The sequence below is a fragment of the Thermobia domestica genome, chromosome 2, assembly GCF_964235325.1.
Source record: "Thermobia domestica chromosome 2, izTheDome1.hap1.1, whole genome shotgun sequence".
NCBI lineage: Eukaryota > Metazoa > Arthropoda > Insecta > Zygentoma > Lepismatidae > Thermobia > Thermobia domestica.
In genome coordinates this window covers 110067972-110136448 of record NC_137455.1, presented here as the reverse complement: position 1 = coordinate 110136448, position 68477 = coordinate 110067972, and the positions used below count along the sequence as shown (strand labels likewise).

The following is a 68477-nucleotide window of genomic DNA, read 5'->3' as shown; positions in this document are numbered from 1 at the left end:
AGGCTTTGAGGGTAGGTTACTCCTAATGCTCCAAGGCAAGCAGTAGGAGAGACACCAGAGAACAGGTACTGGTCCGCTGGCTGCTGCCGAATTTATAGGCGTCCAGAGCGGCGGTGGCGCTGCTGCTGTCGTGTCGTTATGTGCTTCGTAAGAGGTGCCAGTGGTTCGTCGTCTGCTGCTTGTAGTATTCCCGCGTGGTGTGTAGTAAATCCATGTGGTGATGTTTACAAACAAGAGTACATGGCATTGTTTGTATACATAAGCACGCGATATATTACAATATGGTTTGGTTTACTACAATCCTGCTTATAGATAAGAGTATGTCCAAAAACAACTACAATTATGTTAGACCAACCTAAGAGATTTTCAGATAATGTAAGTTTACTTTTCATTACATTTTTTAAAAAAGTAATTCACTATGTAATGAATTGTGTAGAATTTAAAGCTTCCTGTCAACATTCGAAACTATACGAGATAGTGAAGTTACATATCTAACGCGGTATACAAAGCACATGTACTCCCATCTGGTCCGCCGTACCAAATGGCGAGAAACACTACAATATTTACCTTCAAGAGGGATCGATTATTTAATGGACAAACAATCGAGATAAATTATTCGATTAATAGAAGAAGTTACTAAATAGTATTTTGCTTGAAGTAAAACTTTCATACTGCTAACCCTATTATTAATCACAAGTAGTATTGTATAGTAAACGTTAGTGTATGTTATCAGGTATCCACCCTGAAGTAAGTGACGTTACTTCGTTAAACTTCTATTGCTTCAAACTAAAGAAAGAAAACTTTGTTTTACCGATGTGATTTCCCTCAAAACCGTCACTAGTATTCTCCTTTAAAAAATGTTGATTTTTTTCTCTACAAAAAGAAAGACGATAACATAGCAAGCGGAAAATCAAGAATAGTCATCATCAACAACAATACTCTGTCTTCAACACTAGATCAAACTGTAACCACTCCGTATAATCTGTTCGCTGTCCTTGGCTCGTGGTATTACCAATAAGTATACTCCTGATACTTTAGCTTACCTGGACAGGACGACGAAGACCTCTCCAAGAAAGGTTACAAACTGTTTCCCAAAAAGCTCGTCGGTCTCAATAATGAGATGAGCATTAGGCGCCGAGAGGTTCGGGTGTCTCGTCTCGAAAACCTCACGGACGATCAGACGGTCATCCAGACCATAACGCACACAAACACCACTCATACATACAACGAAAACACACTGGGTTAAATGACACTATACTTATTTATTAGAACACTATTTTGAAAAAAAATAACGGAGAGAAATGAACACAACACTGGACACTAATAAATTTTGCCGCTGAAATTACGTTTTGCCCTTTTCGGGAAATAGAGCCCTTTCTATATATATGATTATAATTCAGGTATCACTATAAATACTTTGCTCACACCATTAACACACTTGGGGGATTCGCACTGGGGAAAAGTTGTCTGGATCGTCCCACGATGAATCCAGTTGTTACGCTGAACAGTCCTGCAGCGTAAAGGTGAATCTTCAGCAAACACACAAAAGAAGATCTCCACAATGGAATACAGATATTGGAGGGCGCGTATGTAACATTTTAAACGCACAAGGTCTGAGGACCTGGGATTTCACTGATTGGGGCTAGCCGTAAGAAATCGTCCTTCACCGGCTAAATAGCTTGTGCCCCTTAACACAACTTATGTTTGAAGTTCAACGCGAGATGCGTGGTTGCATCTTCCAGACCTGGAGTCAAACTCCTCGAGCATCCAAGCTCAAGCTACGGGTTGCAATGGTCAACGGAAAAGTGTTGGCAGTTCATTTCAAAAATCACCCAGTAACTCACCTGCATGCACATACAAGCAGAATACGGAAAACAATTTATGTTAATTTTAGTCAACTGCCTATAATGCACTAGACACGGCGATAACACTGGCGTGAGAAAGTACAGATAACGAGCTGCAGAACAACACAGTTGGTGCCACTTTGGTTGCTGGAACATCTGGTCAGCCCGTATTTCTCTAATATATTATAATGTTTCCATAAGCGATTAAAGAAAGCACTTACTTCAGTTCCCAATAACTATAGAATATATACTGTGCATATAATAAGTCAGGGAGAAACACTGAAATGGTTAGTCACTAGCTGAAATGTTCTCACTAAAAGCAATGTTTAAATATATATATGAGAAAATGAAGAAAGACTTCTTTGTCCAATTGTGTGGGAAAGAAGCAATTCCCACCAAATAAAGAACTTATGTGCGTTGTAGAATAAAGTATAAATCGAAAATAATAATCACTGTCTTCAGGAAATATACAGGGCGTCCACAAAAAATACTTCTATAACCTGGTAGCGGTTATATATGGTGTCCGAAAGTGGAACGACCTGTCAAGTGCACACGTAGACAGGTTGAGAACCCTTGGCCGTATGACGAAGTATTAATAAAATTAGGTTTTTCACCAAAAATTAGTTAGTTGGCAACACTGTCATATGGTGTGAGACTTACGTGCATAAACGTTGAATGGTTTTTCACCTGAAAAAGGGCTATTTAAAATAGTTAAGTAACTTGTTCACTCACTACAAAGTGATGAGGTTCCTGCATGAGCAATGTCCAATCCAAATGTTCCATAAAGTAATAAGATCCTCTTGAACAATTGGTGCAGTTGGGTTTCCTTATCTTCCGTTTCTTCACATGTTGAAACCATGCTGTCTTCCTGTGTGAGTATCCTCCATTCCTCCATGGTTCTGCAACGATGAGTTGATGAGGGGAGAAGGGGAGATTTTTTTTTTAACACTGGTGTGAGAAACGAAGTACGGTTACAACACCTGTATGATAACTCTTTTTTTTTTTTTAAGTTCGCAGAAAGCGTTTATAGAGCTATTAAAATTCTTATTTTTTAAAAAAAAAAACACAAATACTTTTTGTAAAATGTTTAAGTGTTCCGTTTCGATCACTTTATTGGATATAATATGAAGTAAATACGTTATAGGGCTATTTAAATGTTTTTTTTTAAACACTAATAAATTCTTTTCGTAAAATGTTTAAGTGTTCCGTTTCGATCACTTTATTTTGTGTAATATGAAATAAATATACACACACGATAACTATTCATGAAAACATCGACTTGAAGAATTATCAAATATCTCAATAAAAATTAGTAAATATACTGATATTTGTATTTAAAGTATCAAAATGTGAATGAATAAGCAAATAGCAAAACATGTTAAAGGTACTAAAATATTAAAATTATTGTTAAAGTTTCGATATCACTATAATATATTTGAAAAATACGAAAATCATTGAAAAAGTAAAATGAATGAAAATGTAAACACATGATAAACTGACAATATGTAAACAAAATAAGATTTTCACCTGTATGTCCTTTTTTTTTTTTAACTGTGCCTCGTGTTGTTTGGCAGAAGAAAACGAAAAATCGTTTTTCAAAAATAAAAAAAAAATAAACTTAAGTGTCAAAATTGACGTTCATAGTAATTCCAAGAAATAAGCATGATTCTGCATATCAAAGAAAAGATCGTGATTTCGTTGACATGTATGAAGGAAAGTTGGCACGCCGTAAGATCAAATGCCATCTGCTCGTCGTGAAAATCGAGACTTTAATTCAATAATGCTCAATACAACAAATGGTTTCATTCTGAAACAAAGTTATTATTAGCTTAGGCCTAGAATAATGGTTGTTGTTCACTTCCATAAACGTAAACATTGTAGGGTTACCAAAATAGATGGGTATTATCTGCAAAAAATTTATTAATTAAAGTGTTGAAAACTATTCAATATTGATCCAAGTTTTTCAAAGGTCTGAATCAAGGAAGTTGACTCACTAGTTCAAATATTCCTGAAAATAAATGGTCATTACGTCATGAATTGACCAAAACCATAGGTGGGAAAAATGTGTAATACTACACGTACTTACACACAAAATATGCCATCGACACCTGCGAGGCAAAATTAGAAACGAGGAAAGGCCTGTGACCATAGGCACTTACAAATTGTTTCTGCACAAAACTGAAATATAAACATTAATATTCAGTAAACTACGCGTATGTTCCCTGGAACATAACATACGTCTTCCACCTAGAAAAAGATGTGTAAACACACAAAATACAAATGCTCTCGTAGCATCGTAAAGATATGTCTCTATAAGACAAAATACATGAGACCTATTAAAAGAAAAACATGAGATACAAACAAGAATATAGTCAACGACATTACAACTCTCTGGTCGGTCTGAAACATCAAGATAAAATTCCCTACAAAACAGCTGTAACAAGTTTCCTTAGGCATCTTCGCTACAAATATTCAAAATGGTCTTATTAACGCATTAAAATTCAGTCATCGAGCATACGAAATAATTGACAGAAAATAATTTTCATAAATCATTATAACTTCATGCTGTTGGAAAGAAAGAAAATAAGTTTATTTTTCGGGATCTATATCGAATTCGAATAGTTTCTAGGACATACTGGAACTAAAATATACTTTTCTCAAAATTAATATGAAAAATAAACATTACAACTCATTAGCATACAAGTACACAATATAGTTACGATTCATAAACATTAAAATATTCACTAGAATATTACTAGACAATAAAATATACTCAAAATATTTAACCTAAGAATACGCATACTTAGTTACGGATACCATAAAGGAAGAAGGGAAATGAAAACTATATTTTGCGATTGATGGCGAAAATACAGTTAGCTATGGAATATCCAATGGATTAGCCACATCCATTTTTGCAACAGATCTGCAATTCCAGGAAATATTGCCTCCCTGAAAAAAAATATTTATCTTTATCCCCATAAAATATCCTACCCGAAGAAGTTCCCCTACGGTCGTTCAGTGGTCTAGAGAAGACGAAAAAAAAATGTTAATTAGAAATTACAAGAAAATATAGAAGTTAAACGTATTTCCGCATATATATTAATATGAGGGGAAAAACGACCGTTCACCATCAGAATATCTGTTCATATAGTTCCTTCTACAATAAAAAGATTACTGCTTTCGTTCGGAGAATTATACTATTCACACGACATTCCTGCACATTCTATTACCAACAAGGAAATGTCTGTTATCACTTGTTTAAGGCTTAGCCTACTTTCCGTTCTAAACTTTTCTCTTCGAACAAAATATATCATGTCACATCCTGGAAATTCAAATAAAGTCAAAATCGGGTAAATGACGTAAATGAGGTTCAATAAAATTACAGTAAACACTTCAAAATGAAAACGAAAATCTAAGATTAACACTGAAAAGAAATTTAACATTGATTATAAATGTAAAGTTTCATATTCTACGCATGAGATTACATACTAAGTTTCATTTACAAATACAGAAATATATACGTAACTAACAACTAAAAATTTTCTTATCCTGGGCATCTCGATACATTTTTTTTCTAAAAGAAAATCAAACATTAATTCTAAATAACATGTAATAACATATTTAAGAATTTCGAAAGTGGGAAGGGATCCTAAAAAGGGATTTAAAATTTAAAACATTTAATAAAAATATGTTATAAGGCCAAAATATCTTCCCACTGGCTGGGGATACGGAAATCGCGCCAAGATTTCAAATTGCTTTTAAAATGCAATTCCCCTACGTATATGATACTTTAATTATTTACTAAAAAATCTAAATTCAAACACCTGAAATAAAACAAGAAAAAATTAATGACATTAAACTAATAGTAAGTCATTGATAAGGTTTGCAACACAAATGCACAGCTGACTGAGGTATGAAGTGCTATACGGAGCAAAGACAAAAAGAGGAAAAAAATTAATCAGCTGTATACCGTTCGTCATTCGTAACCATAAGCACAGGTGGTCGAGAATGCAGCGACTATCTTATCAAAATAAAGAAAGAAAAACGTGTTATCTGCTCTTTGCTGAACAGTTAAAAGCTGGAAGCAAAAAGGAGTATTAAAAGAAATGCGTAATTCTTCTTTTCGTATCCAGGTGTTCTATCAAAAACTAAAAGCAAAAAGAAAGAAAATGAATACATGTTTATCGCTTAGAAATGCGTCGCTTTTCTGAAAGAAAAATTTGTATCAACACACAAAGTCTTGGTTGCCCCTCTTTTTTTTCTTTTCCTATGATTACTGTTTCTGCCTTGGTAACTGCAGTCTGTTCGTCTGTAGCACATTGTTTTACAAAAGTGGCAGCTGAAATAGAAAAATTGTTGTCTATCGTATCTCTCTCTTCATCTTCGGAGATTTCCTGAAAGTCAAAATTTTCTGGTAAAAGATTAATAATGGTTTTCAAATTATTATATTCCATGGAAATCGTACCGTCCGAAAGATTGATTTGGCTTCTCAAAGCAGTAAGTGCATCAAGTCCTAAAATAAGATCCTGATTAAGAGATTCTGTAACATAAACTTTTACATAAACAGAAATGTTATCAATTTGAATAGTGACCAATATGTAACCTCTTACTTTTCTTCTGGTTGACCCACTGAAATCCACTAAAAGTACATCATCAGCTGGAGTGAGTTTGGGTGACGTCACATCTGCGCTAATGCGTTTCCAAAGCGCTAAAGACATGAGGCACGTATCGGAGCCTGTGTCCGCCAGACATTCAACTTCAGTATTACAAACTAAAACTTTAAGTTTAGCAGAGATAGGGTTGGGTTGCGCATTAATATAATGGTCTAGACAGTCTGTGTCCGACTCACAGTCACTTCTAGCTAAATCCGGATTATTTACACTACAAATGTGAGTATGCGATACCAGAAAATGCTTAGTTGGACCTACAGTGGGATAGTATGTATTGGCCGGTACCCGGTCCTCAGTACCGCCTTCTAATTGTTTTCTGAGTGGCCAGAATTCCATTCATTACGTCGGTTTGACCGGTTTGAGTTGTTCCTATTGTTATGATTTTGCCTATTGTTGTTATTTCTACTATTATTATTCCTCCTTTCATTATTGGTACTATTGTTTCGCCGATTCCTAGAATTATCGTTCTTTCGTTCAGGTCTAGTGTTAGAATTATCGCGCGAGTTCCGTTCCTCACTATTTCTCTGATCACGTGATCTCGAGGGTCGGTTCCTATTATTTCTACTATTGTCATGTCGCGTACGACCTCAGTTCTGATTCCTATCAATTCTCATATTATTTACACGCTGATCCTGGTACCTTTGATTATTACTCTTATTATACGAAAAATTTCGTTGGTTACTTTGGAAACCAAAATTTTGATTACCATTATAATTATTACCCTGCTTGTATCTTTCCTCTCTACGACTTTGCTGAGCGTGTAAAGTTTCTAATTTTTGAATTGCGGCCAAAAACTCCCTGATATTATTACATGAATGAAGAAAGAGTTCAGTTTTAAATCTATTAGGCAAAGTCTGTATTACGTCTGTAAGTATGAGAAATTCAGGCAATTGCGGTGTCAATTCACGAAGTTTATTGAATTGATCTAGCGCGAAATCGTGTACGGAACTATGTACCTTGGGATCGAACCTAGTACTCTTACAGGTTGATAGCCTGTGTTGTACTGTAGCTTTTCCCGCGAAAGCTTCAATAAGTGCTTGTCTGATTTGATCATAGTTAGTAAAGTCGTCTTTCCTGATATTGTACCAACTTAATGAAACTCCTTGCAACAAATGTGGAATGAGTTTAAACAGAGCTTTATCAGAAAGGTTGGCTAATTGAGCTGTAAGCTCTAGCTTTTGTAAATAATTGTGAATTGATTCACTAGAAGGATCACCCTGAAATTTAGGAAAACACTGAATTTCCTTAAGCATGACATCGTCTTTTAATTTCGTATTTTTTCTCTGGCGATTAGTGAAAGTAACACTTTTGTCGCGCTTGCGCCTTCGGTCACATACAACCTTGATTTCTGAATCATCACTTGTGCTATCACTACTACTGGTGTTCTTACACTCCGAATAAGCCGAATCACTATAATGCCTAACTTGTCTAGGAGTATCTGTTTCTACTCTGGGTTCGAATTCTGACGCTCTATTTTCGGTACTTTCTACTCTCTGGGCGAGCTCTACCATATCACGCCTAATTTCTTTTATGTTCTTATCTATTGCCCGTATTTCGGCGCGACATTCTGCGTTAGATTCATTTTTTACCTTCATATTGTAATCTATCAGTTTCGCCTCTTCATATACCATTTTAATGTCTTTACCTTGCCTTTCTACGCGTTCAGAAATTTCCTCAATACGGTCATGCATCTCATCTAATTTATCGATTGTATCTATATGTAAACTAACGCAGCGTTCCTTATTAGCCTGACACACATCTCGGGCTGATTCCAACTGCCCTTGGAGGGATTGTGTGTAATCGTGCAAGCCTCCTAAATGATTCTGAATTTTACAGACTTTTGTTTCTGTTTGTTCTACACGATGGCATGTTTCTTCAGTCTGTTGCCTAACTTCGACGCTGGTCTGTGTGGCGAGTTCGATTGCCTGTTTAGTACTATGACTGACTTCGTGAAGCTGGTCATGAATCTTAAGTGTGATGCCATCGTATTTTTGTTCGAGGATTTCGTTCCTTCGTTTACTTTCGACCTCCACATTCCTAATACTTTGTTCTAATCTTTGGTTATTTTCGCGACATTCCCTTTGTACAGCGTCTAACTTCTGACCTAACTCACTCTTTAGTTCTTTTTCTAATCTAGCTAGGTTTTCTTTATTTTCCTTTTTTAAATCTTCAATATTCTCTTTATTTCCCTGTTCCAATCTAGCAAAATTCTCTTTAAATTGAGCAAAATTCTTTTTATTGTCTCTCATCGATTCTTCGAGAAGTGAACTCATTCTAGTTATAATATCTACTTCCTGATGTTCCATTATGGACAAAAGTAAAATTTAAAACGTATGATTAGAATAAAATATATTATCACCAAAACATATGATTAAAATCACCTGAAAGAGATTTTTTTTTCAGATTACTGGTACTGAGCTGAAAAAGAAGTGATATATTAAAATATTTATCTTATGAGTATTCGAGCACCAACGGTCTCGATTCGGGTCGGTAGTTCGGGCGCCATTTATTTGTAACCAACAGGAGTGCATGGTCTCTGTTCGGGCTTCCATTTATTTGTAACCAACTTGAGGTCTGGGTCCATGTTCGGGCTGTCATTTATCTGTAACCAACTTGAATTCGTGTCCCTGTTCGGGCGCCATTTATTTGTAACCACTCCGTATAATCTGTTCGCTGTCCTTGGCTCGTGGTATTACCAATAAGTATACTCCTGATACTTTAGCTTACCTGGACAGGACGACGAAGACCTCTCCAAGAAAGGTTACAAACTGTTTCCCAAAAAGCTCGTCGGTCTCAATAATGAGATGAGCATTAGGCGCCGAGAGGTTCGGGTGTCTCGTCTCGAAAACCTCACGGACGATCAGACGGTCATCCAGACCATAACGCACACAAACACCACTCATACATACAACGAAAACACACTGGGTTAAATGACACTATACTTATTTATTAGAACACTATTTTGAAAAAAAATAACGGAGAGAAATGAACACAACACTGGACACTAATAAATTTTGCCGCTGAAATTACGTTTTGCCCTTTTCGGGAAATAGAGCCCTTTCTATATATATGATTATAATTCAGGTATCACTATAAATACTTTGCTCACACCATTAACACACTTGGGGGATTCGCACTGGGGAAAAGTTGTCTGGATCGTCCCACGATGAATCCAGTTGTTACGCTGAACAGTCCTGCAGCGTAAAGGTGAATCTTCAGCAAACACACAAAAGAAGATCTCCACAATGGAATACAGATATTGGAGGGCGCGTATGTAACATTTTAAACGCACAAGGTCTGAGGACCTGGGATTTCACTGATTGGGGCTAGCCGTAAGAAATCGTCCTTCACCGGCTAAATAGCTTGTGCCCCTTAACACAACTTATGTTTGAAGTTCAACGCGAGATGCGTGGTTGCATCTTCCAGACCTGGAGTCAAACTCCTCGAGCATCCAAGCTCAAGCTACGGGTTGCAATGGTCAACGGAAAAGTGTTGGCAGTTCATTTCAAAAATCACCCAGTAACTCACCTGCATGCACATACAAGCAGAATACGGAAAACAATTTATGTTAATTTTAGTCAACTGCCTATAATGCACTAGACACGGCGATAACACTGGCGTGAGAAAGTACAGATAACGAGCTGCAGAACAACACAGTTGGTGCCACTTTGGTTGCTGGAACATCTGGTCAGCCCGTATTTCTCTAATATATTATAATGTTTCCATAAGCGATTAAAGAAAGCACTTACTTCAGTTCCCAATAACTATAGAATATATACTGTGCATATAATAAGTCAGGGAGAAACACTGAAATGGTTAGTCACTAGCTGAAATGTTCTCACTAAAAGCAATGTTTAAATATATATATGAGAAAATGAAGAAAGACTTCTTTGTCCAATTGTGTGGGAAAGAAGCAATTCCCACCAAATAAAGAACTTATGTGCGTTGTAGAATAAAGTATAAATCGAAAATAATAATCACTGTCTTCAGGAAATATACAGGGCGTCCACAAAAAATACTTCTATAACCTGGTAGCGGTTATAAAACTATGGATCCATGGTGATAAAACTGAGCAGATCGTGAACCAAAGAAATCGTTCAGTATGTAGAATCACTTCGTAGAAGGTTCGGAATCATCATCTCTGGCAAATTGTTATAGCTTTCTAACCATGTTGGATAATGGTGCCACGGCTAACCTTAGTAATTTATAGCTTCGGATTTACTTAAAACAGAATAATATATCTGCAATTCATTAATATCGGCTCCACGGTTCTATGTATTTACTTAACTATCACCAGATACAATTCAGAGGCCATTTTATAGTGGATATCTAACAACAATAATAACAATGGAAAGGATATGGGAGATTATCGGCCAGAGTCTGTTTAGTAGGTACAATCCCTAGTAGGACTGAGGAAAACGCTGGAAAATCCCACCCAGGATGGTTGGCAGCGAGAATACAACCCACGACCTCCCGAATGCGAAGCCAAAGCTTTACCACTTGAGCTACTTCGCTCGGTTCTAAATTTTTTATGCGCACGTTCCAATTACAGACAGTTGAATTAATTGTCTCATTGTGATTCGTGATAGCCTGATCAGTCAACCAACCACAGAACTTAATCTTCTGTTGATGTAAAAGTGGCTTTGGTTGTTTTCAGATAGTTTCATGCGATGTCAACTTATGATGATAACGGCATTAAGTATAATAAAAACTCACTTCTTATCGTACGCCAGCATCCAGCCAGAAGCCGATCCTTCGCCTCACAAGAAAACAAAGAAACACAGCTATTTGCTCGTCTCACTTTCTGAACCGCAGTCAAATTAGAGTACAATCATCTATCTCACTTTATACCATTTCCCATGCTGCAGATGGTGTTAGGGAATAGTTTTTGCACTGTAATTGAATGCTTGTACATGTTTCAATACATACCTTGATTGCCTCATTGTTTAGATTTATGGACATCTCGTATATGGTGCGTTCTGGATGCATTTATCGTCATTCTTAAATTTATTAAACCATCACTGAACTGTACACACGTTTAGCATAACCTTACCGAATGGCTGCCATAATTTTGTTTCCGTTGCACTGACGTGTCTATCTCCTGTTTATCATCATAAAACATACAGGTCCATATGAGCTGGTGGGTCCCGACGTTTGGAATGTTCTCACTGAAGTCCCCGTTTAATTGGCGGCTACAAACGGCAGACTATAGTAGAAAATTCTCACTCTAACACGTTACATTTTTTTTTAACAAAAGATGCAAATGAAAATTCGACATTCTTAATATCTAATACTTGATTTTCTCACAGATTTTATATTTTAAGAGTCCGCTTTTAAGCACATATTTTTGATTATGAATTTCTCATTATATACCATGTGAATGTTTTTATGTTACCTTTGGAATCTTACTGCACCAGGCTGCTTCTTGTTCTTCACGGGATGCGTTCTACACAGACGGTTGCTTTTTCATTTGACTAATTATTCTATACGATATTCCAGGACGTGGACATGCCAGTTCGATAAGTGGTGGACGCTCAAAGATATTACGTATATTTCATTTTCTTCAAAAATGATGAAGCTATTGCTTACATGAACTATTCAACATAAAGTAGCAAAATTATTTTACATAGTTTAAAATGCAGAACTTCTCTTCTTTCTTTTTAAACAGAAAGGAGCTTTCAATTCTTTATAGGAACGGGTCGGGGAGTTGTATCACAAATAGGGAGAATTAATTTTAAGGTAGAGAAACGCAATCATAGAAATTGGCACGTGGCGTTCTACGAGTTGTCTGTAAACTAACCTACAATAACAGTATAGCAAATTGTGCAATATATTAGTGCTTTTAAACTTTAAAATATCTATCACAAAATAGAGTGCAAGTCAAATTTTAAAAATCAAACAAATTCAACCAAGAGAAAACTTTCATATTTTCCACAAAATATAAGTAAAAAATAAAATAGTACAGTTTTGCTCTCAGAAAATTACACTTTTTATGCTTATAAAGGTTTTTGTTATAAAAATTATACCTACACTTACCAATTGACAATAAAATGCATGTCAGCGAATAAGCGCTGTTACATCACTCTCAATATAAAAGTAAATGAACACATGTCAACGAGATTGTTATTAAGTAGATCAGAGGATATTCATATCTGTGATCAAGCGTTTTCTGTCCAATGTGGCCACTGCCTTAGTAATTCATATAAAGCTAACGCTGAACTCTCACTAGGAGACACCTGACTTTGACTAAGTAATTTATAATTATTACTGATCTTCTTGATACGTACACCTTCTTTAATTAAATTCTGAGTTACTGTTAATTGTGAATCTGGAGGTGAAATGTCAACAAAAAATCCAATAAGAGTAATTCCAATACTTTTGTTGTTGTATCCGTATGAATGGGTTCCAACTACATCCCAACCACGACCTTCATACACATAACCGTCAGCTCCTATCAGAAAATTATATGCTATATCCCAATAACCACGACTTTCCATATCAAAAGTTTGCATTTTTTGCACTACAAACGTACATTCAATACGACTAAAACACATTTCTGTTCCTGTATGACTTACAATGACGTAAGGTACGGGAGTCTTAAGTTCGGACTTCTCCAGACTAGGTTGAGCTGACCATTCATGTCTCTTGATAATCGTTAATTCGTTTTCACTACCCTGTGGTAAATCTGAAATAATTGGAAGTTACTATTAACTGTTTTGAAAATTCACCATCTCTAAGTATTTGTGCTTTTATTTTTACCTAGTCGTACCATAAATATATCTCAAAGTTTTAAGTGCATTGACACAAAATGATTAAAGATATTTAAATATCCTAATAAAATAAGTTACATGGATGCATTATGAACCAAAATCACAAATAATTATTCAAAATGACCACCATTAGCATGCACACAGTCCTTAAGCCTTTGTGGCTACTCATCAATTACATTACGCAAAACGCATCAACTGGAAAAATTACAGCTACCTTCCGAAGAGACCGCTTTAAACTTCCAATACTTGGATATCTCTTCTTGCAAACCATCTCCCGAAGCTTGGACCACAATTGTAGTCCAAAGGGTTTAGATCCGAACTTACAGAAGGCCAATCTGAAGTGAAAATGAAGTCCGGAACATTTGCCTCCAGCCATTGCTGGGTTGTTCGTGATGTGTGTGCTGCGGCTGGGTCATGCTGGAAGCTCCAGTTCTGTCCATGGAAGAGGATGTTGGTGAGGTTCTTGGTTTGTCTTTCAAGCACTGTCTCCTGGTATAGTTTGGCTGACGTTTTGACTTTTCTCAGAAATGGAGTTCCGTTGTGCCCTCGTAGCTCACACCCCACAACACCACGACTGAGGCAGGATGCTGACCTCTCTGGATCCTTGGAGCCTTTTCACCAGCTCCTCTAGAGGATGTGGAATATGTCCTGTAGTTTTGGACATTGAAAGTCTCCTCAACACTGAAAGTCTCTTCATCAGTGAAAATGATTCGATGGTGTCCATTTGCTGCGTAACGCTTAAGTAAGCGCTTTGCTTTTAGGAGCCTCTGGTGCTTCAGTTCATTTGTCAAATGTCCTCTGCGTTGTTTGTAAGCATAGAGCCTTAGATCACTGCTTAACGTGAGAGACATAGACATTTTGGATATCTTTAGTTCACGAGTCATAACTGGCTGTTTTTAACTGGATTTTGTGGGACACGCGCTACCATTGCTTTCATAAGTACCAGTGTTCGTACTGTGCATGGTCTTCTTTGCTACGGGTGACCTTTTACAATTTCAGTCTCAACAAGACGCTGGATAGTGTGGTAAACGATTTCTTTTTTACTAATTTGTAGCTTCTGGAGGGTTTTGAAAATCTCCTCTTTTGATTTTCCTGTCTTGTGTAACGCTATCACGGCTACACGATTTTCACACTCGCTCCAATTCATCTTGAACACTTATAACTGACACTCTTCTTCAGCTCATCCAGCAATGACTCACTCTTTACGATACCTCTCTTGACGTCGCTCGCTTCTACGGGTGGAAGTACAGCTACCCTTAAAAGGTAAGACAGTACTTATGGTAAGACTAGGTAGATATAATATATTAAAAAATAAATTTATTGTGTGCCAAACAGCAAATCTTATCTAGGCAATGTTTATTTTATCATTAACATTTGCAGGATCAGCGACACATTTTTTTTCTCAGTTACCTTTAACCTTCTATATTGCCCTCATTACCCATTGCCTGAAACAGACTAGGGAGCTCGCACCAGAAGTGAGTGCTCTACTACTGAACCATCGCACCTTCCAGTCGGGTATAAAGATTAGGAGGACACATTTTTTTTCTTTTTGAGGGCAGGTAATTGAATACTTCATCTGATAAACTTAGCAGATAATTTAACTGTAATTTCTTGTTTTGTCACACAACCAACAAAGCAAAGACAGGAAATTATAAAGATGCTCATGGCAAGAAAGAAAGAAAGAAAAAAGGAAGTTCCAAAAAGACCTACTAGATTTCTTGTTGAAAATTATTTGTTGAATTTATCAGGTGAAGTATTCGACTACCTGTATTAATAAGCCACTCAATAAAAAATGTTGTCTCTCTACCTTTAAACCCAACTGACAAAACACCAAACTTAAAACTGGGATGAGTTAACACAAGAGTACTAAATATATCTTCAATGGATCAGTTACCTTACAAACTTTTGTTGTTGAGTTTAGAATTTCCTTTTTCTCTAATCTTTTGCTCCAATTTCCTTGAAAAATATGAATTTAGATAGAGTCGTAAATCTTTTCCCGTAAGTTATACATTAATATAATGTCTGCAATGGTTCTAATGAAGCAATGTGGGGAAATAATTCTCATAACAGCTATAAACTCTTTTTGGAACTTTCACATAATTTTGGATTATATCACTCGGAGATTAACATGCCAAAGAAAGGAAGATTTGTTGTAGTTTTTTATCTGTTGAAAAAACAGCAGTTCATGATTGATACAGGAAACCAAAATGCCTCAGATCCTTTAACAATGAAAATAACAAGGTGATATCACATTAGATTAGCATTTTAGAGCCCATATATATAACATCTTGAACGTTTTAGTATCAATATGTCAATAAATCTACTACAAAATGTCGTATTTGTTATTAATTAAAAAAATAATGAATAAAGGACAAAGCTAATCAATGCACGACTACATTGTGGTTCAAAAATAATAATAAAAATTTACTTTAAAAGGAAGTTTCGAAGCAAATTTGATGATTTACAAGAAATAACGTACGACTCTGAAAACACTAGTTGGAAAGGATGTTTAAAATTAAACTTTGGAAGTTATGATAATTTTATAGTATTTTATCACATAGATTATTATATTTAAGGTAATTTATAGGGGCAGTGTGTATATATACTGTTCTCTTGCTTGCGTCAGAATGAAAGGTTTAATAGGTATGTTCTAGTATGTTTTATTTTAAGAGGTGACATGTTATTGTTGGCTTATAAAGATATAATTTTTAGCTCTGTAAAAATTATTTTTTTGTTGCTCTCGAACTACGCATAAAGATTTTTGTCACAGTTACCATTTTATTCTGTTCACTGAGATTATCTATTGACATATATTTGATCTTTGGGCTTACTATTATTATGCGCTAAGATTATTATAGCGAGAAATGAAGAGCTTCCTCGTGTCTATATGGTTATCATTCGTTATCTTCAGTATTGAAGATTCGGGTTCCAGCTCGTTTCTTAGATCCCACGTTATGCTGTAGGTCCATGTCTCATACAGCCACTGTACTGAAAAATCTGCTAAAATCCAATTCGCAGAAATAAAATTTAATATTTTCTAATAATACCATTAGCTCGTTCTACTAATGTTAATGATAATCTTTCGTAGGCCTTACCTTATTCCTAGTTTTTAATTGCAAATTTGCAATTAATCTGTTTTTTTTAAAAAAAAAACATTATCGATTAATTTAATTATTTAAAAATTTTGTTAATTTTTAACTCAATCAATTAAAATTTTTAATTTTAATTGATAATCGTTTAAAAAAGTCGTTATTTTTTTCCCTCTAAAATAGTGTGAAAAGGATATTCTACCGGAACTTTTTTGTGTCTTATTTAAAAAACTTCATGGACGGTTCCGTTATAGAAGTGGATTAATGCAGACATCTTTCCCAAAATGACCCTAAATTGCCTTGAAGTCTGAGTCATGAACTCCTTAACTTTATAATGATCACAGTTATTATAATGATCATTATTTTATCAATCTTTAAGACTTTGAAATGACACTTATCATTATTACTACATTCTAATATATATATATATATAAAATTGATGTTCTTTATTGAAGTTACAGTTACACAAAAAATATAATAAAAACATAATTTCATTAATACCTTTTTAACTTATTTTATGATAATTTTACTAATTGCCAGTTTGTTCGAAAACAGCAATTTTTCGTAATAATCAATTCATTTTCCCAATCCCTTAATTCTACCCGTTATATTATATATTAACTTTCAAACCTCAAGATAATTCTCATTGCATAATAGTAAATATTGTCATTTCTACTATTTTAAAGATATTTTCATTTTAACAGTTACTTTCTTTTGACTAATTTTTAAAGTAATTCACTATTATTTCTTTATTTTTTTATTTTAATCCATTAAATTTTTCACATGTTGATTCGTTCAGTGTGGCACTCATGCGGTCCAAAACATCTACGGGCATCGCAGATCTCTTATTGCTCAATCTCGTGCTGTTAGAGGCAGCCTGTTCCCCTAAGAAGACATGAACATTGAAAGGAAAAATTCCAACGCCTAGTTAGCAGGCTAGAATCTCGTTCGTTATCGGTGCATGGCCGTTCTTAGTTGGTGGGGCGATTTGTCTTGTTAATTCCGATAATGAAAGAGACTCTAGCCTGTTAACTAGGCATTGGAATCTTTCCTTCCAACGTTCATGTCTTCTAAGAGGGACAGACTGCCTCTAGTAGCACGAGATTGAGCCATAACAGGTTTGTGGTACCGTTAAAGTTTTCTTTAATTTTTCTAATTATAGTTAAATGTTGTATGGTGTATCATTGCCCAAGAGTTAATAGGTAGGAAGGCTTGTTATGAAGGGAACATAAATAAACAGCTACATAAAATATTATTCGAATCTGTTTTGTACTGGAAGAAAGGAACAGATCTCAAATTATCTTAGCTTCGGTTATGAAAGGACACTGAGTAGCATCAATATAATTCTTTTTTCTAGTTTTGAAAACATTATCTTTTCTCACTTACCTTCTGTCAGACTTTCAGTAACATCATAGATACCAGTTTCCTTAGATAAAAATGTAGCCGTAGAGTTTGGTATCAATTCCATCCCAGAATTTCCTACCTTGAACACTATTAAAATGGTAGCAAAAGCAATTGCAACAAGAATTATTATTACCAAACTTGCAATAATACAGGATCTTCTTCTTATCACACTTTTCACTTTAACAGGGGGAATTGAACTGACTACTCCTGGTAGAATAATACCTGAAATTATAATAACATTCAAATTAGCATTTTAATTTTAATGTGTTCACGTTAAGACTTTGTTTTATATACTAGCTGAACCTGCGCTCTCTACACAGCGCTTCATTTATATATGAACATGAATCTCCTTGTCATTTCTCACAACATCTGTACATGTTCCTTTACAAACACAAGTGAAAGACGTCTTGATAAAAATCGGTAAGGGGTACTGTAAAGGAGAGATTTTTTTTATTATTTTTTCAATATCTCGCACCGTTTGCAAGATTTTAGCCTACTTCTAGTTGGAGTTTCTAATTCATATGTGTTCAGTGTTTCCTTTCTTCTTGTATGCAGTATGTAATAAGCAAACACGTTACACACACAATTAATTATAATGTCAGTGATATATGGTGTTTATTGGGCAAAACAATTCAAACAATAACGATTTCATCTTAGACTAGAGAAATGTTTATCCTTCCTTTTTCATTATCATTTGGCCATGAAACAAACGCCAGGGAGATATACTAATTTCGTATACAAATGTGTTGTGTGGGAATGTATAACTCGTAGGATATGATGCTTTACTTTTTATAAACTTCAACATTTCCAGTGTACCCCTAAAATATACTAAAGAAATAACAGCCATTTTAAAAATATTCAATTAGAATTGAACAATCCACACAAAATTTACAATCGATCAGTGAAAACGGCATCTTTCTAGAGCCTATGGTTCCCGAGAACTCACTGTGGAAAGGATTGGCCACAAACATATAATTTTTTCTTGACCACAAACACATAAACCTACCAATTTAATATATAGGTACTAGTGATGCTGTCCATTGTGGAATCTAGTGATCATCCTTCTCATTAAATTCAAATTATAGGAGTAAATATGTAATGTCAAACAAAACACTACAATGTTCTATAAAAATCTGAGTGTGTTTAATAAATATTCAGGAAAATATGTTATATAAAATTGGGAAAACAGGCTCCCTTATTACTGCCTCATTTTAGCTGCAAGCAATTGAGATAATTGGAAATTCTCGGAAAAAATATACTATATTCGACAAAATTGTTAACACAGAAAGTTAACATAGAAGTTCGAAAGAGCCTATTCGATAGCAATGATGTGAACAGACTTTGAGGAAGATGGCTGAAACTCAGCTCAAATGTAGAAGAGGCTACGTGGATTCTATATTCTAAAAGCAAATTGTCCTAAAATGGATGGGACATAGTCAAGAAGCACGAAATATTAACATTAGAGTCAATGGAAAGTCAATGAATGAAATCGTCCACATATCTGAAAAGCTATAAAAAGGAGATGATTAATGGAAAGCTTATTGCAAAGACATAATAAAGAGGTTGAAAACGATGTATAATATGTAAGGTAAATATGGATAGAACATTGTGAAAAATCACGTTGTTTGAGTAAAATCAATAACAATGATAAAGTATATGCATCTTCTGCGAATTGCCCAGGGCCCCATGCGGAGGTTACGTGCTTGAAGTGTTTCACATCTGGATGTGGAATCTCCAGACTCAATTTCGCACGCAACGTGACTTTTGACCTGATCACGTGGCACAGTCTAGTCCTTATGGCAAACCGGATAGGCTCTTTAAAGAACATGTACGATATATTACATCAAAATCAATCAGTTGTAATGGAAATTATCGTGGAACATACTTTTTAAATTGGAACCGGGGGGGGGGGGAATCCATCCCACAGTCATTGCTCTTATCTTGGCTGATTATCGTCTTAAGCCCTGGAAATTACAGAAAAAGAGTAAAAAAAAAATAAAAAAAACGTACAATACATTGAATCAAAACCGAATGAATGCAAGAAATCGGGGGGGAGTAAGGAATATAAATCCACAACTTTATTCTTTACAGATTTTAACGACTTGCAGAGGAAAATGTATTACATGTTACGCCAGAACTGAATTTTTTAACGAAAATTCTTGAGGAACATATTTTTGAAATTGAGAGGCGGTGTTTTTGTACTTTAAAATTGAATTGATTATTAAACTATTTGTGTTTTAATTTTACTAGAAACTTATGAATATGCATTAATGCTTGTATACTTGTATATATATATATATATATATATATATATATATATATATATATATATATATATATATATATATATATATGATAACAATAAACTATATAAATTGAGATTTAAGAATAACCTGTTTTTGCGGAAGACTTCCGCATTCGAGGAACTTCTTTTTTAATGTCTCTTCACATAACTGTAACAATAAAAGGTATGACTTACAATATGTTGGATAAAAATCCTGGCTTGATGATCACCATAATGCTCGGTTCGAGTTTCTATGCCTATCACTCAATATCTAAAGACTTGTTATTCGTCTCTACTAAGTGACTGTCCAATAGATTTACTAAATCTGATCCTTTGTTTACATTTCAGAAGGTTTATATAAGTTTCTGGTTTCACTTATGTTTCTTATTCTCCATACGTTGTTCTGACACTTTCACTCACGTTTTTATTTTCCGGAAACGAGCTTGGTTATTTTATTTCTAGATACTGATATCACATTTACAACAACTTTAAAATTTAATATACATAGGTTTTCTACTATTTTATATCACAGTGGGGGTTAAATTCACCCAAGAAACCTTCATACCATAGATCAGCGCTTTTCCTTTCATTGTTTAGAACGCAAACATACTAGTCACTAAAAGAAAACGGTTAGCTTTCAAGCCTTAAATTGCTTGTCGACGGAGTAATGGTAGGAGAGAACCAACAGATACGAAAACTAGAAAGGAAGATTCAATTAAGTGTAACTATCAGCCATTTTAGATAGTATAATGTAGGCACCTTTTACAGAAACAATCTATAGGTAAATAATCTTATATTTTAAGAAAATTTCTGGGACTTATAAGGGCTATGATAAAGCATTTCTTTGTTAATTTTGTGTGAAGTGATATATTTTTGAAGTCAAGAAATATACCAAATATAATGGATTGATAATGTAGTTCAAAACCATGAAAAAGAAAATAAAACTGTAAGGTCAAAATATATAGTGGAAAGATATTTCTGTTGCTGATACTTGGTAAAATACCTGTCAAATCAAAATTATTTAAATCGGGTGATTAGAAAGCAACGCTAAATTGAATCAAGATTAATTTTACTTACAATAAAAACAATATGAAGTATTTCTCAAAATTCCATGGTCCGATTTGTATTATAAGCTAAAACTAATTGCTCATGCTGAAAACAGAGAGAATAAAAAGAGAGGACTCATCGGTATCATCCTACTTTTATATTTGAAAATCACATATTACGTTCAAGGGGCTAGACAGTTGCTTGATCATTCGATCATAAAATCATTTAAGCGAAATGTTCGAAGTTAAGTAGACACATTTCTCCAAACTTAAGAATAACATTATTCAATTGTATAAATTTCATCGTTCAAACTTAAATATTTACTTATGTACACGTAAAACGTTAGAATAACTGAAAAGAGTGTGCCTCAATTATGATGCTTCAAAGAAGTTAAGTTGCATACCTTTAAATTGTTCAGAATATAAAACCATATTTAGCTTGGCAAAGAATTAACCTATGAAGTCACACGCCTATCATTTATTAATTTAAAAAGAAAGAAAAAAGAGAGGAAATGGCTTTACACAATTTGCGAAATATTAACAGAAGGTAGTGCTACAACGATAGCAAAATTTACCATATAGAAAAGTAAAAAACTAGCCAAAATGAACTAAAATATCCTAGTAAGCTTAAGCAAAACATGTTATTTACGAGAGAAAATATACAACTTCAGTTACTTACGAAGAAATAAAATACAGATTGTGTCTTTTAATAATAGTTCATACTTTGAAATGTTTGCCCTTATTCTACATACTGAATTTTGTTCATAAAATGCACAATAGATTCGTAAGGTCGTGCTTCTTGTTTTCAAGCTATTACAAACTTTATGGTCCTAATTCAGAAATATTATAGTGAATTTTGATTTTGCTACTATTCAAATACATTACATTCGTTATATAAGAAGTACGGAAAACTCCCAAATTGTTGAATTAAAATATAAAATAGATTTAAAGTCTTGATTAAAAGAAATAAATTACGAGTTATTTAAATAAAAAATAGATTTGAATAAGAGAAAAATTAACAAAAATGTTTTTATGTAAAAAAAATTAACATATATATATTTAAAAACATACTCTTCAAGTAATTCGTAATGCGACACTAAAATGTGTATTTATCAGTTAAACTAACGCAGATAGTCGCCAAGCAGAGACTTTCTCTCTGCAGTTAATACAGTAAAATATTCCAAGATGATGATTGCACGTCTTTATATTATTTCAGAGGAGTCATCCTTTACTCAGTTCTTATGTTAGAGTCGTATGCAAATCTGTAGTAAATTCATAGGAAATCAACAGGAACTGACTTCAACCGTCAAGCATGGTGGGGATTTTGTTATGGTAGGAAAACATTTAGTGTATAGAATTTGAAATTTCGTGTAATATGTGGTTAGTATGAACACAGCGAGAAATGCATCGATATCTTGAACAAGGTCGTTCAATATTTTCAGTTGGCCAATAAAAATTCTCTCTTTTCTTGTGGCGCTTCTTGACGACTATTAAAGTGACTCAAAATTGGACGAGAGAAAAGGCATCCAAAAGTGATCATGATTCATACTCAGTTAACTTAGTTGACATGTAATTCATATAATACATCTGAACCACACATAATCGTACACTGCGACGATCTTCCCGAAAATCTTTCCATGTCGACCTATTAGTTTGCTTGCGCTTCATACCGCACGTCACAGGTCAAAATAGCAAAACTTCTTGATCCAAGGATCGACTGAATTAAGGCTTGGAAAACGTAAATATGTAATGACTAAAGCTTAGAATTAAAGCCAAAGTAAACGGCTAAAAATGGCTGACAAAATTGCAAATCAAAAGAGTAAAAATAGCTGGCAAAATGGCAAAATAAAAGAAAAAGAAAGAATCTTCAATGTAATGAAATGAAACAAAATGGTAAACGCACACACACTGTCACACTTTATTCATATTTACTGACATTAAGAAGATGTGGTCTGATATGTTGTCCTGGGTTGTCTTTTGGAATAGGTAGAGGGGAATTTGAGTGTTACGAAGGGTTGAGAGAGAAGTTCCTTCAGCATAGTGCCTGGGTACTAGATGCATTTACGAGTGTAAATGAATCTAGAAGAATCGCAAAATCGTGGAATGTGATATTATATTTACTGCGAAATGTTGGAAAGCTAGATTAGTGCCCAATATAGGGCAAATTTTACATCTACGTCTCTGTGTTTTCTTGGTGGAGATGCGGAATTTTTTTTTATGGAACAAATTCTAATAATAAGGATGTGAAGTAGAGGAATCGTGAGTTTCAGTACGATTTTGTAGCGTGCGGATTTTAGATGAGGTAGTAAATATGTATGTATAAGAAATATATATGTATATATTTTTTTAAGGGAGGGAGGCTGGAATGGTATTCCGGTGAAGAAATTCAGAATAAAAGATTCTGTGGTAATGGAATTTTTATTTTGTACGATTGAATTCTTTGGAAATAAAGTAGAGTGGAAGAAAGCTATCCGAGATTGGAGAATGTTGAAGAGAGGATATTCAGAAAATTATTGATGAACTATGTATTACAATAGGTACGTGTTTCTCCCATGAAGTGAAGATATTGTATATTGTTAATAGATTCGATGTTGACGTCAGTCTTCAGATGTCCGTTCCGAAATCTGAAATGCATCGAGCAAGATGACGACATACTTGGAGAAAGACTTGGTGAATTTGACTGACTAGTTGTTTGGAGATTGCAGGAATAATTTGATACTGGTTAATTACGAGTTCATATTAGATTAATGTCTCTATGAATAAAAGCTAGATGCAATGTTTGAGTGATGACATTATAGATTGGCGTATGATGGGATCATGCGTCTGTCTATGACATTGCCTCTGATGATTTCGAAGATATTGGTTATTTTTAAATGTGAAGTTGTTTATAGTTATGACAACCTAAGCTACTTGAATTTGGAAATGTGTGTTGGGCTTTCGGAGTTCGTGATGTCTACTTAGGAATTCTTTAAGGATGGTAATACGACGGGTGGGTGGAGAATTGGTGTTCAATGAAGTAGCATCTGTGGTTACTAGGATTGTATTAGGGGTATGTAAAGAAATTAGGCTTAGCAATTGTCAGTATATTAAACAATGTTATGAAATTGTAGATTTCATATGATAAATAAGATAGGTTATGCACAAAAATATATATATCAGAGACTTATTTCTAGTACGTCTGTATTTAAACATTTAAAAAAATGAAGTGAAAAATTTCTACTTTCGATTATAAAACAAGTCTTAAAATTTTGTTTCTAAACTATTTCAATTCTAAAGTATCGCAAAGGAAAGCTTAGGAAAAATGAAACTGTGAACTTAAATTATGACAGAATTTAAAAATCCTCAAAATGTAATTGAAATCCTTGAACATGCATATCTGAAGACCAAACTATTATTTACACAACCAGCACTACAATAACATTATTGCAGACTTAAAGTGGTAAATTTATTCTCTTTTTCAGTGAAGTATTGCATTTTGATTCACTTTTCAAGAACATGTAAAACGACCAATCTTAGGGTCAGAAGATTAAAGATGTATTTGTTAGAAGAAGATGGCTCATTCATTATGTTGGAACCCTGACATAGAAGATATTTACAAACACTTATTACTCCTTTCACAAAATGATCTTTACAAGTAAGTATTCTATTTTTTTATTGAATGCATGATATTTTGAACAAAATAAATCCTGATAGTTGAATGTTATAATTCTTCACTAAAACTCATAAAGTATTACACTATTTATTAATACAACGGACTCTTTTTAATTCGGAGTCCAAGGGGATACGAAAAAAGTTCGAATTATCCAAAATCATAATTTTTAAATACCTAAAATCAAGAGAACAAAACTACTGTAATAATAATAATAATAATAATAATAATAATAATAATAATAATAATAATAATAATAATAATAATAATAATAATAATAAGCAGTAAACTTTATCTTTACGGAAGGATATTATTTGGGTAATTCAATATCGCACACAAACAAACGATATTTTCTCTCACATAAATTAAAGCGCACGACGTATGGAAAACACAAAGTACAGTAAGACACACATACTGAATTATCATACAAAACTACATATATGAATAACAACCTTAATTACCTGTTCTCATTTAAAGAATTTCATGATCTTTTATTTGTTTTGATTTGATTGTTTTTACATAATCAACAAAATCTTTAAAAATTAATTTATTTATGTGTAGCACGTTATTAGTAACATTTGGTTGACATTCAATAAAACTTAAATTTTCAACCATTTTGGAAACTTCAGATGCTGTTTTGATACACGCTGTTTCTTTATTTCATTGTCTATCTCGTCTTCATTTTCTTTATCTTAATCAGATGGGTAGGTAACTGAAAATCAGTTGAAACTGCATTCTTCTGTTTACAGTCTGTGCAACACTAAACAGTATTGTACTATATTAGTTAGAATTATCCAAACATTAGGTTCAAAAGTTCGATTTATCCAAGATTTTTTACCATTGCTTTCAATACAGTTTTCAAGAGGGATAAACTGTTATTCGAGCTATCCAATATTTTCAATTATTCAAGTTTGAATTTAACACGACACCGTTGTATTTTATCTCATTTATGCGTCAAACCGAACAAATTTGGTTTCATTAATAGATTGTTGGACAAGACTAAAGATAAAAGGGAAGTTCCGTATACTGTTTCTCAGTATACACATAAACTAGTTTAGAATTAGTGATTGAAATTTATACTTCTTGAATTCGGGAATAGTTTTGTTCGTCGGTTCTCTCAAAGATCATGTTCAACATCTGTTTAGTTTTCTTTTTGAGCGAGAAAAATATTTTAATTAGTTTTATCGTTTGATGATTTGAATTAACGCATAGAGCAATATTTGGATTAAATGCATCCACTATATATTCTAAAAAGGTCAGGATTGAAACATCTCTTTCTATCATAATTAAACGCAACTAGACACCTTTACATGTAGAAGAGAAGCATTACTCTTAAGTATCAAGCTATTACATTTATTTCCTATATATTCTTCTAAAGCTGAGAGTTAAATCAGTTAAAAAATGTTCAACGAATAAAAACCATCTATTCTCATCAGAATCATGTTTGAGCGGTGCAATGGATAACTATTTTGAAAAGTATATATTGCATACATTATAAAATCTATTCAATAAGAACATAATTATAGTTCAAAAGAAAAGTTATCAAGTTTACCAATCAAGCATTTTAATAAACTTTAGTACTTTTTTCTTTTTGTTATCATTTTTCCACTTGCTGTATTTTCTTTTCTTCACTTTCGAATTGAGCTGAACTATTCGATTAATATATATGGAAAGCTTCCCAGTGCTGTTAGAATGAAGTATCCTGCGTCGTGTACGTGACTGCGGTAAAACGTCATAACGGGACAAAGAATAAAAACATATCTGCGGAGTTACAATGTTTGTAAATATCCATATCCTTTATGTTTACAGCATCTAGCATCTATATTAAAGCATACTAATGAAATGCATTTTGTATGAGTAGAATTAAAGCTAGCTATAAAAGTGAAAATCAAATGCAATTATTTCATACCTTTTTCTTCTTCTGATATGTGGGACTCACATGATATATTTTCAACCACTACATAATCCTTTTCATGCTGAAATACCAGACAGAAAGAAAATGTAAGTTGCATATATTTCAGAAACTTAAGAATAAATAACTTCACAAGCTAAACATATCAATCTAATTTATCTAAGATCTTAAGATATGTTTGTGTTTGCATCTAGAAATAGGTGAGTAGCACAAAAGTTTAAGAAAGTGAATGTGTAAGAGTGGGCGCTATTTTCAGTTATTGCCAATTAAAATACGTTGTAAAAATGCATCACTATTTCCTATCATTGTCACTTAAAATATCTAAGGGAAATATATAAGATGTTGAAGTGTGTTTACTGTGTAAGTTGCTTCGTTTAAGGAGGATTAACTGATAGTAAACTTTGGATTATTGGACCATTAGCAAACGGAGTTCCATTCTTTTCCAAAAAGGTATTTCGATTTTTCATTTTCTTTCTCTAAAGGATCGATTGAGGTCAGGTAAACTTTTTTTTTATTATTTTTTTTTTATTTTTATTTATTTATTTTTTTTTTTTTTTTAATAGTGAGCATGGGACAACTATTGAAAGAAAGATTAGTCGTTTCGTTCAAACTTTGGCTTTTGGAAATGTACGAAGTTATGTGTCTTGAAGTATGGATAACAAAGAAAAAAATTCTAATTTTTTATTGACGTATATACAGGGGATGGCCAAAAAATATCTAAAAACACTTCATACAGGACACGTAAGTTTGGCCCTCCACTGTACACTGTACAACACGTGTTGCGGTTGCCGATCGTTTTTTGTTTTAATGTGTCATGTGGACCTTCCTCTTTCGTCAGCAGTAACCAGTTCACCTGTGAGTGTTGTGGTGCGGTAAAATGGGCGACCTGACAGACTTCCAAAGAGGCATGATCGTTGGTGTCCGTCTGGTTGGAGCTTCAGTGGCAACAGTGGCGAACATTGTGGGAGTATCGAAAGGCACTGTGTCCAATGTCACGAGGGCATACACAATTCATGGGCAAACGACGTCTGCAAAGCACAACAGCAGTCGAAAGAGAATCCTGTCAAATAGGGACCAGAGGGCATTAAAACGGATTGTAGCAGCTAAAAAGAAGACCACTGCAATGAAAATTACGTCTGAACTCAATTCCGACCTACAGAACCCGGTTTCATTGAAAGCGGTGCGACAGGAACATCATAAAATGAAAATTCATGGCAGGGACGTTATCGCCAAACCCCTGGTCACAGCAGTACATGCGAAGAGGCGTATCCAGTGGTGCAAGGGCCACAAGGCGTGGACTCATGAGCAGTGAAAATACGTAATGTGGTCCGATGAATCGACCTTCACCTTGTTTCCAACAACCGGTCGTGTTTACGTATGGAGAATACCGTCGTAGGCGTATGATACAGATTGTCTGCTCCCAACTGTAAAGCATGGAGGTTGTTCTGTTACAGTATGGGCAGTTATATTATGGTTTTCTGGAGTTCCCATCATAGCCCTGCATGGAATGATGAACGCTAAGGCGTATGAGGCCATTTTGGGGGACCAGGTTCTACCCATGGGCCAAATATTGTTCCCTGATGGTGATGGCATCTACCAAGATGATTTGGCACCCTGTCACGCTGCAAAAACGGTGAAATCATGGTTTGAGTAGCATGACCAGGAGCTATCACACCTCCCCTGGGTCCCACAATCACCAGATCTGAACATCATTGAGCCATTGTGGTCTGAGTTAGAAAGGCATGTTCGGTCTCATTACCCTCCACCAGCATCCCTTAAGGAACTGGAGCATGTTTTGGAGGAACAATAGTACAAAATTCCACACACCACGATTCAGGAGCTGTATACGTCCATTCCACGTCGGCTCCAAGCTGTTTTGGACGCAAAAGGAGGCCCCACACCATACAAGGTATGATTTTCACACTTTTGCAAACGTTTTAGATTTTTTTGTCTACCCCCTGTATATTTCTTCGGCTTGGTTCGATCCACGGCCAAGTAAGTTTGTAGTGGACAACATTGTGTCCGTGGGTTTTGTCGGATACTCCAGTTTCCTCTCACATTCTCATTTCACCAATTTTTCCCTCGTCATTCACTTGCCTTAATCATCGTCTCCCTTAGCCTAAAGGACATAACTATGGGATATTAAACTGAAAGATTTCATTCTATTTTTTTTTTATCTTATTAGGATTTGAAAACATATACCCAATTAATATCTAGCTTCGATAAATATCAGATTCTGTTATAAACATTTTCTAATAAATTTGTTTTCATCTAGGGGAATCTCAGAGACTTATATTATTTATGTTTAAACTCAGGTATTTAAGATAGAGAAATAATAGTCTTTATTATAACTTTTCTCCTTGCTTTAAAGGAAGAAATGATAGCTCTTGGCTTAGTATGTTCAGTAATATAGGGTCAGTACTGAAATCCTATTAAATTTTTTGAAAGCAAATTATCTTTTCCTTTATATAATTAACTCTCCTATTTAACAGTAACTATTACTTGATAGTCGCAAGAAGAAGTTTCTGTTTTAAAAATCACGCATAACTTTTCTTAATTCTGTTTGTATCTGCGGAGATTTGAACTCAGTCTTTCACTATCAAGCTGAGGCCTTGAATTCCTTAAATTCACAAAGGCATCTCCTCTCACTTGAGCAACTTCTTGGCCTACTTACCTACTTATTGGTTCCTTTATAGTATGATCTAACCAAGTTCTTAATTAAACAAGGAAGTAAGGAAACCAAAGGCAAAGAGGAAATCTTTAATCATTCATGAAAATATTACTGCTTATTTGGGGCGTCTCTGTCTATCACTTTAGACAGTGCTACAATATAAAGATAAATCAACTGCATTGTTCTTATACCTCTTCACTATAGAAATCATAACAGTGAATAACTCGCTTAATAAAAATTGAAAACTCACTAGCTTAATCAATTAGGTTATCGGGGAATCGAAGCCATCACTATCTGAATTTGTCTCTTTTTACAAAGGCCTATTTGCTTGATCCTCAATAAGATCAAGAATATAGCAGAGAGGAGCTCATTCAGTTCTTTCTCTTCAAATAAAGAAGATTCAATATAGTCAGCTCTTGACTGTTGGACCTGCAGCTTTAAACCTAAAATAGGACATACCTTTTAATCTGAAAACTTCAGAGCCGAACACGGACTCCGGAAATTTCTCTGTGACTAGGAAATGGACCTAAATATCCAAGATCTGACAGCCACTATCAGGTACTTTTCAGATAGGTCCGCCATACCCTTGAAGTGACTAGCATTCCGTAATTTTGACTATTGACTGATCCAAGCTCTATACAGCCCTTTGCTTATAAAGGTACGGAGACTGCTAAAATAAAGCGAACTTAAAATTATATTAAAAACTATGGAAGATTCCACTGAATGTTATAAAGCAACGATTCTTGATCAAATAAAGTGAGAGAAAGTGGATAAAAAATCAACATCGTCCGTGGACTTAATGCCAGGTTAAATTCAGAGAATCTAAGAACTAATAAGATATTAAAATACTGAAAAAGAGAAGTAGTTAATACTGAATGAAAAGAGTCCTTTAATAAGCAGGCTTATAATTAATCCATTAAAAAATACCGATTAAATTAATCAGTTTAAACTTAGTTAATTTTAAATTTAATCAAGTAAATATTCCAAGAGTTAATTTTTAATTGATAATCGTTACAAAAAAGTTCGTAACAATTCAGAAAGTAATATTTTTTTTTCTGAAATCACGTGGAAAGCGCATTCTACAAAAACTTTTTTAAAGTTTATTTTTAAAACTTCATAGACGATCCTACTACAGAGGTAAATTAATTCAGACTTCTGCCCCAAAATAGTCCCAAATTCCCTTGAAGTTTGGGTCATGAACTCATGGACTTCGGAACGATGAAATCACAACTATTGACTATTATATGTTCCTCGTGTGACTTCGACATGATATGAAATAAGGATATATGATTACTGCTACATTTCAATGCATATATAATCTAAAAATTGTGTTCCTCATAGAAATAAGAGAAAAATTATATTTCCAACTTTCCTAATACGGTATATAAAAATACGGAAATATATAACAAAATATACACACTAAAGAGATAACACTAAACTATCATAGGCCTATCACATCTAGAATATTTTAATAAACCATTATTCAGATAATACAATACACAAAGGAAAATATAAATCTTTACCTATATATACGTTTATATGCATTAAACATTAATTTCTAAAAAATGGAAATTGTAGAAAATATAATGTGTGTCTGCCACTAATGACATTTATTATTTTGATCTCTTTATGCGTATACTCTTAATATCTTAAAATTTATTTGGATAACTATCCATCATTTCTAATAACCTAATTTCTGTTAATTTGCGTTACATAATATTAGCAATTTGATAATATAACGCGTGGTGACAATGAATTAAGAATGCAATTATAAGAGAATTTGTATTTCAATTTAATTTTCTTAAAATCGAATTTATAGACTAGCACTTGTCTTATACTAGAAAGATTTCTTTCTATCTATTTAAAAATTTATTAATTTACTTACACGTTTAAAATTCGCAGTATTCACTGATATGTCCTCCAACTTAGAATTCTTTGTACCTTTTTCAGTTTTTGTGTTATAGCTATTTCCCTGACTTTTCTGTTCTTGTTCTATTGATAGAAGTTGGTGATTGGGTGCATTTGGTAAACTTAGAGCTTCAATATGAACAATAGATGGACGTTGGGCAGTTGGAATTTGATGTGTATTTCTTGCAGTAAGATGTAATTGCGGATTTGCATCGCTAAACGAAGTCAAACGATGACAGGAAGATATCTTTTTCTCCAGATTTCTAGTATCATTATACCCTAAACAATTTTTGGAACCTTGTGTTTTAGCTTTACATTTTTTCAAATATTTTAACATGTGAGATCCCAAATTAAATTTAAAACTTGATTGGAAAACACTGAATTTTGCATTCAGAGATGTTGGTTCTTTAGCGTTACCGCTCTCTTGAGATGGAGATATTTGGATCGTATGACAATTTCCATGTGTAGTTTTGCATAACACATTTTCTCTTTTTCTTGAATCTATATCAGGTGTGTTTTTGCTTGCACTGAAAGAAAATAAATTGCTTGTAGGTAAAGATCTACTGAAATGTTTATTGTGATCACATTTTTGTGAAACGTCTGAAGTCATACTGTCATCTAAAGGAATACACCTCGAACATTTTCTCTCCAAAATTATTGATGAATTTTCTGTTTGAATTTTTTCTACAGTTTCTTTGTTTCCCGAGTCTTTTATATTTTCCAATACTCTCTGTTTGTCCACTGTCTTTTCCAATAATTTACCAGTATATCCAGAATCATTCCGGTCTTTGAAAGTCTGAATACAGTTACCTACATCTTTTGTAGCATCATTACTATTAATTACAGATCCTAAAGTACTAGGATTTGATTCATATTGTGTGCTAGCATCCTTCTTCTCAATTTTTACATTATTATCCGAATTATTTGATTTAATATTATTGTGTATTTTTAGACCCGAACTAATAATCTGATTCTGGCAATCCTTTTGTGCAGTCCGTACATTGACTGAAGTCTTTGTGTCGCAGTTAGTTTCGGCAACATTTACGAGCTGGTTAAATGTATTCTCTGAAAATTTGTCATTTGAAATATTCATGTCTAAGCTAGATTGAGAAATTGAACTGAAAGTAAAATTATTTCTTTGAGCATCGTTTGCTTCCATTCTTTTGTTCTTTCTTTTAGTCGTGACAGGATATTTGTTGTCGATAAGCATTGGTAACTGTGGAGTCTCTTTTAAAACTTCATATTCTATTTCCACATTGACAGTATTTTTAGACAAATTCAACATTTTAGTCAGATTTTCAGTTTCTGCTTTCCGTTCTGTATTTTCAACTGTACTGTTTGTTGGAGATATTTCCATGGTATTTGGGATATCGTGCAGGTATTTATTTGTATTATGATCGTTACTGGAAAATGTAGTATCATGTTTTTCTTTCAGATCATCGCAGTGTTTCGTGGTTGTGTTATGCTCAGGGGGACTTGCTAACATTTTACTAAATATCTCAACCTCACTAGGAGTCTCGCACAGACGGTCGAATATAGCTCCTATGGAATATGTTCTTCCATCTGTCGTTCTATACTTTGGGAGTTTATGCTTAATTTTCGTATCGTTAGTCGCATTTGTGACACAGACATTACCATTTCTTTGTAATTTCGATGTCTTCTCTGAAGCTGGTAATGATGGAATAAAATGAGGTTTCCGAGATACAGGATCTTTAGATATTTGATTCTTTAGTGAATCTTCTCTGGGTTCTTTTCGTTTTAATTGATTACTTTGTTCAGGGTAAGTAGATCGAAGCTCGACGTTAGCAGAAGGTCCATACATATTAACAGGAAGTTTCGAAGACATCCTACTATCTTTGTTGATAGTATTACCACACGTTAGGTTCTCCTTTTGTTTCTTTATATTTGGTGTTATTGGTCTTCCAATTTTCGTGACTGGTCCAGTCTTTCCATTTCGTCCTCGCTGTGATGTAGTTGGTTTGAAAAACGGAGGAACATTGAAATCAGAAGCTTTCTTTATTCCATAATACTTTTCACTTTTGATAGGTCGAAACTTGGAATGAAGTACATCAAATCGTGTTTTTCTTGTAAGAGCTTTTGGTTGTTTAATATTTTTATCGGGTAATCCTAGAAATACCTGATTTTCAACTTCTGGTTTTACTTTCTTCTCGTTACACTTACGAACCGAAACCTTCTGTATTTCCTTATTACTGTGCAAGTTCTTTCTATTCGATATTGGTATTTCTGCTCTATTTATACCCGTATGGGTTAGGTGTGGTGGTTTATTAGGCAAGCTAATTTTACATGCTCCATTTCTAAATTGTGATTTCCGATTCGAAATTTTCGGTTCATATCTGTACTTCTCCTCGTTTCTAGGAACTTTTTGTCTCCTTTGCGTTTTCTCAGAGCTTAATTCATGCTTCACAGCTTTACAAATTTTGTAATCCAAACTATCATTGCATATATTATCCTCACGATCATCGATAAAAGACTTATTGACTCTTATCATTCTTTTAGTGTGTATTTTTATATTTCTATCATCAGCAGGTTGTCCAAAGTTGTTGTCAATTTCTGATTTACTCAGTCCACAATCAGTTTCCGTAGTTTTTACTCTTTTACACAAGTTCAACTCTTTGATATGTACTTTTGAATCAAAATTGTCAGACGTTGAAGAAATAACACGAGTTATCCCAAAATTAGTAGCGCTATTTATGTTGTTTCTATCTGCTTTAGCCCTGTCATTAGATTTGTACCGTGTATCATATAAAACTTCGATGTCTTGATGATTCTTTCTGGATGTTTGTCCACTTTTGTAGATAAAATTATTGTCAGTTGTTTTTGCTAATTCTCTAGAACAAGGGAACGAACTTACTTTTTCCTTTGAGTCTCTCAAACACAGGTTAGAGTTTCTTGAACAAGGAATTAATACGTTATGTTCTCGTTTATGCATAATAGACTTTCCTTCTTTACTTCGGTTTCCTGTAAATATTCTAGATTCATTATGACAATGTTTCGGTTGTTGACAATAATAATAATAACTATGCCTAACATTTTTACCAGGTACGTATTGAAAATGTTGTTTAGTATGTTTTTTAGGAATATAATGTCTTCTGAGGTAAATAAAACTAGGACTACTTCCGCCAGCTACAGTAGAATTTGTTGGATCAAGTTCAATATCATAATCAGTTATTGGGTTCATAATAATATAAGTAGATTCTTTTTTGCCATTTTCTTCTAATTCATGCTCTTGTTGGTGAACAAGATGGCGTTTCGACGGTAGTTTTTTGCTTTTATATATTTCTTGAGTATCCATGATTGCGGTGCCTTAAACAAGATCTGTTGATCTGAATTTTTTTATTGTGTTGTTAGACAATCAATTTACTGGAAAAAGACAATTAACAAGCGTTACTCTGCTCAACGATTGTTCTTTTTCTTTTACATATTTCTTTCTCTTCACCTAATCGACTTTGAGAGGTCTCTTACAGTATCTTGTGTCTTATACCAGTGCGATCTTCTATGCTTATTTCCTAACAAGAAAAGAAAAATATGAGTACTTGAAATTATTATATATATAAATTATAAAATTTAATGTTGATATATCAGTTTATATACACACTAACCTAAACTTCTCAACTTTTGTTAAACATACTGAATTTATACGATTATAGATAACATGACAAGATTTATAAATACCTAAATCTACATTTTCTTCTACACCCAATAATCTTAAATACAAACACGAAAGTTAAATTATAAAATTGTTTTTTTTTTACGCTAGAAGAGATAACTATTCCAGCTATAGATATTTTCTGTAATGTTTTAGATTCATTCTTTTAAAAAGTGAATATATTTAACATGAGCAAGATGCTGTTTTTATTGTAATTAAATTGTATTGTATTGTATTTAACGTGAGCATGATTTTATTGTAATTAAAAATCATTCACTTGAAAATCAAAATATCGTAAGTAACTAATAAAATTTAATTGATATTATTCGACAGATCTGTTTCAGCTTGATCCTAATTCTAATATACAAGGTTGGTAAATAAAGTCATGAGACTGGCAACACTGCGCACGAATCGGCAACACAGGTGACGTGAGACTTGGAGTGGAGGTGGATGAACTTGTGATACATGTCAGTGTAAGTGAGAATTCGCTAGTGTCACCTTGGTTGTTCGTAGCAATTGTTTTATTGAAGCAGTTTTTGCTTGTGCATTGTGACAATGAGTGACAGGAATATTGAACAACGGTATGTGATCAGATTTTACTGCAGACATAGTGCAACGAAAACTTTTGCAAAACTTCGCCAGGCCACGGATACAGTGTTTTGTCAAGAATCCAGGTGTTTCGTTGGTTTAAGGCACTTGCATAAGGAAGAGAGTCAATTGAAAATGAACTTCGGAGCGGAAGGCCTTCGGTTGCAAGAACTGATGCAAATGTTGAAAGTATGCGGGAACTTGCGCGTTCCGATCATCAAATGACAGTCAAAATGATCGGGAAAGAGTTGAATTTGAATTACACCATCGTTTATCAGTTGTTGACGATGAATTGGAATGCTAAAAGTATGTTCCAAATTGGTTCCGAAAATCCTTACGCAGGAGCAAAAAGACATGCAGAGGAACAGGTGCGTTGATTTTGTGGATTCGATTGCAAATGCTCCAATATGACCCAGAGACCAAGGACCAGAGCATGGAATGGCACATTCCAATCTCTCCAAGGCAGAAAGAAAGAAAGAATCGCCAAGTCAAAGATCAAAAGCATGCTAATTTGCTTTTTTGATAGCCAGGAAATCATTCACCAAGAGTTCGTGTCTCGAGAGGCTCTTGAAAAATTGTGAAAAAGAGTCATGCATTAAAATATCAAAATAACTGGGTGTTGCATCACAATACAATGCTTGCCATACAGCAATTTCAGTAAATACTATTTTGGCCAGTAAGAATATTCCTGTGGTTTCTCAGCCCCCTTTTTGCTCCGACTTGAGTCTTGTGACTTTTTCCTATTCCAGAGAATAAAAATACACCTGGAGGAACGTCGATTTGGGGACGTACGTAGAAAACATTCAAAAGACTGTAGGCGAGCAATTGAGCGCTATTCCAATATCCGAGTTCCAACCTTGGTATGAGGAGTAGAAGAACTATTTCCAGAGCGGTGTGATTTCTCAAAGTAATCATTTTAAAGGAGACAATGTTGCACTGTAATGTTCTCGGAGCTTTAAAAAATAATAATAAGCTAAAAAAATAAGTCTCATTACTTTATTTACCCACCTTATTATATATTTATCTATTTAAAGAATAAAATAATAACCAACATTAGTGACACATTATTTGAAAAATTAACAGGTGAAATTCAATGACCAGAAATCAATGAGACTCGCATAAAAGATTTGTAATATTTGGAGAAGTCTTATAGATATTCTTAAGTGAAACATAGTAAAATATAGCAGCAAGTTCAAGAAATGAGTCAAACGTTTTGCAATATCTTGATTACTTACTTGCTTTACGCGTCAAGTCACACGCGAAGTTGTCAAACACTCAAAGTAGAGGCCGTCGTGTTTCATCGTATGAAACCATCTTTTGACAAGTTATTATGTCCCACGCCGATATTAGTTCCTGTCTTTTGAGAAACCTTTGAGGGCAAAATCTTCCGCGCTGCAGTTTCCATTTGCTCTTAGTTGTTGAAGCAATATGAGCTCAAAGAAATGCGCCATGGATCGGAACAAGCTGTAATTCGAGAGTACGACGTCTGGATTGCATGCTGGTGGTCATGGTATCAGTTCAATTTCCAGGAATTCATGATGTTTATTCTGTTGTTCGAGAAGTATGAAGTTTCATGTTGTCTTGCTGCAGGAGGACAGGCATTCTGTTTATCAGTGCAAAGTTCTTTTGACATACAACAGCATACATCTCTTTCAGCTATTCGGTAAACAGGATAAAATTAATGGCTCGACCATTCGGAACGAACTCGTAGTGAATTATCCCCCACAATTCCATTACACACAGATCATTCCCTTGTGTTCGAAATATCCGTGATTGGATACAAGTTCCGGCACCTGACCCTTGTTTAACCACTGCTTATATAATACGAATTTCTAAAAGTATCCCATTTTTGTCACACGTTATTCTTTTCAGTACGCACAGATCACAGATTTTCCGGAAATTTCTTGCACACATCCGCATGCCTCTGAATTGAGATAGTCAATTTGTGAGACACAATTCGGCAGCTCCATACACTTTTGTGTAGGTCGTTGAGATAACGAAGCGCACTTAACTGTGAGACAGCAAGCTTGCCTGATAGTGTTGGTTGTCGGATTTCTCTCTATAGCCTGGCGCACGGCTTCGGAATCCTCAGTTGTCAATGCACTTGGAATTGGCTGATTCGAAAGGTTCTTGCAACCCGAGCGAAATTTCTTGAACCATTTGGTGTCTGTGCTGATGTCAATTGCCCCTTCACTTTTTGCACAAAGTGTTTCATTTTTCTTTCACGGTGAACTCGTAAACCAAAACTTCCGAATTAGACTTTGTTGTTCCTTCATCTTACAGCTGTCAAATCATACACGGAACGCAGTACTGTATAACCCTTCAGAGCAAAAATGGAATGCCACTATCTATATTCGTGCTAGCGAACACTTACAGTGGTTTGAACTTACTAGGTCACGTAACATATATATCACAGATCACATATCTAAACGGTAACGCAGATTTTAATAACTCCTCCTTGTCATAGTGCTCGGAAAATGGAATGAATTTATTCTCGACCTCCTACCTATTGGATCAACATTGCATTTTTACCCTATGAAACAGATTGACCCGAATGACTCGTATAGAAGCGTTAGATCTGATAGGTCCTATTCCAAGAAACTCCTCAAAATCTCTTACCGTTTTTGCTTTATGGTATAAAGGGCATCTAAGGCCATTTAGCCCATCACATGTATGAGGGAGGACGTCCCTCGGAGAGCACATTATCCGATAAAAGGGAAGCGACCTGTGACCACTATGTTAGGTACCATCCCGGCATTTGCCTGGTGTGAATGAGGGAAACCCAAGAAAAACCTCATTCAAGATGGCTGGCCTAAAAAAAGCTGTTACACTTTTTCGACAGTGTCCTCACCAGGAATCGAGCCCGGGACCACTCGCACCAAAGGCATCAGTGTTAGCGACTAAGACACACAAGTATTGTATTTAACATATAATTGTATTAATAATTTCCTTCTTCTCCTCTCTTTCTCTGACACACACACACAACACATGCAGACAGACAAAAGAAAAAAGGAAATCAACAAGCATAACAAGAGCAAGTTGAACTTGAATCTTCCTGACGCCATTGCGCTACATATTTCGATTTGACCAGTGAAAGTGCAACTTAAACCACGTATTGGACGAAACTCTTGGCATAGACGAAAATGCTAACGACACCACCAAAATGTAATACATATACAGTGTGTCGGTAAAGTTGCGAAACCCAGTTTGATTGAGTAAAGTCATTGAGTCGAATATGCGCCCCCTACAGATAAAATGAGCTCTCAGGCACAGATGGAAAAAAGGAATCCGAAAATCAGTATGCAGTTGCGAAGTTTAATACCTCCGTAAATAATACAATTAGCAAGCATGAAAAAATATGTTTACACAAAAGCATCATACACCAAAATATGCCAAAGGGTGGAAAGGGCGCATATTTTCCGACGCTGGGGTAATATGCGCACCGTGTGTAATTACGTTTTCAAACTAAAATGTAAAACTACTGACAAGCAATACGTCAAATATCTGACACCCTAATATAGAACCACATTATGATATCATACAATGAAGCAATACTGCAAATTTACATTATGAAAACATAAAGAAATTATAAAGAAATTTTCATGAAAGGAAGGGTAAATTTAATTTTTTTCCTTTGTAACACAAAAATGATCTCTTGTTACCACTGAAGTGTTTTCCCTGCATTATAAGGCGTAAACATAGGTTCAAAATCCTTCTTTCAAGTATTATAACTTCTGACATAGGAGTGGAGCACCTGAACTGTCTACAAACTCTTGTGTCGGTATAACATGAATTGAACAGTTACAAACAAAAACACTATAACAAGAAGTAAAACTATCTTATTTGTGGCACTAATCACCGACGATCATGTCTTGTGCAGATACTTTCGAAACATGATACCACAGTGCGCATCTGATACACTGCATCCGTTCTTAATAATTGCTTTTGTTACGAATTGCCGATGGTGAATGGCCCTATCCTGCAATATTTTTGCGTGTTTGTGGCTTTCCAATTTTTTCTTTCCTGTTTTCTTTCGGAAGTAGTAGCCTTAGTACAAGTTTTTACTTGACGTAGCACAGTCGTGTAGTAATCAGATGTAAGAACAGTAGCATTTTGACGTTTTCTTCACGTATAGGGGGAAATGATGTGTCACTGTGTAGCAATGGATGCAATGACGCAAATGACATGGTTGACAATAGCCGTTGGGATGTCATCGGACACACATGAACGTCGGACATCGGACATGTGCTGCATAATACATTGGATTCAGTTAGAGGCAATGGTGCTTTCTCATTATTCACATTTCGACAAGCTGGCTCTCCTGATACATTGACGATTGTCTTCTTCTGTTGGAGATCGTAAACCCGCAGATGGACTGTGAGCATATGCAAGAACGGCATATGCGTTTAACGGAGAAGTACCAGTTGTACGAAAAGCGTTGAGTACCATACCAAAAGTTGCAGATTTATCCTTGTAACTATACGCACAAGAAAGTAAACAAAACCCTTTCGGCTAAGCCTACAGGCTGAGGTACATTCCAACATTTGTATACTGCAAAAATATATTATAGATTTGAGTGTCACTAACGTTATGTAACCCATTTTGAAGTCTAGAGAGATCTAGGTACCACGAAACGAAAAGTTACGTAGAAATTTTCCGGAAGTTGTAACACGGTAACGGTTGTAATAGTTGTAACACATGTCCTTTTGAAATCTACCGAAAGAGATATTAGTGGAGTTTTAAAGATTAATCCCACCTCCCGTACTGTTTACAAGTGTAGTCGTCTTGCAGTTCCGACTACACTTATAGGGAAATATACTTATCTTATTGTTCTGCAGGATGCGCGTTTTTCCCCAAAGTAGCAGGGCGCGTATTTCTCCAATCACAGTACACACGCATATATTCGCCCTGCAGCGAGACTAGCAAGCTCCTACGAAAATTGCTAACTATCTGTGTAAGCCATGAATTACTTTCACGATGGCTACCGGAGTAGCAATCTTCTTTGCTTTTCTTTTTCTTCTAAAGCACAATACACAAACACTCAATATTACATCAGGCACTTTTTTGATGCCACACACACACATGTTCATACAATAAATTGTCAACAACATACTTGTAGTTGTAAGAAAAATTGTCCTTTTTATGCAGCAACACATAGCAGCGGTATGAACGTCCTCCTGTCTGTTAAGAAGAACTCAACATTTCAGCTTCTGTCATATATTATCCGTTTTCTTACAAAGTGTGCATTTTCTCCCGGGGCGCATATTCGATGCAATGAACTTATATTTTTTGATCTAAGAATGATAAAGACCTGAGACTTGAAATAAATGTAAGCATGTTCCATTGAGACAATTTCGAGATCATGGCCAATACTGGAACTTGTAACGCTTTTGTGCAGGCCCATATTTAGGTAAGTGCTATTCTGTGCTCAAGTACAGAGCGACAGAATTTAGGGGGGGGGAAATTTTGGATTTTTTTTTCAAGATTCACAATACAGTAATATTTACATAGGTAAAACTAGCAATCCGCAGTCTCCCGCAAGCGCGAAAATATGTCCATGTGTTTAATTCGCTCTAATTACAGTAGTTACTAATTAGGTAGCTTACTTGATTATTTTTAAAAAGTCATCCTCTCCCACCCCCACCCAAAAGGGTGAGGATGAATTTGAATATCATGAAAACTGATACCGTTCAACTCAGTGACCTTGAAAACTATGGATTCAAACTAATATCTGTAAGTGGAGTATGACCTTGAAGTTGAATTGGATTTAAACTGTCACTATTTATCTCAGCGACCTCCCCCCCCAAAAAAAAAACTGTGAATTCAACTCTAATATTGGTCGTTTTCAGGGAGCGAGGCGGAAAATTTTGTGCGGGGGCGGCAAATTATTTAGAGCACAAGGGCGCACAAGGTATAAATACGGGCCTGCTTTTGTATAGTAACGAAAGAAATTACCGTAAGTATAAATTTTTTAAAAAAAATGTGCAAAATGAAGAACATAGGGTCTAAATATTTAGTTGCAGAAAACTGATTTCCTGCGGGTGAATTCCTTTGTACATGATAAGCAATGAGAATTTGCACAAAATCGATAACATGAGTTTTTATGCAAAAATTTGCGATAAATTTGCTATATTGCAATTTTTTGCATAAAAACTCATGCTATCAATTATGTGCAAATTCTCATTGCTTATCATTAATTAGCCTAAAACACACCTGTTGCAGTAATTTTACGACAACCGTGTTGCCAAAAGCAGCGTTTGTCAAAAAATAAGCATTTTACGGACTTCCATTAAATAGCCTTTTATATGGCAACACTGCACCAACTTTGTAACATTTTCGCAATTATGGATAAATGTTGATGCATACTGTACATATATCGTATGTACAGGAATTCACCCGCAGGAAATCGGTTTTTCTGCAACTGAATATTTATTTTCTTCATTTTGCACTTTTTTTTTCATTTTACACTTACGATAATTTCTTTCATTACTATACAAGAGATTTACAAGTTCCGGCATTGTTCATGATCTCAAAAATATCTACATAAAACATGCTTACGTTTGTTTCAAGTTTCAGGTCTTTATCATACTTAGATCAAAAGATATACGCAATCAAACTTTGGATTACGCAACTTTACGGACACACTGTATTATAAAAAGTAACATTACAGTTAGAAAATATCAGGAAAATACACCAATTTCACGCTCTAAAAATATGGAGGGACGATAAACTAGGAGAAAACTAATCTAATCTTACTGAAAACCAATGTAACTGTTAGAAACACAATGATTTATTACAATAATAGATCTCTGTAAGTTACATGTAATAGCTATATTGTTGTGGAGTGAAAAAAAATTTTGATTTTAACTGAAAGATAATTTCTAAACTACTGAATTTGAACTGCAGGACAAATGTGTAGAGATAACAAAAATGATTTATAAATTAATATTAAAATTCCAACGAGGTCCAGGGATCGTAGTGGCTTAGGGGTAGAGTGCTCAATTCTAGCGATGAGATACCTGGTTCGATCCCCGCTCCCGCCAAGTGGCCTTTGTGGTGATTAATCACCGTGTAGGCCTACATGTTTTTTTTCGGGATTCTCCCGTTTCCTCTCACTTCCGTCATTCCTGTATCATCATCCATCTCATCATCACATCATTAGTCTCGGTAAAAAGGCGTTAAATTGAAAACAATTCGGTTGGGCCAAAGCGTCGTGACATCACAAATATTCTTCACGATTATTGTATATCTCGATGAGAGGATCATAATGGTACCAAAAAATGTGATCCGACTTTCGGAACTTCAGATAATTGCAATTCTTTAGACTTTCACTTCCACGTTCACTTGAGAAGTATTGTAATATCAAAAATATTTTTTCACAATTACCATAGATTTCGATGAGAGAAACACGATGGTACAAAATATTGGGATAGTTTTGAAAGGTAAGCCAATATAAAGTTAACTTAATCTAACCGAAAGTAACCTAACCTAACCTGAACCAAAATAAATACAGAAAATATACCACGAAAGTAAGACATTTCAACTAAAAAAAAAAATTATATCTCTCCCCCATATCCAAAAATATGCCATATTTTGCGATCTGACTTTGCTATGCCAGATAATCGCAGTTCTTTGGAATTTTTATTTGAGAAGTTTTATAGCATCAAAAATATTTTTCAACGTGCAGTTCACATTTAGGCACACCACTCAAAATAATTGTCGAAAAATTATTCTTTTATCATTATTTTCCTTCTCATTGTTCTGAAAAAGATTTGCACTCGGTGACATGACAATATTCAACTTAGGATACATATGCAATTCCAGGGGACTACTATCAGTAATTGTTGAAAAATCACCATTCTTTCTTGATTAGAGTATAAATACAGTGTTCAGATATATGCGATAAAAACCACAATACAAAAAACACACTAAAAAGCACGAATACTGTCTAAGCGAGTCATAACAGAGCGAGCCAGTGGGTCTATGTGATAGTGCGAAGATGCGTCAAAGGGAGCAGGCACGTCAGCTAGCGTATACGTGTAAGCGAGAAAAGTGAAAACATGTAGATTTTCGCAGAGATACGAGTTCCTATAGGACTTGTAATGGCCTTACACTAATTACGCTACACTTTAAAACATAAAATATAGCTTTTCGATGAGGGAAACACAATGATACAAAATAAAATCCGGGTTATGTTTAGCAGAAGGGGTCCAGAAGCACGTAAAAACAGAAATTTTGCAGAAGAAATAGATGGTGCAAGTACTTAGACCAAGCATAACGCAACCAAATCCAACCTAACCTGACCTAAACTAACCTTAACCTAAACTTACCTAACATTAATAAAAATAAGCGAAATTTTATCATCTTTTGGAAAATTACGCTGAATCCCTACACTAACCTAACATAAATTAACCTAACCTAATGTTAAAAGAAATTACCGAAATTGTAAACATGTTTTAGAAACAATTGCTGGACTCCTTCTGCTAAACATTAGCCTAAAATCCAATCTGACGTTCCAGACTTGAGATACTTGCTATTTTTCAGTGCTTTTACTTTAACTTTCACTTGAGAAGCATTGTTTCTCAAGTGTCAAAAATGTTTCTCGTAGTTATTATATGTAGATCTCGATGGATTTAAACAAAATGTCAATTTGATTTTCGGAACTTGGAATAACCACAATTTTACAATAATTTCAGTGAGACTTGAGAGGTGATTATCTGAAAATTCGAAAATCGGATCGCGAAAATTCTTGTACCGTTGTGTTCCTCTCATCGAGATTTATGATAATCGTGAGAGATATTTGTGGTGTGACAATGGTTCATCAAATAGCTATTTGAGCACTCCACAAATATCCCTTGTATTATATATCAATTTGATTTCTACTTGCGTAAAACTCGTCTTTCTTTCTAATTATTAGCATTAGTTAGTCGTTTTTATTATTAAGAATGAGAATATTATCTTACATATTATATTGATGTTATTTTTTTTATATATTAATTCAATTTACAAGGCGCCTAAACACAGCATATGAAAATCGTCTTTTCTACTTATCTATTCTTTTTCTTCTCAACTACTAACGGGTTATAGAAATTAAAAGTCGCGCAATTGGCTAAGTTAATTACAATACTAAGTTAATCATAAAGATAAAAAGTATATTAGATATTAAATGGTATTAAGTAATATGTGCTGCTCAAGTTTAGGCATTCCACAATTTGCAAAATTTGCAAGTAAAATTCAATACTCTGCATTGAAAGACATGTTTGTAAGGAACAATTTTCTACAGATGACAGAATTATATAATAAGTAATTCAGCTGTATTTTATGTGTACAAGTGTTATTTGTGTAAAATCATTACTAGTGCTTTACGACGGTTAAAATAAGTGAGCATATATGAAAGATAACTATTAGATACAGTTTTCCGCTGGCGGAGTATTTCTGCACAATTTATAAAAGCTGTACTCCATATTTACAAGTGTAGCCTTACTAGTGTGAAACCATTACAAGTACTATAGATATAGTTTTGTATCACTTTTAAAACCAACATGTTTTTATTTCCTTTGCTTAAGCACCCCAGGACCACCAGTTTCGCCCTGCCTGATTCGCTTAGGTACTATTTGTCCTTTTCAGTGGCAACCTAGCACAGATTTGTTTGCTTTTTGCACTGATTTTTTATGGTATGTGTCCGAACGCTGTATGTATACGCAAATCGTGAAAAGGCTAAAACAGTTTTTCGATTAGTTGCAATTAGAAGTTCAAGTACCAGACTTCTTACCTCCGTCTTCAACACCCAAAGTTTTGTATAAAGAATCGGAAACTTGAATATTACAGAAATTGTTCCCTTTGGCTATTAGAACAAGAATTACGAAATATCGAATTCTACTCCTAAATCTTGAGTGACTCTTCATATTTGACAGTTTCACAATAAAGAGTCGATGTAAGATGGAAATTTAACCCTTTTTCGCTATTTAAGAACGGAATGCTGCAGCACAAATTCAGTTATTTTTAATGGGAAATTCATATGACCAGCTTTATCTTTTGACTTATCCAGAAGGCCGAGCCTCCCTGAATGCGATTGCGAATGCGAATTTCCCAGCAAGTGTATGCCTAAATAAATTGGGGTGTCTCGACTAGTTCCGACCTGCGAATTGCGAAAACCGACAAAAAGATGTGAATGCGAACGATCGCAACATGCCAGGTTTGTTCGTCCAAATTCGTGCGAATGGAGAGTCGTCTGTAGAGGAGTTGAGCGCTATGTGAGAGAAGAAAGTTTGCTTTGCATGAAAGCAGACGACGTTGTGAGGTGCGGAGATAAAGAAAATAAAATAAAAATAAAGATGGAAATAGATGTTGATGTTTTAATAAATTGTGTTTTTATGTCAAAACCAAACGATTTTTCGCAGAGAGACACTCTCTAAAATTGGAATATTTTTCAAATCAGGTGAGATTTTGTGAAGTATGTAATAGAATGTTGTAGGTGTCATTCTAAAATACTCGAAAAGCTTTTCTTCTTGTTACTCTAGCTGAGGCAATAAATTAAATTTTCCCTCCTCGTTTCTTGAGAAAAATATGTCATCCGCGTTTGTCTTCGTGCTCTCAAGACTCTCAAGTTACGGTACGAATTTTCAAGCAAAAATATTTCTCATTGAAGCTTTGAAAAAGAAATGCAACTTGATTCGCATTCGCAATACTTTTGATTTAGTAGAGGTACATGAATTCGCATTCGCATTTGCAATCGCATTCGGAAGCAATGGAGTCGTGACCTTAAGGCCGCGCCTCCATTGCATCCGAATGCGATTGCGAATGCGAATGCGAATTTCCAAGCACGTGTAAATGAATTGGAGTGCCTCGACTAGTTCCGACCTGCGAATTGCGAAAACCGACGAAAAGATGCGAATGCGAACGATCCCAACATGCTGGGATTGTTCGTCCGAATTGATGCGAATGGAGCGACGTCTGCAGAGAAATTGAGCGCTACGTGAGAGAAGAAAGTTCTTTTTGCGTGAAAGTAGTCGATGGTGCGAGGTGCGGAGATAAAAATAAAAATAATAATGGAAATATTTGTTGATGTTTTAATAAATTGTGTTTTTTATAAAGTTCCATTGTGGATCCAAGGTCATTCAGATTACCACAAACGACACGTCGTGAACAAATTATGGGCAGATGTAAGTAAAGAACTTGGAGTGGAAGATATTTATAATTTTATTTGTTTTCTCTTTAAAATATGAAGATCTAATTAATACACGAACCGCAACTTTTTTATTCAATTTATATTTCCTCTTTGTTCCTCAAATAATGATTTTACGAATACATATAATTATTGACTAATATGTTTGAAATATCAAAAACGGGTTTTTTTACTCATGGAGAAAATTTTCTTAGAAAGTTGGTTGATTTTGCAATCTCAAATTTTATTTAGTTTATTTATTTTAAAGTGAACATAGCGGTTACCACAGAAGCATAATAATAACAGGAGCGACATTTGCGACATTCACTCTATTTTGCACACAAAGGAAATTAACACAGTATTATTATTATTATTATTATTATTATTATTATTATTATTATTATTATTATTATTATTATTATTGATATTATTATTGCTCTGAAAATTTTAAGATATGAATTTTCAAGCAAAAATATTTCACATTGAAGGTTTGAAAGAGATATTACAACTTGATTCGCATTCACAAAACTTCGGATGTAGTAGAGGCACATGAATTCGCAGTTCGCATTCGCATTCGCGTTCGCAGTCGCAGTCGGATGCAATGGAGGCTCGGCCTAAGACTGAATTGTTGGTCTTATGGGGACAGCGATGCCAAGTTGAGCATTAAAAACAAACGCAGAACAGATGGCGCTTCTATTATACTGCCGACTGAGGTTGCCAACTCACATAGTAACAAAAAAAAAAAAAAAATCCACCACCACGACGAAGGTTGACTGCCATGAGCATCATATGTGGTGCTCACCTTATTTTTCTGTGGGGCCATGAGCACCATATATGATGGTCATGTTTGATATCACAAATTACTAACCTTTCCAGGTTCTTGAGCATCATATAGGGTAAGAGGAAAAAACAAAGAATGTCCATGTATGTGCTTTTTTGGGTGCTTTGTCCTATCTGTTGGTGACACTTGGTACTATTTGACTGTATATGCCACGCATACGTAGATGTAAAAATGTCCATGTAAAAAGGGGCAAAAGATGTAACTAACCCTATTCTTCTTACGCGGTTGTCAATATTAAATCGCAATTTTCTCGAAAATGCAGTTTTGTGACATTCCTTCTTTTTTTTCCCTTACACTTCGTATGATGTTCATTGTCACAAATTACTGTGAGAGACCATGAGCATCACATATGATGCTCGACTCCCATTGGTACCTTTTCGGGAGAAAAAATATCGAGACAAAAATGTGATATAACTATCCATAATCGAGCCAAAGGTAAAAAGAAATTTTTGGCCTCCTGGGACCAGTACCCTCAAATCACCTTGGCAGTCAACCTGTTGATAAATAATAGTAATAATAATAAACAACCTACCACTTTGAATCAATCGCACTCGAAAGAATCAATTCTTTCCATATCATCATCATTCTTGAAGATTTCAGATGAATCTTCACCCAAATGAATAATCAACGGCTCAACATCTTACAGCTCATCTGCTTTCCACATGTCACTTTCGATGTTTATCACATGCCTCACGTAGTTTTGCCAATTTTGTGTTGTTATACGCTCAAACGCTTCATAAATTAATTTTTCAACGTTTTTCACTTTGAATGTTGTATTATTTGCCCCAACATAGTGTTTTACTTGAGACCGCACGAGTTCAATAGGGTGGTGTTGGCAGTAATAAGGGGGTAATCGGAGAATAGTGTGTCCAAGTTCTTTGACCCATTCGTCAGTCTGATATTTTTCATATTTAGGACGATGAATGCTTATTAGATCCATCAAATCTTTCTTTAACATATCCTCATCATACTCAATATTATGCAAGATTAACCACTGCCACATGTCGTGTTTCTTCCAAGCTGTTTCACTCGCGACCCAACTTATAATGTTACCCGGGTTTTCCTTCTTAATTAATAATTAAACAGGTTCATGACAATACCCATTTCTTTGCTCTTCAACACTTGACTACTCTTACGCTTAAAAGAGGTGCTAGCTGTAACTTCTTCCATTTTGATATTAACATGCATGCACGCACCTACGTACACACAGACACATGTGATTTTGTTTCCAGAGTAGCATAGTAAGTAAATAAACATAAAACAAAATGTCGAATGCTTAGAGACCACACTCTGCACAATAGCAAAGACACAACAGAGAAGAATTTTGTCTGGAGTCTGACAAGAGTCATCTAACGCGACAATAGATGATACAGTAGCTAAACAATTGGTCCCACCCACCGCACCAAACTGTCTCCCTATTTCATGGTGTAGTTTCTGAAGCCAATGCTAATATGAAACCCAACAGAAATCACAGTTAGTTATGAATTCCCAAAGAAATTTTAATACACGAAAGATAAAAGAAATATGAAATGTATCCTACAGCATTTCTCCTTTTAATTTCCTTCCCGATGAGGAATATATCTATTTAATAATCGAATTCAGATTTACCAACAAAAATTTCATGAGTCAGTGCTAGGCCTAAGGATTTTTACACTTAGTGTTTATTTTTAAAACAAAGCAAGTTAATACTTTTGCAAAGATATGGATCATGGCTGTAGCTTGGTTAAATAATAATAATAATAATAATAATAATAATAATAATAATAATAATAATAATAATAATAATAATAATAATAATAATAATAGAGTTAATAAACTGAACTACCTCAGATGGTAATTTTGTACTTGAAAAATCACCCCACAGACCATCCTCTGAAATTATCACTGCCTTTTTATTCATAGTATCCCCCGTGGATGAATAGTTACACTCGTCGTCTTGTAATCAAACGGTCTCGAGTTCGATTCCCGGTGGGGGCACAAATAGTTCGGATCCCACGTTAAGTTGTAATCATTTTATGCTCTCTTTCCGTTTTTGATTAAAATATTTTTCTTTGGTTGAGATAGAAAAAAAAAACAAGGAAAAGGAGATGGAAAGAAGTTTTACTTTTTCTAAAAGTCAGAAAGATTTCATTCAATTCTTTCTGCCTGTACTTTTATTCCTTTTTAGCTACCTTTTTTCGTACTTGAAATCAGTGGAAGTGACAAAACTAATGAGCTCACGAATGTAGGTTGACATTACGGTGAAATTTCTCGGCAGTTGGCAACGGTATCTTTGAGCAGACAGTTTTAGTCACGTGAAATGCAGCGGCAACGTTCTAGCAGCCATTACGCTTATCATGTCTTCCCCCTTTGAGTTTCAAAAACAAAAACTAGCCTGTAAAAGCTAATTAAATGCTTTATAAGAAAGAGAAGTTATGAAAGTTATTTTCGTATCATCGGTAAGTATTTAACATAAACTACAGTAGCTTTTTTTTAAAAAAAAAAAAAAACATAAACTACAGTAGTGAAATCTGTTCTGTTTATATTAAGGGGCTAAGTACGCAGAAGTAAAAGCCCATAAGCAGCCACAGTCAGTAGCGTACGCAGCAATTTATTTCGGGAGAGGTCGAACAAAATATGAGGGTATTTTATATTAAAATTCCTAAAATTGCAACTAAAATTAGGCCAAATTTACACAAAAATCGAAATTTCGGAGAAGGGGTCCGGACCCCCAGAACCCGTTCCCTGCGTACGTCCCTAGCCACAGCACAGACCAAGCTCTGGATAGCCTATAATGTGAGACATTTTATTCGTCGAAAAATGATTTGAACCCCTTTCATCTTCCTTAGGATATATAGTTTAGAAATCCTTTCTTATCTTTTGTTTTCATGGCAAGAGAGCTTCTGTCCAAATTTTATGTTTCAAGCTATGGTAGCATCATGTCCTTCATGTTGATGAGTGAGTCACTTTTATATAATAATATTGATCTAAAAGGGGAAAAAATAATAAACAGCATCAATACACAATAATTATGAACTTCCCAAAGACAATAATTAGTGCATTATTAATCAGTGGCATAGCCAGAAATATATAATGAGAGCACTAATAATTTTCGTAATGAAGAAATGCGCTTACGTACACACACTAACACATACACACACCACTTTTATGTAGCGCCACTAGCTGAAATATAGAGTGTCTGCCAGAGTACTTCATGGGCTTTTGTGAAACGAAATTTAGTATTTTATTTCAGTACATAGAGATGAGGTGAATTACAGGTCAAAGATAAAATAGAGGTTTACTTCTTTCGAGTTTTCTTTAATTATACGGTATTGAAATACTGATGAAGTTTTCTAAGAAATAATAAATTAAACTTCCTGACACTACAGATATGAAAGACTATGATTAGCTAGATGTCTCACGTTCAACTAGGTGATGAGTGGCAACGCATCAGTTCCCAAGTAGGGATGCGCTCGAGTCGAGACATGTCTCGAATCTCGACTCGACTCGACTCGAATTCGAGTCGAGACACACTTTGTAAAATTCGAGACGAGTCGAGACAAACGTATTTCTCGACTCGAATTTTCGAGTCGAGACTCGAGTCGAGTCGAGACAGCTGCTAAAAATCTCGACTCGACTCGAATGTCTCGAAAATTTTTCTATAATTTTTAATATTATTTTGAAGAAAGTGCTCGCTCAGAAACACTCGGCACGAGTATTTCGGAAACTGCAGGACTTGTCAGGTGTTCGAGGAGTGCTGTGGTGATTGTCTTCAACAAGTGGCGAAACCAAGGGGAAAAGACGTCCAAATGTCGAGGGGTTAGGTGCCCCCACCTCATTACAAATGTCGAACGTTCTAGTCTGGGCAGATTGGTAAAACAGAACAGGCGGCGAACTGCGTCGGAACTAAGATCAGAGTTTAATGCCGGGCAAAGTACAAGTGTATCTGAACTAGTTTTGTCAAATTTCCGGAAATTTTGAACCTGTTTTTTTTAAAAAAAAACGTTTTTTCGATTTTCTGGAAAAATTGAAAAAAATAAATATGTTTGTATTAGATTAATTTTACTAGTAATGATATCTTTTTGTTTTCAAACACGGGAAAAATTTAAGTTCAAAAATTTCAATATTGCAAATATTAAAAAATAGCACTCGAAAATAAAATTATTCCAATTATTATCTATATATTAAAATACTAGATTTACGCGTATATGTTTCTCCTCGCAGAAAAGTTTATATGTTTGTCTCCAATCCTTTGAACAATGAGACCTCGAACCCACAAGTGCTAGAAACGTGCCGTTTTCATTTGTCGATTCCAAATTTTATGTAAATTGTCCAGTTCTAATTGAATATTTTTGTAAAAAAAAAAAAAACATGGCCATTAGTTCTTTATTGCATTTATAGGGGTACACAAGAAGTACTGTGGGGGCGCGGTGGCTCAGTGGTAGGACGTTCACCTCCGGTGCATGGGGTCCCTGGTTTGATCCCAGATCGCGCCGTGTGGACTTTGTGGTGGACAAACACCATGCTCGTGGGTTTTCTCGGGGTTCTCCCGTTTCCTCCCACTTTCTTCATTCCACCATTTCATTCATTTCTCATCATCACCGTCTCCTTTAGCCTAACCGGCATAACCGTAGGACGTAAAACTAAAGATTTCATTTCACTAGAAGTACTGAAATTTTTGAAAAAGTAAAGCATCATACCCTACGAGTTATATATTCCAACATCACATAGTTGTATATAGGGATTGTATATCTGTCAGGCGTTTGTTTCATGGCCAAATGATAATGAAAACGAAGGATAACCATTTCTCCAGTCTAAGATTAATCTGCATTGTTTGGAGAGGTTTTTTTTTCAATAAACACCGTTTATCACTGACATTCTGACATAATTAATTGCGTGTGTACTTTATTTACTTATTAAATAATGCATGCAAATGCATGCATACACGATATGGGCATTCAGTAAATGGAAACTTGAAAATTTGAACTCAATTATCTATACAAGCCGGCTACGAGTCTTTTGTTAGCCGGCTACGGGTGCAGTGCAAACTACTCTTTGGATTGAGCTTCTTACCGGATGTGTAGCCTACCGAAGGACCACACAGATGTTATCGAAACTATTGTGCTTTGTGTTTTTTTGTATGCTTTGGCAGAAAGTTCTGTAGATATCGAAGCCCGCCAGTGAAGCCATATCTAGCATCTTGGTGCTAGATCTAGCATAATTCACTCCCATCTAGCTTCTAGCATCTTGACTTTAGCATCTTGGCAAAATCTCATTCTTTCCTCTGGAGAACAGAAAAAGAACGAAAATTTAGATGGCTCACTGAGCGTTGGTAATTACCCTTAGTTGAAGCGATGGTTGGAGTAATAAAACCAGTTAGTATTTCCGCTGTTGTATTGTTGAATTCACAGAAATGTTCAAAAATAAGCAAAACGTGACTCTGTACAAGATGTTTACTTACCCATAGTTTTATTATTGTCAACTGAACCCTGAGTGTCTGGGATGTTTCTGTCCCTTCTCACTTTACAACTTGAGAGGGGAGGGGGGTATGACCGTTAAAAGAAATGCTTCAGTGCTGCGTCGGAAGCGGCATGTTTTGTATATATTTCTTCCCCTGATTCTCTTTTCAATACAGAGAACCGACTCTTTAAATGAAGAAAGAACCCTGAACCCTACCCAAAATGCAAAAATGAATGATGCGTACAAATAACAAATCTATGGATGAATCAAATAATGCAGATACATGAGAAGATGATGACGTGTGTCTTGTAATTGTTATATTAATATCCACTGGATTAAGTGAAAGTATAAAATGGATTTCATGACTGCCAAATTGACGTCACCTTGGTAAGTCATTATTTTTTAATATTTAGTAATATTAAATTAGATTATAGTTTAGCGTCGTTTTCAGGAGCAAAGCTCTAGAAGACGTGAACGTACAGTTTAAAGTCGGATTTGAAACACATGAGCTCCTACCATGAATCAAACCTCGTTCGAGAAAGGCGCATACGCTAACCACATAGCAACGGGGAGCTCAACATTTAGTGATATGTATATTAAGTTGTAAAATTATATTCGTTTAATTTTCACTAATATAATCTTCACAATGTAAAGCATTCGCTAGGCACGTTATCTTGTTTAAAAACAAAAAGCCTATCTCTTATGTTTCAGTCTCGGGGTTGGATTGCGGGATGATAGAAATCCGAAAGAGATGTTTTTATTATATTTTGTGCAGTAGATCTGCTCCTTCATAATCTCCGTGTTTGATAAGAATGAACCTCCCTGGCTCACGAAAATGTATACGTAATATAACAAATCATGCACACAATGCCAGACTAATATAGCAAACATTGAAGATGCCCCCCTAGAAAATTTTCTTCGGCCGCCCATGTCTGGAGGTACACAATTTCGCAACTTAATGGATACGATGTGGATGTATTCAAAGTCTACTGATTTACCCATAAAATTTAAATTTTATAACAATATTCTCAGTGAATACTATTATGGAGAGCTATTTTTTTAATTCGATCGCTAATTTTTTTTTCACCAGGTCTCGGTAATCGTCTGGCACGAAAAATGAAGTTTCTACAAGTGTTTCCCCAGCATTTTTTTTTTTTTTTGAGAAAGGGGTCCTCCAGGAGCGTTATTGAGGGTGTAATTCCTACGTTTGTTATATACATATATAGATATAGATAGATATAAATATAGAGATACTGCGTATATATATATATAAAGATAAGTAGGAGAGGGTCTTTAAAATTAGTTCGGAAAGATAATATGAAAATCTGGCATAATTTGCAAGAATCTATCTAGTCTAATATATATAAAATAAATAGTTTGTTTGTGTTTGTCTGTTTGTATGCGGCCTGGGGACCTGACGAGTGGACCGAGAGTTACCAAATTTTAGTCAGGGGTACCCTGGCCCAGGCCCTAGATCAAGACGAATCTTTTTTTTTTTAATTCGGACCAGGAGGTCTCAGGGGGCGCTTACAGGGACATGTAAAAGTGGTAGAAAATGGCCGATATTACTGTCGAATTCGTAGTTTTCGCGGTCGCTGAAAACTCTGATCACATTGACTTACAAATTCACCCTATTCGGGCCGGGGGTCACCGGGGGATCGGATACCGAGAGAAGTAAAAGTAATCCCAAATGACCGATATTAGTGTCAAATCCATAGTTTTCGCAGTCGCTGAAATCAATGGTGACAATTCCATTAGCGATGATATGCAAATTCAGCTATAATTGTATGCGGACCGGGAAAAATCTTTAAGTTTCTACGTCCCACGGTTATGCCGGTTAGGCTAAAGGAGACGGTGATGATGAGAGATGAGTGAAAGGGTGGAATGAAGAAAGTGGGAGGAAACGGGACAACCCCGAGAAAACCCACGCACACGGTGTTTGTACACCACAAAGTTCACTTGGCAGGGGCTGGAATCTAACCCGGGACCCCAAACACCAGAGGTGAACGCTCTACCACTGAGCCACCGCGGCCCCCAATGAGGTTGGAAGCTGGTCAGTCATGGCGGGAGGTGGCACATGCCATAGGAGTGGCACAAAGTGTGATTTCCCGATTGTGGAATCGATTTCAAACAACTGGAAGTGTTCGAAGAAGACAAGGACAAGGCCGTCCACTAGCAACTAAAGCCAGAGACGATCGTTATCTGTTGTTAACAGCCCGTCGAAACCAGAATACAACTCTGCTACCGCGAGCCTTCCGAACAACAACAGGACGCATAATATCTACTCAAACGGTCCGCAATCGCCTTCGAGAAGGTGGTCTCTACGCACGTAGGCCTATGGTGTGTGTCCCATTAACTGCACGACACCGTGTTGATCGAAGAGCGTAGGCGGAGGAACATCGTGGGTGGGGACGCAATGAATGGGGCAATGTTTTGTTCTCTGACGAGTCTCGATTCAGTGTAGAGCCTAATAATCGACGTGTTTTCATCTGGAGAGAGTGTGGAACACGACACAATTCCATGTTTGTGCGAGAAAGATCCCAGTATCATAGTGGTGGACTGATGGTGTAGGCAGAAATCAGCATTGGTGAGCGTACTGAGCTCCACATCATCCGAAATGGCTCTTTGACGGCTCTCAGATATAGGGATGAGATCATAAAAACTCTTGTTCTTCCTTATGCTGGTGCCATTGGTGATTCGTTCCTTTTTATGGATGACAATACTTGTCCTCACAGAGCTCGGTTAGTGGATGAGATGCTGAGGGTATCGCTCGGATGAAGTGGCTAGCATGCTCTCTGGATCTCGTTCCAGTTGAGCATGTCTGGGATATGCTTGGCAGACGAATTGCCGCTAGGCCAGTAAATCCAACAACCATTCCAGAGCTGGAAATCGCTCTTCTGGATGAGTGGCACAACATCCCCCAAGAACTCATCGATAATCTGATTGAATCCATGCCACGCAGGTGCGAGGCTCTGTTGGCTATTCGAAGTGATCATATGACATATTAAGGAACAATCAGTGTTGTTGCTTTGCCTGTTTATGGGCAGTTCGAGAGATGCACACATAACTGTCTTGTGTCATGAGCCATGTGAACAAGGTTTTCCGTGCCCCAACACCAGTATGTGCCCCATTTTTCTAGTGTATCTTAAAGCATTCCTTCTTGTATGATATATATGAGTCAAACACAAGCTTATTCATACACTATCTTAAGGTCTTGTGTGATATTTCAGCTGAACCCCTAATTTTTTTTAGCGTTATATACAATATATATATATATATATATATATATATATATATAGTGGCGGATTCAGGATATGATCAAGGGAGGGGCTAAACCATAGTTTGCAGTTTTATCCAGTGTAAAGCAGGATTGAAGCCCATTTTATGCAGTGTATACTTGAGTGTGAAGGGGGGGGCTATAGCCCCCTTGGATCCGCCTCTGTATATATATATATATATATATATATATATATATATATATATATATATATATATATATATATATATATATATGATAGAAAATGGCCTCGAATCCATACTCGCTGAGATGAGCAGAAGATGCCGTTTAAATCCACAAATTCAGCCCCATTAGTACTCTAAGGAGGATGGTGACATGTAAAGATAATTGAAAATTATCGATATTAATGTCAAATTCATAGTTTTGGGGCTCCACAAGTTCATTAGTGACAGTTTTGGTGCCCTTTGTGTCCAAAATGAAACGTATTTTCCCCGTGCGAATAATGGATATTCTGCTAGTCTGTGATAATAACTAACGGAAGTTTCATTTAATATATTTCTCGCTGCTCAAATTTACTCACTTGTGCGGTATATGTGTGTAAAGTAGAATTAAAACCTGTTGCTTTAAGTATTTTTCCGTTAGCGAAGTACATTGTATATACAGTAGGACGTCGATAATCCTAACGTCAAAAATCCTTATGCGGTCCCTAGAAGCTTTTTACATTTTGTCTTAACGCTAGCGATAAACAAACAATAGCGTGTCCATCGACGTTATGTGAAGTCAGTGTTTTTACAAAAGTTCATTTATATGTAATTGTTTGTCATGTATTTTTAGTTTTATTTTTTCTTAGGCCAATAAGTTTTAAGTGTGACTTACAAGAACAGTGTTATTTAGAGTACAAGCAAGTTCTTCAGAAACATTAAATGTAAATAGCCTTACGTACGGTATTGTAATTACTGTATGTACTGAATAACCACTGTATCGATAGAAGAACATACCGTACAGTATGTAAGCCTAAATGGCATTTTCTTGGTCATTTTCGAAAATCCGAACAATTTGAAAATCCGAATACCTGTGGTCCCAATTAGTTCGGATTTTCGACTTCCCACTGCATATGTTGCAGACATGTTACAGCAAGTAAGATTACTAGCATCAGGCTAACAAATAGTTTTTAAACTACATTTTCCTGTTTTTGCCAATATTTCCGAACAAACGATTTTTTCTAATGGTTTCAAAATTTCCGGAATTTTACATAGAACAATCAAGATATCTCTATGAAATATATGTTTGATTTAACATATTAACTAAAATGATTCTGTGATTAAATGATGATTCTGATAATACCCAAATTTTCCGTTTTTTCCCCAGCTCGGAAAAACAGTAAAAAAACTGTTTTTTTAACCCAAAATTTCCGTTTTTTTCACAGGCCTTCACAACACTAGTCTGAACACACACTCCTAACGATGGCGAATGTTAACACCACGACATCGGCAACTATAACTAAAATGAACACGTGACCATCGCCACTAGACCTTGGCACAATGGCAGAGCGTTGCATTGTCTGATGAATCCCGATATCTTCTTCATCATGACGATGTGAGGGTGCGAATCCGTAGTGTTAATAGGGAACAGCTCCTTGACATCTGTACTGCGGGACGGAGACAAACTGGCTGCGGCTTAATTATTATCTGGGGAACATTCAGGTGAGCATCTATGTGTCTAGTGGAGCTTGAGCAAGGCACCATGACGGCCGAGGTATCGCACGCTGCTTGCAGACTACGTACACCCCTTCATGACGGCCATGTTTCCCATCGGTAGTGGCATTTTTCGACAAGATAATGCACCATGTCGCAAGGCCAGGAGTGTGATGGAGTGGTTCGAGGAACACAGGAGCGAGTTCCAAGTGATGTGCTGGCCCCCAAACTCTCCGGATCTGAACCCAATCGATCACATCTGGGATGTGATTGAACGTGACGTGAGGGTGCATCACCCTCTCCCCGGAATTTACGGGAATTAGATGACCTGTGTGTGCATATGTGGTGCCAACTCTCTCCAGCGACCCACCGAGGAACATTGCGACCATGCCAAGATGCGCTGCCGTTGTTATTCATGCCAAAAAGTGGATATACTAACAATTAGGTAGGTAGTCATAACGGTCTGGCTGATGTATGTGTATATTTTAACTCGTATATTTTGTCTCGACTGGAATTTCGAGACGTCTCGACTCGAATTCGAGTCGAGTCGAGACAGAGACTGTCGAGTCGAGACACGAGTCGAGACAGCAACATATTTTCGAGTCGAGACAACATTTTCTCGAGTCGAGTCGAGACAGGCTTAAATCTCGACTCGACTCGACTCGAACACATCCCTATTCCCAAGGCGCCATTATTTCTGGCTTTCCGGATCCGGATTCGCTTCCTCTTAATTCAAGTAGCTACCAAATTGCCTCGTTACGTTGAGTCAATGGTAGAAAATTTTAGTACTCCTAGTGACAATAGGACCAGAAACTATGCACACCGAGGTCGCGCACGCTAACAATGTGGTTAAACCGGAGTATACGAGAATAATAAAATTTAAATGTCAACTTTTTTTGTTTTCTTTTCGCATCCACAGACAGGGACGGATCTAGAAGGTAAAAACTTGAGCGGAAACACAGAATCCAGACTATGATAGGTATACCATGAGCTTATTATAAACTTTCAAGAATATATTAATAAGAGTTTTTTTTTTCTTTTTTGCCACTGAAAAAAAACTGGGGAGGGCTTATCTCCCCCAGCCCCGTGCTAGATCCGCCACTCCACAGATGGTAAATTTTGATGTCTATGCTAACGAAAAAGAATTGAAAAAGATTGAGAATACTGTGTATACCTAATCTGCTATAATCTTGTGTAGGGTTAAGAATAGAGCTTATGGATAAATAAGTTTCTCTTTAAAAATGTCTACATAAAGCTTGTTTTTTGTGACAAATTACTATATAAAATAGTCACAAGTGGAACATACTACATAAAACAATTCATTTAGATACCACTATTGCATTACCGTCTCATAGTCATCTTATTTCTTCAATTTTTCTTTTTTCTTTTTATTTTTATTTTTATTATTATTATTATTTTTAATTTTACTTTCGAACGACGATAGAAGTGAATAAAGTTTTCTGATCTTGAAACGGAAATCGAATTGAGTTGATTTTGAGTTTAACGTCCTTTCAGTAGCTAGGCTATATATGAGACAGGACTTACTAATTAACGTGGAATCCGAACCATATGAGCTCCCGCTGGGAATCGAACCCATTTTTTCCACGCAAAAGGCGAAAAGAAAATCGAATTCGTGGTTTCAGCAGATTTACACATTTCATGGCTTCTACATGTCGAAAAACGATTCTTGGATGTCTGTCTGTCTGACCGTTCGTAACGATGTAAAGGTAATCACTTGCCTAAGGCCATACCGGTTAACGTATTGAGACCAAATGTAAAACAAGATTTCTATAAGATTCCATAGAGAGTTTTTTTTGAATTTTCTTTCTACCCTTAAAAATAAGGGTAGTCTACTGAAGGTTAAAAATTAAAATTTGATATTTATTCAAAAACTGCTTTAATAATTTCGTTCATATTTCATAAACAAATGTTTCAGTCGTTTCTCTAGGAAAAATCTAGAAAGGGTAGTTTATTCCCGAGGGTGTTTTCCAGACTATTTTCTCGAAAACAATAAAGGCGATTTCGTTTATATTTCGTAAACAAATATTAGATTAATACTGTAACTTGACAATATGGGATAACTTGTTTTCTGGACAAGTCCACAGGGATAGTTATTCTTTGGGGTGAGTTTTTCCCGGACATTTTTTTCAAAAACTACCAAGGTGATTTTGTTCGTATTTTATTAATAGTTGCTTTATTAAAAACGTAATAATATGCCATACCTTATTTGCCCTAAAAAATTCACAAAGGGTAGTTTATTCTTAAAGGTGAGTTTTTTAAAAGGGTTTGTTCATATGTGATTAATAACTCTACACTGTTATGCAAATCACTTGTCACAAAGATATTTACAAGGGTAGTTCCCATTCTATTATTAATATTATTTACTATCCTCAAATACGACTTAGGGGACGATGCGATTTTGTTTACATCACACAAACAAATGTTACATCAATAACCCAATTACATGATATGCACAAATTTCCCTTTTTCTTGGGGCCGCGGTGGCACAGTGGTACGCGTTCACCTCTGATGCTTAGGGTCCCGGGTTCGATCCCAGCTCCCGCCAAGTGCACTTTGCGGTGGACAAAAACCGAGTGCGTGGGTTTACTCGGGGTTCTCCCGTTAACTCCCACTTTCTTCATTTCACCATTTCATTCATTTCTCATCATCATTGTCTCCTTTAGCCTAACAGGCATAACCGTGAGACGTAAAACTGAAAGATTTCATTCAGTAGTCATTATTAAAAAGTCCACAAACGTAGTTTATTTTTGAAGTTGAGTTTTCTTCGAACGAATTTTTCCGGAAACAGTTTTGTTCGTATTTCATAAATAAATGCTTCAGTAATAGCTGCAGCATAACACGATTTGGTTTAAGAAATTAGAAGGAGAAAGTTCAGTACGTACCTTTTATTTATACACATAAAGGTGGAGTCAAACAAATGGCTTCCTAAAATAAATTTTCTTTCCCTATGTATAGTTTATTAGAACATTTCCTACCTGAAATTCTAACTTTGCCCATTGTCAAAACGCGTTCCAACTGCAAATACTACTACTACTATATATATATATTAAAGGGCCGCACGGGGTGGGGCCTTTTCGGGCTCATTTGATTATCACGCGAGCTCGGGCCTAAATGTTAAAACATATTTCGGACTCGGGTCGGGCTATATAAATTCACGGGCCGAGCCGGGCTCGGGCTAAAAATTTCGGCCCGCGAAGACCTCTAATATATATATATGGTGAGTTCCTAGTAATGTTTTATGTTTTTGAAGGAGGACTTTCACTTCGCTTTAGTATGTAAAAGTTTGGCTCCCTTGAAAAAGTCTTTTGTTCCCTCAGGAAAATGTTGCTTTGTACACCCCTGTATATGACCTAGGAACCAAAGGTATGGACATCATAATACTCGTATTTCTCAAGCTTGTGTAGCAGGTCAAGGTCTACTACCACTACAAATTTCGTTCGGGTGAGGTTGAGTACAGTTGAACTCGTATATAAAATCTATATGTACGAGGGCTATCCAGAAAGTAGATTACGTTTTCGTCTGTGTCCGCTAGGGGCGGGGCTAGCGCGGCCATCTTGGGGTCAGAGCGTTGCGCAGCTCAGTCGGCATCTAGCCGTGCTAGTGAGAGGTTCGTGCTGTGCTCCGTTAAGATACTGTGACGGTTTGAAATGTCTGCGTTAATTGAAAATCCCGCGAGCTGCGAGGTGCGTGCAGTAATAAGGTTTCTGACAGCAAAAAACTGTAAACCGATAGAAATCTATCGGCAGCTGTGTGAAGTGTATGGGGACAACATTATCACTGGAGTGCGACAGTGGGTCATAAGATTTAAAAATGGCCGAACCAATGTTCACGACGAAGATCGAAGTGGGAGACCCAGCAAAGTGACTGCCGAACTTGTCGAAAAAGTCGATGTTAAAGTCCGTGAAAATCGAAAGTTCACAATAACGGAACTTTCTTTGAGTTTTCCACAAATTTCGCGAAGTTTGTTGCACGAAATCATCAGCGAAAAGCTTGGTTACCACAAGTTTTGTGCAAGATGGATTCCAAAAATCTTGACAGAGGACCACAAAAATCAGCGAATGGCTGCAGCGTTGCACTTTTTGGACGCCTACAATAAGGATGGTGACTCTTTACTCGATCGCATCGTTACTGGTGACGAAACATGGGTGAAACACGTGAACTCTGAAACGAAATTGCAATCAATGCAGTGGGGGCACACAGGTTCTCCCCAAAAACCCAAGAAATGCATGAAAACAATGTCGGCAAGGAAGATGATGGCGACTGTTTTTTGGGACAGAAAAGGTGTGATTTTGGTGGACTTCCTGGAAAGAGGCACTACAATAAACGCTCAAAGGTATTGCCAAACTCTGCAAAACCTCAGAAGAGCAATTCAAAACAAGCGCAGAGGAATGTTGAGCTCTAAGATCTTGTTGATTCACGACAACGCCCGGCCCCACACGGCAAATGTCACGCGTGAAGTTCTTGAATCTTTTCAGTGGGAGTTGTTTCCTCATCCGCCGTACAGTCCCGACCTGGCACCGAGCGACTTCCACCTATTCCCAGCAATGAAGAAGTGGCTGGCTATGCAGCGTTTTGATGACGACGAACAGCTGCAAGAAGAGGTAACGAAGTGGTTGAAGTCGCAGGCGGCCGAATTTTTCGACGAAGGAATTTCCAAGCTCGTACATCGCTACGATAAATGCCTTAATTTGAATGGTGACTATGTCGAAAAGTAGTATTTGTGTGTGGCTTTCATCTGTATATAATAAAATTTGTTTCCTATACTTTGTTGATTTTTTATTCCAAAACGTAATCTACTTTCTGGATAGCCCTCGTATATAGCGCCATTGTCATTACTTTTTCAGGGGAAATCCAAAGTGAGGACGACTTATAGTGTCATTGTCATCATGGGTGCCCTAAGAAAATTTTCTACGAGGGCATCTCCATGGCTGCTATATTACGTCTGGTAGTGATGCGCACGAGACAAGATTTGAGGCTATCTCGTCTCGAAAATGTGCATTAAAAATGATGTCTCGACTCGAAAAGTGTATTTTTCTCTATTGGAAGAGCTGTGTCTCGACTCGAATTTTGTCCGGAAAATTCTGTCTCGATTTGTCTCGTGCGCATCCCTAACGTCTGGTATTTAATATTCGTGATTTGCTATATTCTGTATACACTTTCGTGAGCCCCCTGCCCGTCTTCGGGTCCACATGATTGTCATTGATTTTTCAGGGGAAAATTCAAATAGAGAACAAGAATAAGAAACTGCTAAAGATCATCAAAATGTGATCACGACAGGGCAAGAAAATTCGGGAAAGAAGAGAAGGCGTTAAAAGCATTCCTTAAAATTTTAGGACTAAATAAATAAATAAAACTAACTTAGCTACTATTAGATAATTTTTTCGTTTCTTTTTTACTCCCTCAACTATTATTGAATAGTTCTCAAATACGAGGGCTATCCAGAAAGTAGATTACGTTTTGGAATAAAAAATCAACAAAGTATAGGAAACAAATTTTATTATATACAGATGAAAGCCACACACAAATACTACTTTTCGACATAGTCACCATTCAAATTAAGGCATTTATCGTAGCGATGTACGAGCTTGGAAATTCCTTCGTCGAAAAATTCGGCCGCCTGCGACTTCAACCACTTCGTTACCTCTTCTTGCAGCTGTTCGTCGTCATCAAAACGCTGCATAGCCAGCCACTTCTTCATTGCTGGGAATAGGTGGAAGTCGCTCGGTGCCAGGTCGGGACTGTACGGCGGATGAGGAAACAACTCCCACTGAAAAGATTCAAGAACTTCACGCGTGACATTTGCCGTGTGGGGCCGGGCGTTGTCGTGAATCAACAAGATCTTAGAGCTCAACATTCCTCTGCGCTTGTTTTGAATTGCTCTTCTGAGGTTTTGCAGAGTTTGGCAATACCTTTGAGCGTTTATTGTAGTGCCTCTTTCCAGGAAGTCCACCAAAATCACACCTTTTCTGTCCCAAAAAACAGTCGCCATCATCTTCCTTGCCGACATTGTTTTCATGCATTTCTTGGGTTTTTGGGGAGAACCTGTGTGCCCCCACTGCATTGATTGCAATTTCGTTTCACAGTTCACGTGTTTCACCCATGTTTCGTCACCAGTAACGATGCGATCGAGTAAAGAGTCACCATCCTTATTGTAGGCGTCCAAAAAGTGCAACGCTGCAGCCATTCGCTGATTTTTGTGGTCCTCTGTCAAGATTTTTGGAATCCATCTTGCACAAAACTTGTGGTAACCAAGCTTTTCGCTGATGATTTCGTGCAACAAACTTCGCGAAATTTGTGGAAAACTCAAAGAAAGTTCCGTTATTGTGAACTTTCGATTTTCACGGACTTTAACATCGACTTTTTCGACAAGTTCGGCAGTCACTTTGCTGGGTCTCCCACTTCGATCTTCGTCGTGAACATTGGTTCGGCCATTTTTAAATCTTATGACCCACTGTCGCACTCCAGTGATAATGTTGTCCCCATACACTTCACACAGCTGCCGATAGATTTCTATCGGTTTACAGTTTTTTGCTGTCAGAAACCTTATTACTGCACGCACCTCGCAGCTCGCGGGATTTTCAATTAACGCAGACATTTCAAACCGTCACAGTATCTTAACGGAGCACAGCACGAACCTCTCACTAGCACGGCTAGATGCCGACTGAGCTGCGCAACGCTCTGACCCCAAGATGGCCGCGCTAGCCCCGCCCCTAGCGGACACAGACGAAAACGTAATCTACTTTCTGGATAGCCCTCGTACTAATGAGAATCTTCCCTGCCAATACTGTTAATGGAACTGACATGATTTGAGAACATTGCTAATTATTTGACGTCAGCATACTCTGCAGAATATGGATGATCTCACATTAAAGAGAAACTTAATACACTTTGTTTGAATTCCTATCATCTTCGTAATTTATAATTTATATTAGACTACAATGTAATTCTCTCGGCATCTGTCATACCGTAAATCTTTTTCTCTCTTTTCTTAACTTTGCTGCGACTGTTGATAAACAAACAACGCAGTAGACTAAATTAGTAGTAAATAACATGAGTTCATAGTATTTGTAATAGGTAAAGTAAATTATTTATTGCAAATATAATTATTAAATTGCTTTTAACCAATACAGTTGAGGAGCTCGGGTGGAAACATGGCAAAGTGATGAAATGTAAATTTTAAGCTATTGAAAATTACTGGCTTAAACTTTATAATCAATCTTTTATCATTTATAGCAAACCCGAACATTCATCCGCGTGTCATGGCGAAGGTTAATATTTTGTGGGCCCACCTCTTGAGCAGGGCCGTAATTTGTGGGAGGCAGGGAAGCAACTGCCCTTCCACCTAAGCTCCCCGCTGCAGTGGCGGATCTATCCGGCCTAGGCCCCCCAGTTTTTTAAGTGAAAAAAATAATTGAAGTATTATTTGTATATTTTTGAAAGTTTGTCGTAAGCGTTGCCTTTTATTCTTTATTGGAAAATTTTAGGAACATTAGATATTCCTAGTTCCTGTTAACAAAGTGTGTAAATATATTTCAAATTAAAATGATTTGCGTAAACTCATGATATACCTATCATACTCTGGATTCTGGCTGCCCCCTCAGTTTTTACTTTCTAGATCCGCCACTGCCCCGTCGTTCGAGGGACCCACTTCAAAACAAAACTTTATTACTCCATATGATATACGAACATAAATGTATAAATGAAGCATGAAATAGGTTCACCACACCTCAAAAAAAAAAAAAAAAAAATCTCTTAACGAAACGACAATTTGATTAGTTTCCATTTCAATAAAATATTTACTATTACTGTCCCCAGAAATAATATATATTTCTTAAAACTTGTCCCCACAATTTAGCTAGTGAAGTATGGTATTGGCCTACCGTATCATTTCCAAAAAAAAAACTGAAAATACTTTAAGGTGCTCCTGCCCCATCATCTGAATAAAATATATTTCCCTAAGATGAAGTATAAATGTAATTTGGCCTTTACTTAAGTAAAATTCCAATTGTCGTTCCTTGAAGTAATAACATTTTTTATTAAGGTTTTAAATTCTAAGGGGTTCCAAATTTCATATCAACTTTTCTAGGAGTGTCAACTTCATATTTTTTAGGAGGGTTCAAGTTCCAAGTTACGGCGCTGTCTGTCAGTCAACCATTTGCTTGAGTTAAGTAATTAATGGATCAAGTTGTGAAAAACTCAATATGTAATTCGTTTCTGCTACAATAATTTTCTTTTCTAAGTTTTATGCATGCTAAAATAAATATATATATATATACTACTAGCTGACCCTGCGCTATTTACACAACGCACAGTTCTAATATGAGCGTAAATCTTCTTCCTACTTCTCACTATATCTGTGGAAGTCCTTTTATAGACACAAATAAAGGACAGGAAGACTTTCAAAGGGAGTGAATGCTCTAGACAAACACATAAACGTAATATTTTAATATATAGAATGTTGTGGTGAGTTTGTGGCAATGTGGTGTGTGTGTGTGTGTGCGATAGATGATACCAAATGCAAATATTTTTTTCTTTAATTCCATATCCGTCCGAATACGCCTCGGTCCATAAGCTTTTGAAGTTTTCAGCTTGCAATAGGTTTTGTCATTCAGATTAAAATAAAGCGCCTGAAATGTCCATCAACCTGCTATACGTAGCTCCTCTACTGGTTGCCTTTTCAAGGATATTAACCTTAATGTCCAAGTGGCAATTTTAAACTAATAGGATCCAAACAACGCGACGCCTAATATGTGGAATAGAAAAATAAAGACAAGCTTTTTTTGGGGGGGGGGTTTGAATGAGAACTGGCATATCTACACAAAATTTGGAATCGAACAGCGAAAACGGCACGTTTCTAACACTTGTGGTTTTCGAGATTTCATTGTCAAAAAGATTGGTCACAAACTTTTTTTTTTTTTTTTTTTTTTTTACCACAAACACCTAGCATTCTAATATATAGACTAGCCTTTGGCTAGATGGGGCTCCGCCCCCAGACCCGCGCGTTTACTCGGCCTATGACCTCGCACCTCTTAAACCCACAATTTTACTGAATTTCAAGTTTCTTTTCCTATTTCAACTATCTAGAAGATAAGATTTTGTATCTCAAGAAAACGCCCATTTAAATAACATTGTAATTCCTTCGTCCTCCCTTTAGACCCCTTTAAAACTAAAAATATCCACTATTGGCAATTTTTCTGTGGGTATTCCCGGAACACTACAATTCATGCCAAATTTCATTCTAATCTTGCCGAAAGTGACTAAACATTTTGAGGTGTAAAAGATGTCCCATATAAATAATATAGGAAACATTTTTCAGTTCCCCATAAACCACTCTACAGTTGGAAATTTTTATTTTTGGTTATTTATTTAGGTAAAGGTAAAGCAACAAAAACATACAAGTATATCGAATTTCAAGTTTTTATTCCAATTTTAAATACTTCAAACGTAAGATAACAGATAGAAAAAAAAGATATATTTAAAGAACATGGGGAATTTCTTCATCAATCCTTTAAGCCCTTTAAAAATTAAAACTATTCAGTTTTGGTAATTTTTTGTGGGTTATTTCCGGAAAGCTACAATCATGCCAAATTTCAACTTTCCACATCAATCAGAACTACCCCGTTATTTTATGTCAGTTCATGTAGTTTTATATATAGCTAAGATTAGGACTGCGTTTATGTATGACATTATGAAAGTAGTTAGGTTAGATAAGTAGGAATACCTATGGCTTTAACGTGTTTAATCCGTGTAATTCTGTGTCAGTATATATATTTTTTTAGTTTATGAAATTCACGAATTATTATAATTAGTTTTTCTTATGTTAGAAAGTATAATTTTTAAAATATAAAAACAACATTTATTTTGGCGCAAAAAGAGTTCAAAAATCCAATGATTACCTAGGGAAAATTACAATCCACACTATTTTCTTAATCTTGTTAGATCCTGCTTTCATACGAAAATATAATCCTCTTCCCCATCAGTATACGCACTTTAATGAAAGTGTAGTAGGGCCACGGTGGCTCAGTGGTAGAGCGTTCACCTCTGGTGCGTAGGGTCTCTAGTTCGATTCCAGCTCCGCCAAATGGGGTTTTTAATGGACAAACACTGTGTGTGTGTTTTTTCTCGGGGTCGTCAATCTGCCAGTATCATCCATCTCATTATCACCTCTTCCTTAGCCTCGGTGCATAATCGTGAAACATTAAGCTTAGAAAAAGAGTAAGCCGTTTACCCATTACCATGAAACTTGTAGCTTCGACACTAATTTAGAACATTTTGTACATTTCATTTTTTAAACTTTCTCACCATCATGCCAATGGGGGCTGAATTTGGAATTAAACAGAATTGAAAGTGTTTATAAAACCAGGAAGCTCAAGCTTGAACTTCGTTTTAATTTATAAAATAAAAAGATGTTTCTTGTTCTTTAGTTATATACGTATTATTCTATCATATAATTATTATACTGTTGTCTTTCATTATTCATTTATGCAAATTTTATAAATAATAATTATGTTATTTTCAATATGAAGTTTTTTTCTGACTACATTTCTTAGAACTAGAATTTATAAGTTAATGAAAAAG

The 68477-nt window shown here is 35.7% G+C and overlaps 1 protein-coding gene across 2 annotated transcripts; it reads right to left on the bottom strand.

Moving 5' to 3' along the window:
* Positions 1–12421: 12421 nt before the first annotated feature.
* On the bottom strand, positions 12422–45711 carry LOC145674644 (uncharacterized). Of its 2 annotated transcripts, none has more exons than XM_081744865.1 (5): positions 45275–45711; positions 31225–34774; positions 26666–26732; positions 17760–17999; positions 12422–13199 (listed from the first exon to the last, which is right to left on the bottom strand). In XM_081744865.1, the coding sequence occupies exons 2-5, from the start codon at positions 34558–34560 to the stop codon at positions 12673–12675; spliced, it is 4170 nt and encodes a 1389-aa protein (XP_081600991.1). In that variant the 5' UTR covers positions 34561–34774; positions 45275–45711; the 3' UTR covers positions 12422–12672. The 2 variants fall into 2 exon arrangements, with proteins under 2 accessions (XP_081600991.1, XP_081600997.1); XM_081744871.1 differs by lacking the exon at positions 45275–45711 and adding an exon at positions 44466–44573.
* Positions 45712–68477: the final 22766 nt, after the last annotated feature.

What these genes read in the sequence shown, in the direction of transcription:
- LOC145674644 (XM_081744865.1), bottom strand. Translation starts at nt 34,560, where the DNA reads ATGGATACTCAAGAAATATATAAAAGCAAAAAACTACCGTCGAAACGC. An exon ending in ATACTGCGAATTTTAAACGT is followed by an intron (nt 26,733 to 31,224) that starts GTAAGTAAATTA and finishes CTGGTATTTCAG; the next exon opens with CATGAAAAGGATTATGTAGT. An exon ending in CATATCAGAAGAAGAAAAAG is followed by an intron (nt 18,000 to 26,665) that starts GTATGAAATAAT and finishes TTATAATTTCAG; the next exon opens with GTATTATTCTACCAGGAGTA.